Source organism: Chlamydotis macqueenii, chromosome 2 (genome assembly GCF_036417535.1).
Source record: "Chlamydotis macqueenii isolate bChlMac1 chromosome 2, bChlMac1.mat, whole genome shotgun sequence".
Lineage (NCBI taxonomy): Eukaryota > Metazoa > Chordata > Aves > Otidiformes > Otididae > Chlamydotis > Chlamydotis macqueenii.
This window is the reverse complement of record NC_141557.1, coordinates 13005004-13077092: the sequence shown is the minus strand read 5'-3', so window position 1 is coordinate 13077092 and position 72089 is coordinate 13005004.

The following is a 72089-nucleotide window of genomic DNA, read 5'->3' as shown; positions in this document are numbered from 1 at the left end:
AATTGCATAGCACAAAATGACATGTTGTGACATATTGAAAGATGTCTAGCAGGCACATTTTTAATCAGCTTGCTGGTAACCTTTAACCACTGCCGTGAGCGGCTTGCAGGTAAGCAAATTCTGAAGCCTACCACCGTGCTCTGTGTGGAGCTGCACCGCACTGTGTGACTGATCCTCTAAAACAGGGCATTGTGCCATTCCGTGCCAGGGGTTCAGAGCAGTGCTAGGAAGGGCAATTTACATCTCTCCCCTTGTTTGTAAGGTTAAGATGCTGTTCCTGCAGGGGTCACTTACTCTTTGTGCCTCAGCTATAGTCCCTTTCGTTGGGCAAATCTTAAGAGAAAAAAATCTGAAATGTTACAAATGCAGTCATCCACATATGAATATGAATTCAAGAATAGGTTTATTTACTTTTCAGAAAGTTGTTTATGTTTCATCCTGGCTAAGTTGTGACTCTTTAAAATGGTATGAGAAATAGGAATTCAATTCAGGGACTTGAGTGGCATTAAAATGGCCACAGGCTCTTGTAATTATATTTCTGTTCACTTTTTACTCAGGAACTCCAAACAGAACATGAAGCTGAACAATGAGGAAGATCTAAGGGTGCATTTGAGGACCTCATACGATGCTACCACATGCTAATGACGGCAAAAACTATAAGAACCTCTCTAAGTCAGGTAGCTTGGTTTCTTTCTTAACTTTCTTCATGTTGGGAAGTCACATGACAAAATTAACCTGGAGTTTATCTCCACTCACTTCAGTGAAGGTAAATCAGATGATACGTTTCCTCTGCCCTCTCGGGACACTGCTGTACTTGATGCACTTTGCTTTGTGTGTGACAGAGAGAAGCTTGATGGTATGTGGATGATGAAGTTTAATACAGTTATCAGAAGGTCCTTTAATGACTAATAATTCCCAAATCCTGAGCTTGTCAAGCTAACTGCTTTGCTTTCATTTAATTATAACTAATGATCATTCTAGAGACAGAAAGGGAGAACTAATATACAGGAAGAGAAAGATGAGTTGCTAGAAGGGACTTCATATGACCTTATACTGCTATAAACAATTAAAAAACCCAATCATTTTGTTTGATTAGATGGTTTACACTCATTCTGTTCCAACATGAGCAACTTTCTGATCATACTGTTAATCATGTTATTTAAGTGAACATTAATCTAATGTTTCTTCATTATGAAAAATGCTAAGAGAGACAAATTTGTCTCAGTGATCAGACCAATGACCTTTTTCATTTCTGTCAGAGTAATAATTAAAAAGAGATCTTCTCTACATTTTGTATCGAATTTCAGATCACAGCAATTGTGGAGGCAGAGCATCAGACCTTTAAAAATAAGAAAATGAACCTTTTTCTGCTTTTGTTATGACATGAAAGAGCAATATGCGTGCCTCAGAGAATTCTTCTGACTCACACAGAACAATTACTGTAGTTAGTTTGAAGTCATTTTATAGGACTCAAAACATAGTAAGTTACTATGAAAACACCTGTTCCTGTGTATACAGGTTTGTGTGTGAAATAATAAAAATCATCAGTGAAACCTTTTATTCCATATCTGCTTGAGTTTTAGGGTTTTGTAGAGCTTTACATTTTGTTTTGCTCTTTTTGTTTGTTTGTTTTGACTACCTACACAAAAAAAAAAAAGAATTACCTACAGTGAGTCTTAGCCATTGCTCTTTTTCAATAACTACACATCAAACACTCCATTTCAATGGACATTTAATAAAAGAAAAGGATTAATACTTTCAGAATTTTGGTTGAATATGTAAATAGGATGTCATTTTGCTTAAGCACCAAGTGTTGCTGTGCTCCTGCAGCTAAGGTAGGAAAAATGCATTTTTATATAATAACATGGATCTTAAAACTTAATGCTGTGGGATTAAGTTGAATTGCAGCATCCAGCAAAAGAAGGAAATTCAAATGCCTGGTTTCTAAGGTTCTCCTTTCTAGTGTAACTTTGGGAAAACTTCATACTGCAATTCAGGAGACATTAATTTATGTGAAAACTTAAATTTCTTCTATCTTAGTCACTGAGAAAACATCCGAGGAGCTCTCAATATGTAAAGAAATTCTAACAAAAAGAGTTACTGAAGTCAGAAAATCATCCGGTTTAAGGTCACCCTCCGGTTCGGTCATAAGGTTTGGACAAGAGACGTTGTCTTTATATCTTACTCTGGGGGCAAACAAGTCACTGGACAGACAGTGAAAGAAACAGGGAGCTTCATTCTCTGTGCTGGTGGGGCGGAGAAGGTGTGCTAATGCCACTCGCTGTGTTTGCATAGGAACAAAAGCTCTCTGACAAAATGTCTCCAACAAAAGGTCTTTACATTAAGGAGTTTTGCCTATTATTTAAGCTGGTAGCAGTCACCTGATTTATTCTGACTGAAAAGAGTTATAGAGAGATCACAGTAGCAGCTCAGAGGCAGAAGATGCAGAGCTACAGCCAAAAGACCCCTGTCCCCAGTGTTAAAGTCTAGTCTCCAGAGCATCATTGATATAATTGTACTATTCTCGATGAAGAAATTTGGTAAAAAGACAATTCCATGACCTCACTCATTTCACAGAGCAGACTGAAATTTTACCTCTCTCTCTCCTTTCATTCTCCCTTCTTTTGTTTGAGAGTTGAACAGTTACATTATTCCTTATCAAGAAATATTTATGTTTTTCTCATTGCAAGGCTTGCAATAATAACTCCTTAGAATTATTTCACTTCTGCACTAAAAACCTAGATTGTACTTCACCATAATATAAAAAAAGAAAATTGAACAAAAAAAAAAAAGTAGAAAAACTAGAGCAGTAAAGGATCTAACTCCTGTGGATCACACCACTGCCATCAAGTAGGTGTAAAACCCACCAAACAGTAGCATTTGCACTTACCAAGAGACTGTGTAAGTAGCAGATCCACAGATAGACAGGTTTAGATGTTTTATTTATTATTATTTTTTGTTGTCTTCTAACTGGAGAGATGACTAGAATGATAACATCACAAACAAGAAAATGAAGGAATCTATTTTTATTCAGGTTAGTTAACACTACGTAACTTATTTTGTTTCAGTAATAATTAATTCCAACACCAAAAGAGAGGATACATATTCTTTGAATGTATGCATGTATATACAAATGCACAAATGTACTGTACATACACGAATTTTAATACCTTTATACTGGACAACTTTTTAAATGAAATAGCTTCAAACATTATGCCATAACCTGCTGGAAATATATGTGATACATTTATCTACAATTTATCTGTACCACATTCTGGCACCATCAAAATTCATGTTCATACTGTTACTAACAAAATACACACACATGCACACATGCATATTTTTATGTACACACATGTGCACATGTATATAATCAGCATTTGTGAGTATGTATGTGAACACAACTTTCTTGCATGTACTTTATACAATGAAAGTCATTATTGACTCCTTGTATTGAAATGAATTTCCTGTCATATTTGCTAGCATTGCTTCCCAGTAAATTCACAGCAAACAAACACATTGACAGACAAGGATTAGTGTTTTCAGAATTTCTTTGGAAACAGAACCTGACCCTAGAGATAAAACATTAGATAAGCATAAATGGTTTTAAATGAACTAATAAGTACCGTCCTTCCTAGTAACAGCTATATAGATGAGTAGAGCAGAATTCGAATCCTAGTGCTTACATACTAAACATCTTTTTTTTCATTTCCTCTCCATGCTTAGTAAAATCAAGTAAGATGAAACCTGTCAGTCCCTAGTTAAAAACAAGAAGATAATAATTAAAATGAACACTTAGAATTTATTTATTAATGGAAAGGGATTTTTTTCCCCTTGGAGACACCTTTCAAAATAGTAATGGAAAGAGAAATCTATTCACTGTTCAGGCATCTGCCGTATTTTGCCGTGACATGATGGGATTAAATACAGCCTTTCTGAGGCTGTTGCCTGGCTGTGCAGTGCATAGCATGGTTCCAGTTGCTCTCTGGGATCCGACATAGGCATGTCAGGGCTGAGGTGACTTCTGCTACTTCCCTCCTCTCCTCTTTGAAGCAAAGTGAGGACAAATTTCATTCATTACTTTAAATCACTGGAATGCTGTAGGAGCTGGCCTGTATAATAATCAAAGCAGATCTCAGAGACAGATTAGATAGACAAACCCACGTCTGGATGATGACTCTCAACATAAGGGTGCCAAACAGAAGATATTAATTAAAAAATTTCCTAAAAAGAATTGGAAATCTAGGATCCCCAGTTAACAAAAAAAGAAACCTACAAGCTGATCTGAGGGGAAGACAAAGCTCGGATACTATTAGCATGTTTTGCTCTGATGCATGAGGGAGACCAAACCACTGGGAAAACCAAACAGATGAAAATCAGTCAGACTCTTTAAATATTTCAAAATCTTTTTATGAGACGGACATCTTACCAAGTGTGTATTTCTTCTGGAAAGTTCCACTGGTCAAGGGCATAAGAAGTAATATATAGCTGTAGGGTGTTATAGTACACAGTGATGATTAAATTTAATTGCTTTTACTGGTACATATGTTTATGTAGTGTCATCCCTTTGTCTGAGTGACGCTACACTGTTTGTGATTTATATCTCCTTTTTTCCTGACTAAGAATGAATAACTCATTCATTGTTGGCCTAAGAGCAATATTTTGAAGTAATGTATGGCACATAGAAAAACAAGGACTTTGTGAAGAAAATACTACATTGCTAACACTCAAAAGTTGCAAGTTAGTACCCAAAATTTTTATTCATGTCCATGATCCCCTATGAAGTGATGCAAGAGGAGAAACTGGTTACAAGGAGATGTACTACTCGCATTGGTTTTCTGCACAAGTTCCATTTAGCCTATTGTTAGTCAATTTTCTTGCTGTGTGGAGAAAAAGATTTTTTCCACTGTTCATCTCCAAAGTCTGACTCTTTAGTGCTTGCACTTTTGAACTGACAAAGCAATTCCATGAAAAACAGTGCTGATTCATAAATCAAAGGTAGACTAAGATCACCGCAACTGACTGCCTTCTGTGCACAGAAAATTCAGAAGAAACACTTGCTAACAACAAACAAATGAGTATAAAGAATTATGAAACAGTGTATAGAGACATTTTATTTCCTATTCCTTCACTGTGAACATGACTGGAACTTAGTATTGTGTATTAACATTGCAGCCTTCAATTTACAAGAGTTTATTTTTACTTTACAAGGTCATTAACAGGGAACACAGAAACAGTAACAGCTTTTTGGGTTATTCCCAAAACTAGTGCAGTGTCTCTCCTCTGCAATGACATAGATATAAAAATGATTTAGACGAGTTAACAGGCAAAAAAAAAATGTACCACAAAATGTTCTTGAACATTTTTGATGTAATTTTCATCTTTGTTGCTTTTGGAACCATTTAAATGTTCAAATGTTGCTGGAAGGCATATTTTGTATGTTTGGTTATGTCTTTTCACGAAGTTTCTTGACCTTTTCGTTTATTTCTGTTTGTAACAATTCCAGTGCTTATTCTAATTCCATTGATTAGAAGATTGATTAACATTTATAATCATTAGTGAGATTTAAAGAAACAGTTTAAGGCTAGGGAGCTAATTGTACTTACTGAGTTTATAAATGCTGAGTAACAGAGATTATTTCCCACAATCCAACATTATACTGGGTTTAGTCCTTGAATATATTTTCCTTTTCCAGCCTCTGATGTCTTCTCAGTATTTTGGTTGACCTATTATTAGGTAAGACAATAATAGAATTTCAAAAATTTTGTTTCTTTATCATCAATTTACACCCCTCAAAAATCTTATGAAAGGAATTGCCAGAAAATATGCCACTCATCTAAACAGGACCATATTTCAATTACTTTTTTTTCTGTGCTGCTGACAATAACAGAGAATATATGAACATGGTAACAATTCACACAATAGCTGAGCTTTGTAGTTTGCTTGCTGTAAAATCTGCCTTTGACTTCAGTAGGCAAAGAACTGGATAGAGTCGTGAAAGACAAGTGAAGCTGAAGTTGGTGAAAAGGAGTTAATAGCTACTGTACTTGTCCAGCATGGATCCAGCACAGGGCTTATGCTTTGGTTCAGTTCACAGGTGATGGATATTTTGGCTGGGTCCATTTCTTTACCAGATATTCACTTCACTAACTGTACTTGCTGAACCAATTTTACCCATGTTTAGAACATATTTAAAATATGTCATGGCTTTCTATTTGCTGAGGGTTTTTTTTTTTGTTTTGACCATGGGTAATTGCTATTTCTACAAATGTCAAAAAGTGTCATGTTTTCACTAAAGTGAAAAAACATTGTGAACTTAAGGGCACATGTATGAAGGACATTCTACTGCATAATTTTTTAAAGAATAATAGAAAGAATATATATATTATTTATTCTGCTCCAAATTGGATACAGTAAACAACACTCTAGAGAGTAAATAATAGAGAAAATGTGATGGAAGGTATTACATTAAGTGATTTCAACTATTAGAGTATTTTGAAATCTTTTTTTTTTTTCTGTACTCTCTTCAAAGCCACTGAAATACTGCTTAAGCTCAAACTGCTCTCCAGTCTACTATTCGTTTATACTGCATATGATAAATATAATATACCTTGAAGGCTTGATTCAGTTGCCCACCTGCTGGTGGCTAGTGACATTTCAGATGCTCCTCTCTGCCATCTAAAGGTACTGCAAATGGCAGAGGTCTCCCACAGGTACTAAGTGCTGTCACAATAAGATATCTAAGACATTGTCATTAGGTACTGCATTAAGTATTTGTGAGCAATCATAGTAGGTTGCAAGTGACTGCCCTGATATTTGAGGTAAGGTGTAGCTCACAGAAATAAACTCAGACACCATGTCCTAAAGGTAAGTTTGATGTGCAGACATCTAGTCAATACAAACAATAGAAACTTTAAAGATCTTTTCATTTTATATCAAAGAAAGCACTTAATGTTCAACTATCTAGAAAGCCCTCCAGAGCTATGTATCAGCTAGATCTCAGTTGATTACAGGGATTTAAATACCATCTCACACCAAGAAAACAACTTAGATGAGAGAAGAGTCCCGTCCTTGTATGCAGTCATTCTCACTAAAGTAGAGCCCACGAAGAGATACTCAAAAGTTAACTTCTGCAGGGCCTGATTTGGACACCTAACACATAGAGTACAGCAGAGATGAGTGGGTGGGCTTCCTGTAGAAAAAAGAAAAGAGTAGTAGTTGCTTCAGGAAGCAGTTCAGCTAGGTGGCCCATGGGACAGAGTTGCCTAGATCCATAGGACAAGGGCCAAGAGCAAGAGGAGGCCTGAAATCCTATCCCTTTCTTGTCTGCAGGCACAACTGTCTATGGAAGCCATGGTCTGAGTTGTAAGACCAACAACCCCAGCCAAGATTGGGGTTCAATCCTTCTTTCAGCCACCTCCAGGAAGACTAAAGGTGACACCTAGCTACACACCCAGCCTGTGGCTACAATACTTTTCTAGGTTGTTGAAGATGAGGATTCAACTATTCTATTCAGCTAAAAATGTGTTTAAGCAAATTTTTAATGCTCAGGCCAGAAAGTGTATTGAGTGCTGGAAACCTTCCACTGAAGGAGGTTTTCTACTTGCAAAAGTATTTGAAAGTCTTTGCATTAAAACTAAAGCCACAAAAAGGAGTTTATCTGTGTAAGTGCAGCACTAGAATGTGTTTTATTTTCCCCAGGTTTGTGGCTATGTATTATTTCATGACTTGTATTTTATATGTGTATAATTTCTCTCTTTCAATTGAATACTCGGGCTTTTCCCCCTGTCCCTTCCTGATCATTTAAAAGCCTTTCTCTTTTATACTGTTTTCTAATTAATCTGCTCAGCTTGCCATTGATCATCTGTGTTTCATTACTTAAACCTTGTTTCATCAAGTCCGACATTTGTTAGGGGACTACAATTAACAAAACCTAAGCAGCCATAGTTAACTGCCCCAGGTCATCTGTAAATTTATTATTTCTTGTTCTAAACACTTCATTATCACTTCACGTTTGTTTTCTGCAGCATTTTCCCCAGGGAACTTATCTATATGGTCAGTATCTTTTATTTGTTGTCTCACTTTGTGGATTCCAACCTGTAAAACAGTAGCTCTGTATGACATAATCATGACTTTTTTTCAGGTTATACATACTTTTTAATTTTTTTTTTTCCCAAATCTTGTCAAATTTTAACAAGTTCAGCAGTAGCTAGACTCCTCTTATATTACTTCAGTAATATATAATACTTTAAAACACAATGTGTTTTTTCCTATCTGTTATTGTCCTTGGACTCTTAAGTTTTATGTTGTTTTTCTCCTCTTATCTTCCGATTGTCCTTCCACTTTTTCCTGATTATCATCATTCCATATTTTCTGCTTTCTCAGTCTGCATCATAAATTAATCTTGATAGATCAGATCCTCAGAACTAAGAATTCAATGTCATCAGTGAATGTACAGTTCCTCACTACTCCCTTATATAGCATGATTTCTATTTCATGTCTGAAAGACAGAACTACGATTTCTTTCAGTAGCAAAATGAATATATCTCATGACAGAATGCTAGAGTAATCCTGAACATCCTGCCACAGACAACCTCGCCTACTCTCACTGCACTCATCAGCTTGCTGGAGATGCAATCTATCGACTTGATATATTTCTTGGGAATAATATATATTTTGAAAACTTGTCTTCTTTCATATACTATCAAAAGCTTATTTAAAGCCTATAAAATTTAAGTAATGTATTCAGGATCTGTTTTATTACAAACAGCTGAGCAGTTGTGTTGATCGCAACCTGGTCTGCTCTTTCATTGGTTCTACTCTCACAGATACTGAATTTATTCTTGAAATATCTTAGTATCCCCCTCATGTTTAATAAGCTCAATTTGCTGTAACTTCTGCATTCATTCCTATTTAGCACTCAACCTTGTTTTTAAATCTTCTTGGAGAGCTACTGAGTTGATCAAGCTCCATGGTTTCCCAGAATCTCTTGCTTTCTCAAAATTTCTACTAGAATCTTTACTTCTAAGAAATCTATCACTGAGTGGCTTTATATATCTCCTAATGTGCTAAAGGATAGTATATACCTTTTATGCATTTAAAAATATTTTTTCTGTCTCTTACTTTTCTTCAGACATCCTTTATTTAGTGCTTGTATTTCTTTGCATAAAGTTATTTCTCTGATCTTGTGGTATGCATCATGGATTTGACAAATGAACCACTTGGTGGATAAGGAATTGGCTAGACAGTCACATTTGAAGAGTTGCAGTTAATGGCTCGATGTCCAAGTTGAAACCAGTGACAAGTGGTGTTTCTCAGAGGTTGGTATTGGGACTAATGCTGTTCAACATCTTTGTCAGTGACATGGACAGTGGGATAGAGTGCACCCTCACCAAGTTTGCCAATGACACCAAGATATGTGGTGTGATTGACAAGCTGGAGGAAAGGGATGCCTTCCAGAGGGACCTCCACAGGCTAGAGAGTTGGGCCTGTGTGAACTTCATGAAGTTCAACAAGGCCAAGTGCAAGGTCCTGCACATGGTTCAAGGCAATCCCAAGCACAAATACAGGCTGAGCGGAGAATGGATTGTGTGCAGCCCTGAGGAGAAGGACTTGGGGCTGTTGGTTGATGAGAAGCTCAGCATGAGACAGCAATGTGCACTTGCAGTTCAGAAAGCCAACTGCCTCCTGGGCTGCATCCAAAGAAGTGTGACCAGCAGGTCAAGGGAGGTGATTCTCCCCATCTATTCCACTCTCATGAGACCCCACCTGGAGTACTGCGTCCAGCTCTGGAGCCCCCAACACAAGGACATGGACCTGCTCAAGTAGGTCCAGAGGAGGACCATGAAGAAGATCAGAGGACTGGAGCACCCCTCCTGTGAAGACAGGCTGAGAGAGCTGGGGCTGTTCAGTCTGCAGAAGAGAAGCCTCCAAGGAGAACCTATAGCAGCCTTGCTGTACCTAAAGGAGGCCTACAAGAAAGATGGAGAAGGACTTTTGACAAGGGCATGCAGTGATAGGACAGGGGGTAATGGCTTTAAACTGGAAGAGGGTAGATTTAGATTAGATACAAGGAAGAAATTCTTTACTGTGAGGTTGATGAAACACTGGAATGGGTTGCCCAGAGAAGCTGTGGATACCCCATCTCTGGTAATATGCAAGGCCAGGCTGGACGGGGCTTTGAGCAACATGTAGTGGAAGGTGTCCCTACCCAGGGGGGCTGGAAATAGATAGCCTTTAAGGTTCCTTCCAACCCAAACCACTCTGATTCTAGGATACAGCCCTGAGATTCTGTTGCCTTTGTGTATTCCTCTGAACCTTTGTACTCTGTGATTATCCAGTTACCTCTGCCTTTTCTTCCTTCTCTTCTCAACCAATGAGTCTGTAGTGTAAAATTAATGAATATGTATAGTCAGTTGTTCTTGCTAGATATTTAAAAGTTAGTTCAGTGCCCAATTGTAGGAAGCTACTGAAGTCTGGAAATTAAACACTTAAAATAACACACTACACCTTGCTTTCCTTACTAAATGTGCGGGCTCCACTTCAGAAAGGTGGAGGTGTCTATGCACAATACAAGGAGCCTCATAGCCAAGTTGGGAGTAAGTGCAAGGTACAGTATCAGGATACAGGAGCTCAAAAGATGTTTTAGTGTCAAAGGCCTTTTTTACACCTAGCCTTGATTTTTGGACATCTAGTTGTAAAAGGGCGAGTACTGCAAGCCCACTGAGAGATTCTGACTTCTTTACAGTCTGGTCAAAAGATACTCAAATTGTGTCAAATGTTGACAGCTACCTTGACATATAAGAGGTGTTTGTCTTTCCTTACAGTATGTTACTTTAGGTTTGTTTGGTTGTTTGTTTCTGTGTGTTTTTTTTTTTTTTTTGTGAAAATGAAGCACAAAAGATAAATAAATAAGCTGAAGGTCTATATCTCAGAATTTGCAATGTATAGTGTTTTTCTCTAGATTTTTTTCTAATTATATTGTGTATTCTAGGACTCTAATAACCATTTTATCACCACTTTGGTCTACTAGGAAATTGCAATTTACTATATTTTCTTCAGTATGCAGGTCTTCTAATTACACACCCTTAACCCATCAGATGTTTATATTTGGAAATAATCGAAAGTCCCATCTGCAAACCTAGGTGACCAACTTGAATGAACTTGTTTTAAGATGGAGGAAGATACCAGCCTCTATCTTATAGGCTACTTGATCTGCCTCTAGCTGCAATCATAGAAACAAATCAATAATTCAGGCTATTGTGGACCCAATTTTACCTTTTATGCTAAGTCTCTAGGTATACTTCTGTGCTCTTACAACAGAATGTGGTCAATTCACAGTCAATTTTCACACTCATAACACAGGTTAACTGACCTAAACAAGGGCTAACTTCCTCTTGTAGAAGAAAGCTCACCTAAAAATCTCTTTTCTTGCAAGATATTGCAAGATATTTGGATGGCAATTTTTGTGGAAAAAAAAAAAGGAGGAAGGGAATATGTGGAGGAAGTAAATGTGTAGTGTTACAACTAAAGAATTGTTCTAACAGTTGGATTTTTAGAAATTAATCATTTGCATGATGCAAAATAGATGTTCATTATTACTGCCATGGAAGCTCATGGGCTACAATAGAAATAGGATTAACTTGAGCTGCTATAAAGAAGCTATGAGAAATTAAGCATATTTGGGAAAGAAAACCTAAGTTCTGATGAACCCAGCTGCTAGTAGAGCTGTGGAAATGGGGTTGATTAACTGTATGAAAATACAAACTGAAAGGATGTACTTAGTGTGTCTTTCCATTTGGAGAAACTCCAGGGTCTATACAAAGCTGCATGCACACCCTGCTAACTGTGTAGCCACCACAGAGCAACTAAAATAATTACTGTATGCTACATCTATCCTAAAATTCTGCATACAGTGAATGCATGCCTAATTTAAATACAGGATTTAATCTTTTCCCTGGTAACTCATACTTCATTTGTTCACTTATACTTGTTTTCTGTCACTATTGTATGAAGATTTTATAGAGACTTTCTTTAGGTCCTTCTGTGAATTTGGGAGAAGCCCTTTCATTGACTTTCAAGTACACAGAATTATTAAGCTTCCTAGCTCAGGGAATGCACCCATGAAAGATGATCTAGAAAGTTTTGCCAACTCTTATTTCCATAATGCATTCTTTAGGGTTATACACCCAGTATGATGTTTCACAGCTTTTTATACCTATTTCATAGCTTGTTAGTACATCTCAAATGCATTTTGCAAAGCAGAGGAGGATTAATAATTTCATTTTACATATTAAGAGACTGGGAGAAGGAGAGCTGAAGTGTCAAGGTCAGCTGGAGGCTAGTGGCTGACAGAGAGGTAGAGTGCAGGTCTGAGATCCCAATAGGTTTCAACAGGCATCTGGGAATGCTGCCTCTCAGCTGGTAAAATAAAAAAAAATACTGTCTTCTGATATCTATTATCTCATCTATATGGAAATGTGACTGTGTGTGTATGCCAGGTACACACATGTGCTCACATATGCTGAGTATGTGATGTGCAATTTCTTTCTTATAGAAACTACTTTCTGAAATCTTGGAATTTTCTCTGTCTCACTCATCCTCTGCTCCAGCACACTGAAAAGGTCTTGACAGTATTTCATCTCATTCATGTGTTATCATTACTACTGTCAGGAGATTTGGGATAATAAATGCAGTGCTTTACCAACTAAAAACATTTTCTTTCTGCACTGACACAGACTCGTCAATAAAACCCCACGGCATGTTAACTTCCCATCTCTCAGATGTGGCACACTGACATTTACAATGCAGAGAAAGGTAACAAAGTGTGAAACAGATCATAAATCATTTAAAGAGAGTTTAAAAGAGACTTAAAACAAAAGCCTCCAGGAAAGGAAGAAAAAAAAATTGAAAAAGTGAAATGGGCACCGAAAATTATTTTATACAAGAATGAAATGATGACCTTTTCACCTATCATCATTCACATTGGTTTGCCTTTCTCAGACTCTGGAGTCTAGAACAATTCAGCCAGTGTGCACAACACTGCATGAGGAATGAACCTTTTATTTTATTATTACCCAGGGCATGATACTCTTGAGAGGAATGACAAAAACAAGTAAGAACAGAGCGAAGGGGAAAGCAACAGTCACTACTGCTTTGGGATAATAAAAGAAAGCAGCGAATGCAATATACTTAGAGATAGTCTTCAATTCAAAGTTCACAAGGCAGGCAAGTGCACTTTATTGGAAACTTTTACATTTCAAAATATGTTTTACAATCTTTTCACTCAGCAATTTAAATATGGGCTTTGCAGATGCCTGGATATGTAGCGAGGGAAAGGGGCACACTTCATCATAGCTTGAAAATGTGAATGTACAAACAGTACTCTTCACAAAGGCACAGAACAGAAGGTTGGATATTTATATGATCAGCTCTAAATCATTATGTTTTACGGGCAAGCTCTGTTTTCAATTAAGTAGAGCTAGGAGGGTGATATAGACTTGTAACCAAAATCAGAAGTTAGATGTCTGTGTCAGAATCCTCAGCCCCCTTACCCTAGAAAAAAATTTTTAATACCACAGACTACGTGAAAGTATTTTAATATGAAATACAAATGATAACAATTAACAACTGTGAGCAGTCTGCTAGAATCCTTTTTATAAACAAGAGAAGCAAAGACTAAAACTAGGAATTAAAACAAAGAAATGTAGTGAGATCACTGATAATTCAGCTGTGCCTATACACATGCCAGGTAGTTCTTACTGAGAACAATAATGTGCATTTATATAAAGCTTTTTGTTACCAAGTGCTTTACAGACATAATACATAAGCTAGTTCACCAGATTCTGAAACATTAGTAGCAGTCTGAAATCTAATTATTGCTAAAAAACATACAGAGCAAAAAATGTGTAACATTTTTTTGGCAGGAAAAGAAGAACAATAATATATCCAATTAACACTGTAAAAGCTATTTTAGGTAGACAGATTGACATTAGTAAACTAGAACTTGAAAATTACTTCACAGTTAACCATTAGCTTCACTGAGTACATTAACAAAAAGAAAAAGAAAGCTATTTCTTGGTGTGAAATAGACTCCGGCTTGATCTGTGACTTCTGTTTGGAAGTGAGCTAAGCCACAGCAGTAAGTAACACAGGCAGAGACCGAAATTTCCACTTCCCTGATAATTTCTGCTAGTTTTTAACGCATCAGTGATTTTCCAGCAAGTTATTCCCAGGCAGATTATAGATTGCTTATGGCTATTTCTTTATCTAATTATTGAATTTCAATATAGTACTTACTGAATTTCAATTTTCCTCCATCTAGATCTCCAATAAAATGAAGTCTCTTAACTCTGTCAAAGGTCTGGGAAGGAAATGTAATTAGCTTGTATTGTATAGCTATTTTAAGTTTGCGGATATTTCTGAAGAAGTTGAAAAGGTCAGAAGAAAAACACAATACAAACATGCATTAGGAAAACAAATGATTAATTTACATCTTCTCAATGTTCAGCTCTCCATCACTCTGATGTTTTTCTCAGCATGCCTGATCCTCCATTTTCCATTTGCTCCAGCAAATTTTTGCTGTAGGCATTGTGTCTAGTTAAAAAAACTTGCATCTCACCAACAGTTATCTCCTAGAACATATAATATGCCACACAAATCGCCACAGTAAAAGAAACTGTGGAAAGATACTATAAAAATAGTAGAGAGAATGCAGACTTACAGTTTCAACAAGGCAATTTGCCATAGAAGCTTCCTATATTCTGTTTCTTCAGTTGCTATTCTTTTTTTGATTCAATACATTTTTATTTTTCCTTACCCAAATATGGCTTTAATGACTTCAACATTTACAAACATTGTCAACTCCTAATACAGGTAGAAGTGCTGGTAAAAACATACTCTTGCGATATTTTTCAAGTTGTTTAGTGACTGCTTTCATTTGCAGCAGCAGTGGTATGACCATAGAGATGCTGAGACTAATGCAGATCCTAAATCAGGAAAATAATAATGATTATTCCTAAGGTTCATTCTAGCATCTTACTCAGCACTTTAATTTCTGGAGGCAAAGCATTTTAGTGCAACTGGAAAGATACAGAATGCTTTTTCATTTTTCTTCTGTCTCATAAATCAAAGACTATAAAATTAGAGCAGTAATAAAAATACTAATAATACACTGTGAATCTCTTTAACCAATTATCCCATTTCCTGCCTGGCTATTAAGCTGCACTCAGAATTCTCAGAGAAAACACATTTGCATTGTACAGTAAAAGGCAAGTTTAAATGCATTACGTGACAGCTAGCATATTAATGTCACTTGTGATCAGGAACATGAATTGCCTATCTGGGAAATTCATGGACAGTCATGACAATGAGCTGAATTATTCAATGGGGAAGACTTTTGTGTCCTGTAGGACTCAGTTAAGGTACGTAAATGTAAGTTATAACAGAGATCCATCCTATAACATTGGAGTCCTTTGTGATTACAATTAGTAGAGAGGTAAAAAAACTACAGTCTGGGATCCTAACACCTTTGAGTGTTTAGAATATGAATCTTGGGTGCAGAAATTAGTCTGGTTTTATTTGTTTGGTTTTGTTTAAAAAAAAAAGAACAAAAAAAATCTCCTACTGAAGTTGTATAGAGAAATTTTATGAACACTGAGGGTGGATCTTCTTTCAGGGCTATTTTTTCTGTGTAATATTATGATCATTAATGTGGAACAGTTAGACTTGTTAGATTTTTTTTTTTTTTAACAGGCCTTTATCTAAAGATTTGACCATTGGTCTGTGTCCATAACCACCTATATTGCATGGATATGTTTTAGTTTCATGATTTCTATGCTTAGATGTTTTAAATGTTGCCACCAAATACCAGTAATACAGATATATTTCTGTAATTAATTTAAAAAAAAAACCAACACTTCACAAGCAAAAATGAGTGATGTGCAGGAAACACTTTTCACATGCAGAAATCCCTCTTTGTAAGAACGATTATAATATCAGATAACATGATCATATACATCAGAATTCAGAGTCTTAACAGCTGTTTATGAATGCTATTTTGCAACACTCAAACAGAGAAACATTTTTTAAGTCTTCCGCATAATTCCCTCTATTATAAAAGCTGACTCTATTGAAGTCCAAAAAACTGAAAATTGATTCCAAGGAATTTGTTATGATGAGTCCCATGTAAGTGCTGATAAATACTGTTGCTCAGTCAACACCATGAAAGACAATGATTTCACAACTTAATATTTGGGTTTCCCACTGGTTGGAGGCCAGAAGACTCATGGCCACTCCTCTTTAAAGGCCTAGATGTGGGCAACTTCACACCTTCTGACACTTCTTGTATCCCTGAGACACTGAACATGCGCATGCACATGCACATACTTCCTTTTTTCTTTTTTCTCTACACAAAGAGATGAGGGAATGCTGGGCTTGGTGTGAGAGCATGTGCAGACATTAAAAAGACAGAAGATGCTAGAGGTGCTCTGCAGATATAGAAGCAGACTTGCCATACTGACTCTGTGAAGTGAGCGTGGGAGATCAGAGCCTGAGAAACTCAGGAGCTAAGTCATTTGGCAATATGGTTAATTCACAGGGAAAACTACCTGAGGAATCCTCAAACTCAGTGTATTTGCAAAATTTTCAAACATTTAGTTAAGTTTACTGAAGTTGAGTAGTGAAGCTACTTTGGTTGTAGGCCAAAGTTATGTCAGTACAAGATTGGCATAGGAAACATTATAGTTGAGTGACATAACTTTATAAAGGAGCTGACACATCGTGCTGACAGCATGACTGAGAAAATCCATTGCCATTATTTTGCATTGTAACACCTTATCAACAAAGAGCAATATCTAAAAGAAATGTTTATCAGGGTATTCATCTAGATTATTTTGGCCCAGATTTTCAGTTCTCATTATTTAAAAAGTTATCTTTGAAGTCAATGTGAGTTCTATTCAACTGAAAATTAATTTCTGGCCTCCAAGTAAAGCTTTCCATGTTGTCTATATTGCATGTCTTTCTGAAAGTGTGCTCTTGTTTCTTTTTTAATGTCTGTAACCAACCCTCCAAAGGGACCTATGTTTTTATGTGCATAGGGATGATGTTTGTTTGTCTATGTGTCTACAAGAAAGTGAAAGACCCAGAGTGCAAGAAAGATCGCAGTACTTCGTGTTTCTGCAACAGAGAACGCAGAGTCCTGGACAAAGGAAGAGCTAAATCTCCAAATACATGTAAGCCCAAAATATTTCAGGAGAGCTCATGACAGGCATACCTGTGGGACTGAGATCACAGTTTTACTCTTGTAATTACAGCAAGCAGGATCAAGAAGACTCTGTTTTGGGAAGCGGGCCCAAATGCATGGACCAAAGGACATGGTGTTCCTAACTGCTTCTCCAAATATTTTTCTGTTCCTTTATTATTAAGTGGGTGAAACTGTTTTCATCAGTGCATGTTCCAAAAATGTACTGTTGGCATTGGAGGACGTTGAACTACATCTCAACAAGTAACTTGAGAATGCTTCTTTTTGAGAAAGAAGAGCATAGATTTCTTCTTTCCTTTCAAATATTTTCAGGCTTACGGTAGGTGCTTGACTGACTGTTTTCAGTAAAGTCATGAGTTTTTTACCAGTACAGGAGATAATAAAGATCTCCATATCATCAACTTTTCTTCCTAAAAATCTAGTGATGTGAGAATGGTATACCCTTAATTTATTACTTTTTCATACCTTTTGATGCTGTCATTTCATCTGTAGCCAGTCTAAGTGTTATGTTTCTAACACAGTTGATGAAAGTTTCACCTGCTCTTCTGCAGAGCTGGCCTCTTCCAGTAACTTAATTGTAATTGCAGCTGCTATATAAAATTTCATAGACCCTGGCGGATTAAGTCTAGTTATTAATTTGCATAGTTTTATGAAACATTTATTGGATTTGTCTTCTTTAGTGTCTTAGCATATTACTGACAGAGAGAGCCTAATTTGAAAATAACAACAAGAGACTTGGAAGCTTTATGAGGAATTATAAAACTATTCCCCAGTGGAATATTATAGGAACATAGTTTTTCAATGTAGTTGTTCTGTGACATTTTAGAAGTATATGCTATGTTGTTAATATGTGAAAGCTATCCACATCTATTTCTTCTACATGAAGCCCTTACATGTACACTGTTTTCTCTGTGCTTCTGATTTTGGTAATTGTTCAGGGGAGAGGGAGGAAGGCACATTGTTCTTTTATTAGCATTCTAAATCAATGCAAACCACTTCCTTTAGCTCCCTTGGAAGTACACTCCTTTTCCCTACTTCTGTATTGCTATGCAGAAAGTCAAACATTATGTACAGTGCATAGCTCAATACCTAAGAAATGCTGCAATGTTAAATGTTTCCCTTGCTATGAATGTCTGTGACTTTTCTACATTATAAATATCTCTTAATTAATTTTATAATGTTTGGGATTGCGTTACTCAACAGGGAAAAAAAGCTAAAACCTGCAAATTCACAATTACATATTTGAAATTAATTTTGTACAACTGTAAATAAAAATAATAATAAAAAAAGAAGCTGCATTGTTTGTTCCTCAGCTACCTGGAAATAAAAATTTAGCAAACTGAAATGTTTCTTAGAGTTTCCTCTTTGCATTATGGAATACTTTTGTTAGCCCTAGAGTATCACTTCTGTTTTTGCATTTGACATGTATAAAATTACCTCCTTTCCTCAAACATTGTGAAATAGTATTAGGCAAGGCTTCATGCTCCTGTGAAGAAAAAGGACCTGGAGTTCCTGATAGATACATAGTTGTCGTAGTTCAGCCCTGATCAGGACCAGACTACGCAGTCTGTCTCTCGCTCCCCCCACCCTCCGAGAGAATAGGAGGAGATGATATAAGAAAAAACAGCTCAAGGTTTGAGATAAGGACGGGGAGAAATCCTTAAAGTTACCGTCACGGGCAAAACGGACTCGACTTGGGGAAAACTATTCATTTATTTCTAAAATTAGCAGGAGAATGAGACAGGGAACAAAATAACCTCCCCCCACCCCTCCCTCTTCCCGGGCTTAACATTATCTCTACTACCTTCCCCTCCCGAGCGGCACAGGGGGGGGGAAGGGAATGGGGGTCGCGGTCAGTTCATCACGCGTTGTTTTACGCCGCTGTATCATCATCAGGGGAAGAACTCCTCGCATTCCTCCTCTGCTCCAGCCTGGGGTCCCTCCCACGGGCCACAGTCCTTCGTGAAACTGCTCCAGCGTGGGTCATCTCTTCCATGGGGTGCAGTCCCTCTAGAACAGCTGTCCCAGCGGGCCCTCCACGGGCCACAGCATCCTTCAGGCCTCCACCTGCTCTGGCGTGGGGTCCTCCACGGGCTGCAGGTGGATCTCTGCCCCTCCGTGGACCTCCATGGGCTGCAGGGGGACAACCCGCTCCACCATGGTCTTCACCACGAGTTGCAGAGGAATCTTGGCCAGGAGCCATATTACTCCTCCCCCTCCTTCTTCACTGACCTTGGCGTCTGCAGCCGTTCCTCACAACAGGCTGGCAGACGTCTCTCAGGATCCTTTTTACATCTTATTCACTTCTCATCTCCTCTCCACTTCTTGCAGCCGGGCCGGGCCGAATTGGGCCCAGTCGGCTGCCCGGCGGGAGGCCAGAGGGTGAGGCCTGCAAGGCCCATGAGGCTCGCGCCTCCCCCTCTCTGCCCCCCGCTCAGCTGCTTCACATCTTCTCCTCCTCTTTTTCCTGTTTTCCCCTACTTAAATACGTTATTGCAGAGGCGTTATCACGGGACATTCTGCTACCAATTGGCTCGGCCTTGGCCAGCAGCGGGTCCGCCCTAGGCCCGGCCGAGTCCACTGAACAAAGGGGAGCGACTTCTAGCAGTTTCCTAGAGAAGCTACCACCTTAGGCCCCCCCTCACTAACAAAACCAGAACAATAGTTGAACGAGAACCAACAAAAGATCCTTGCAAATTCCTGGGCTGCATTAGGCAGAGTATAAGGTGCAGGGAAGTGATTCTTCCCTGGTACAAGAGAGACATGGACATACGAGAATGAGTCCAGTGAGGGGCCATGAAGGTCATTAAGGGCTTGGAGCGTGTCTCAGATGAGGAGAGGCTGGGAGAGCTGGGACCATTCAGCCTGGAGAGACGAAGGGTCAGACCACATTGCTGCCTACAAGCCCCTACTGAGAAGGTGCAGAGCAGACTGTCAGGCTCACCTTAGAGATAGAATCATAGAATGGTTAGGGTTAGAAGGGACCTTCAGAGGTCATCTAGTCCAACCCCCCTGCAAGAAGCAGGGACATCCCTGACTAGATCAGGTTGCTCAGAGCCTCATCCAGCCTGGCCTTGAACGTTTCCAGTGATGGGGCCTCCACCACCTTTCTGGGCAACCTGTTCCAGTGTTCTATAACTCGCATCGTAAAAAAATTTTTCCTAATTTCTAATCTAAATCTACCCCCCTCTATTTTAAAACCATTACCTCTCGTCCTATGGCAACAGGCTCTACTAAACAGCCTTTCCCCATCTTTCTTGTAGGCCCCCTTGAGGTACTGGAAGACCGCTATCAGGTCTCCCCGGAGCCTCCTCTTCTGCAGGCTGAACAGCCCCAACTCTCTCAGCCTGGCCTCATAAGAGAGGTGCTCCAGCCCTTTTATCATCTTCGTGGCCCTCCTCTGGACCTTCTCCAACTGGTCCATGTCCTTCTTGTGTTGGGGGCTCCAGAACTGGACACAGTACTCCAGGTGGGGTCTCACCAGGGCAGAGTAGAGGGGCAGAATCGCCTCCCTCGACCTGCTGGCCACGCTCCTCTTGATGCAGCCCAGGATGCGGTTGGCCTTCTGGGCCGCAAGGGCGCATTGCCTGCTCATGTTGAGCTTCTCATCCACCAGCACTCCCAAGTCCTTCTCCTCAGGGCTGCTCTCAAAACAGAGATGCCCAGAAACAGAGTAAGAGGCAATAGATACAAGCTGGAACAAGAAAATCTGAGTGGATATTTAGAATTTTTATTTCACCAAGACTGTGGTTAAAAGAGTGGCCCATAGAGGTTGTTGAGTCTCCGCTCCTAGAGATAGTCAAAACCAAACAACACAAGGCCTGGAGCAATCTGACCTAACTTTGAAGCTGGACCTTTGCTTTACTAGGTGGCTAGACCAGATGACTAGTACAGGTACTTCTCAAACTAAATTACTTCAAAAACCTATACTATTAACATCTGACAATGGAAATTAAGAAAGGAAAATTCCACTTTTGAGCTAGGACTGAATCTTTGAGTACAGGAACAGCATCACATCACACACTTGGCCTGCATGACAAAAGCTCCTTTTCTCTTAAACATTACTCAAACTGCTTACGTTCTAACCTTGTGCTGAAAAAAACAAAAACAAAAAAGAAAGAAAATTCACTGTTAACTGGAAAGTCTTAGAGGGGCAAAGCCAAGAAATAAACAAAATTATGATGTGTAGAAGTTGGAATTGCTCCTACAACTGTAATTCCTTACCTCTTCAACTTCTATGTGCGTTCATCAACACTTGTTCAAAAGTGGCTCAGACTTGGAAACACAAGTCTCTTTACATGGTGCTCATCACTCACTCAGAGTATTGTATAACCCTGCCATCAGCTTCAGTTGCATAATTTTTCACAGGATCTGTGACTTTCTCAGCATCCAAGATGGACATCATTCATCACATCAGTCAGTCTTTGTATTTTTTACTTTTATCATTATTGAGAATATTGTGCCACAGTTCACAGTACTTAATCATGCTTAGAAAGAATAAAATCCCCCAAAAGAAAAAGAAATGTTGCATTAAATTGTACCTCTTGTATATCATTGCATTTATTGGAAAGTATTTAATCTTTTTTTTTTGCCATTAAGAAGGTATTTTATAATTCAGATTTTATCCTTTTAAATCCTTACATCTTAGACAGCAGCATGCATAAGTACATGCTTATAGTTAACGTGAATGTGTATGTAAACATATAGGTAGCAGACAGACACAAAAACTTATACTTGAGTTAAATATTACCATCTCAAATAGCAGTTGATATAGCTTTTCTAAGTTGGTGTTTTGCACTCTCCATCAGTAGATATCAGCTTCCTCTAAAGTCCTTTAGATCCAGTTGTTGAAAGGGTGTACTTCAGATTAATTAACATTATACAAGTAATGACAGATTTTGGAGTGTTCTTTGCAGTAAAAAGATAATATTTCCAGTGTTGCTACTGGAGTGTTACAAAGTAATCAGGAGAGCCATTGTGGTTAAATTCCAAAGTTCTCAGAAAAGTATGCAAATCTTATGATTTTCACAGCATGTTCCACTGCACATTTGATTACTTATAGCTCCCTTAATATGAATTGTTTTTTTTGTTTCACACAGGTTTTGTTTACATTGGTGATACCCTTTCATCTTTTCAATGAGGCAGTTAATATGAACCATCCAAAATGTACCCGAATCACAAACTGGAATGTCCTTTCCATACCCCCACAAAACATTGTTATTTGCGGAGCAAATGCTTTCATTTTAAAATTCTCTGTTTGTGGATTTGAAAATCTTCAGTTGTGCATGAATATACTGGATAATTTTCTCAGTCTTTGTAATTCCAGCAGCCATGTATGTTAGGAACTCATTTGGCATAAAACAATCACAGATTAATCTAGCTTTAAGACCACTTTTGAAAGTCATAGGGAGCATTTAGGAACCAAATGATTCTTCAGGAGACAAGGACAAATAGAAAATAAATGAATCAGGATTTGCAGTTCTTGGGTGTTATACACAGCAGATATTCTCTTGGCAATCATCTAGTGACACATTAGTACTTTAAATATTCAGCTTTCTTTAGTGTTAAAGGAGCATTGTGATAAATTGCAGTAGCTATCTAAGACTTTCTATATGCGAAGAGTCTATCATTACTCAAATTCAAATAATTCAGTTGAAGATAGTTGCACTTGTATCATTCATTTGGCAGGAATAAAAATGAATCTTTGCTACACTGGAATCCAATAATAATTTTTAAAAGGTTTTGACTCACTTGCACGCCTAATCTTAGTTAATTAAATAAATACTCTCCAGAACTTAACAAGGAATATATTGAAAATTAACCTGTCATGTAGGTGAGCTCTGTGTCCACTGAAACGAGATTAAGGTCTTAAAGGAAAAAAAATTAAATAAGCAGAATTAAAAGCAGAATGTACCATAAGAGGATTTTAAAATTATCCAATTTCATGGGATACTTCAGAAAATCAGATTTAAAACAGAACAAAAAACTCATATGTCTTCAATTAATATTAAAAAGAGGTGGAATTTTTGTTTGGTCTTGTTTTGTTTTGTTTTGGTAATCTACTGAAGGATTTAAGGATTATGTCTGATAAAAATTGCCCTAAATAATTCATTCTGGAATAGTCTCAAGTGTTCTCTCTGGTATGCCAGATCGGGTCCATTAAGAAGTGAAATGTGACCATCTCCAAATGTATTCTGCTTTACTGATGCGAAAACATTTTATGAAGAGGTAGCTGAATATAAAATAGGCTTTTCTTCTCTTTGATGAGATCTCAAGTAAAAGCTATATACAGAATCAACTGAGTGTGTGGGATTTTTTCATAAGCTGTTTCACTCAGATAAGTTTCATTTCTATGGTGAAGGCAGAAGGGAATCAGTAAGTAGCATACTCTGGCTTACTTCAGTAAGGCTTTTTCCTTTTTGCTGCTTAACACGAATATTATAGAGCAGCAGACTGCACACCCACAGAAGTTCCATCTTCCTTTTAAACTCTCAAAACAGGAGTTAATTAGCAGGTCAAGCTCCAGACAGTTTTCACATAGATCCCTGCTCCAATGTAATCCCAAATGCTGGACTTGCTTGTTTCGTTCTTCTGTTGAGCTTTGGGATCCCAGCCAGCAGGAACAAATTTCCACTGGTGATTACCAGCCATGATTTCATTGCTGTTGCAGGACTACAGTCATTTTCATCTGAGGCGAATTTCCAATGTAAACCAGACCAATATTCCAGGAACATATTGTTACTTTCAAAAGTGAGTTTACTTGCTTGCTTTATTACAATGCCCTAAGAGGTACTATTTTTTTTCTGTCTTTATTGTTGACTTTTAAATTCAATATATTTTAGATTTTACTAGCATATATAATTTACTTAATTAAAGAAGCTCTAGTTTTGTATTAATTTCAAATTCATAACAAATTACTCCACATTTTTATTATTTTTATTATTTATTTTTAATAAAATTTTAATTGAATTGACATCAGCCTTAAAATGACGCTTCTTTCTAAGTCTGAATAATATTAAAGGGTAAAAAAAAAGTGCTCAGTGCCAGAGATATTCAAAAGTTGCTACTTTGTCATTGCATTTACTCTTCAACATGTTTGGCATTTGGATAACGGTGTGTGAAATCAACTGAGATATAATTAGCAGTACAAATTAAACAGAGAAATACGGTCTCATGATCTAAGTAAACAGGAGTAAGTACAGTCTTCCAGGAGTTCATGTCACACACAAGGACCTCTTTCTGCAGTAGAGAGATGGTTCTTGTTCTGTGGGACAGCAGAAAAGCAGAACTTTGTATTACCTCAGAGCTCTTTAAAGTGTATCTCTGGTGATGTGAACATTTTCAGTTTCTGTTGGGGAAGATTGCAAGTGCAAATTCTCATTTACCTCAATTTTCCTCATCCAGAATTGTTATAATTTTGTCACATAGTCATGCTGAGTTGATATATCTGCAGATATATATAATTAATTTCTTGCTTTCATGCAATAACCCCATGGAAATATTTAATAGTTAAATACATTTCTCTTTATTTCCTCAAAAAAAATTGCTTGAATTGATGAGAGTTTCTTATTTTCACTGGGCTCTGATTTTGGTGTAGGTGTTACCAGAAATGTATGGACAAAATGGATCTATGAAGTCTAAAATCTATTGTGGAAAGCATCTCAAGTTCGGCATGGTTTTGCCAGCATTGAGGAGGGAAATCCAGCTGAGAACCTGTCACAGTTTTGCTCTGATCAAGACCAAGCTACGCAGTCTCTCACTCACCCCCCTTCACCCTCCTAGGTAATGGGGGAGAGATAATATAACAAAAAAGGCTCGAGGCTTGAGATAAGGACAGGAAGAGATCAGTGAAGTTCCCGTTATGGGTAAAACAGACTTGACTTGGTGAAAACTGTTTATTTATTATCATTAATAAAATTAAAGCAGGATCATGAGGAAGAGAACAAAACCAACTTCCCCTGACACCTCCATCTTCCCAGGCTTATCTTAATTTCAATTATCTCTATCTTCTTCCCCCCTCCCCAAGAAGCACAGGAGGGAAATAGGGAATGGGGATTATGGTCAGTTCATCACATGTCTCTTTACACCGCTTCTTCCTCCTTGGGGGAAGAACTCCTCACATTCCTCCCCTGCTCCAGAGGGGGTTCCTCCCATTGGCTACAGTCCTTTGTGAACTGCTCAAGTGTGGGTCGTTTTTGCATGGGGTGCAGTCCCTCTGGAATGGCTGTCCCAGCATGAGCCCTCCACCAGCCACAGCCTCCTTCAGGCATCCGCCTGCCCCAGCGTGGGATCCTCCCCGGGCTACAGGTGGGTCTCTGCTCCTCCATGGGCCTCCATGGGCTGCAAAAGGACAGCCATTCTCACCATATGCTGCACCACAGGCTGCAGGGCAATCTCTGCTGGGAGCAGCATTACTCCTTCCCCTCCTTCTTCACTGACCTTGGTGTCTGCAGCTGTTCCTCTCACAAGAAATTCTTCACAATCGGCTCAGGCAGACGCCTCTCAGGCTCTCTTCACATCTCATCTCCTCTTCACTTCTTGCAGCTGGGCTGGACCAAGTTGGGCCCAGACGGCCGTCCAGTGGGAGGCCAGAGGGTGAGGGCCACAAGGCCCAAAAGGCTCACGCTTCCCCCTCTCTGTCGCCCGTTTCTACTTCTTCCCGTCTTCTTTTTTTTTTTTTTCTTTTATTTTTCCCCTTCTTAAATACATTATCAGAGAGGCATTATCACTGAACATTCCATCACCAATTGGCTCAGCCCTGGTCAGCAGTAGGTCCACCCTAGACCCATCTGAGTCCAAACAAAGGGGAAACTTCTAGAAGCTTCTTTCAGAAGCTGCCACTGTAGCCTCCCTCAGCAAACAAAACCAACACAGAACCTGAACAAGTGCTGGTTACTCTTTCTACTTTTACTTCTTTACCAGCAGAGAGACTTTTAAGAATGGCAACACTACCGTATGTCTAAAGACATAGGGGAAGCTTCAGTTCTTGCCTGTAAAATTTTGGGTGTTGTTCTGAGAAGTTATTTTCTAACATACAGCAAACTTTCTTTTCTTTCTTTTTTTCTCCTTTTTTTTTCTTTTTTTTTTTTTTTTCCCCAGGTAGTTCTAATATGCAAGGTGAAAACACCCATTTCATAACTGAGTGTTCAGAGACACAGAGAACTAATGCTCCTGGTCCAGGAGCATGCTTCAAGTGACCGACAGAGCCTTAACTGAATGATGGGGTGGTTATTTCCAGAGTCCACTCTAATTTTTCAATCACTTTTCTCATTTTGGATACTGGCAAACTGGAAGAAGAAATGGAATGTATTGTTTTTATAGGCATTTCTTAACCACTTGCTAAAATATTGATCAGTGCATAGATTGTTAATAATGGGGAAAAAAATGCTGGGCTGAGAAATACACTAACACACGTGGCTCAGAAACAAAGCAGAAATAATTTAGAAAGTGTATCTAATTACTGCAGAAAAGTAACAAGAATATCTGGCAATCTTTTTTATTCAAATAAAACCAGAATAACTGAAAGCTGTAAAATTCTCTAGCTTCTCCCTAATAATGAACCACACTTAAGCATCTGTATCTTAACACCTAGTACAGGGTATTTAGAACAAATAATGAAATGACAGAGTTAATGCCCCTTAACATGAAATTCAATTGCAACTGATACAGAGTGTGAAAATTCCATTGAAACTCTGTGGAGACCAGTGTTTTCTTGGATGGAATGCAATTTCAGTATGTCAACAATATATTAAGTCATTGAAAAAAATGAGGTTTTAAGGCTTTCATAATACTGATCATGTCTTCAGCTAAAATGAGAATATTTAAATGGAAAACTACTTTTAATGTGCATTACAAAATAAATTTAAATGAAAATAAATAATAAATAGTCCATAGTCGGCTATTTATCTAAATACTGGACATACTTTTAAGAACGTCAATGAGCTATTAACTCAAGATATTTTTCTAAGAGCAGTTAGTTAAATGCAGCTTCTCTGTAAGTATAAGTAAACAATCTGTCTTTAGAGTAAAGATTTTATATTTTCCTCTTACTCCATTACAACCAATTCAGAATTTTTAAATATCTTGGTTTTCAACAAGATAGTCTGTTTTATTTTCAATTTGAAGCAAATTGAACAAGGTAATTGAAAAATACAGAAACTGATAACTCGTCATGATTTCTTTAACTGTTTTTTTTTTTTTGGCTTTCCATTTTTATTTGGGTTTGGCACAGTATTGACCAAATCCAATGTTCAGAAAGTGGAATGACACAATTTCCACCAGCTTCAGGGACCTCCAGATCATGCAGGCTGGCTTAAAACCTCCTGGCATACAAGTTGCAACTGTATGCTGATGTTTGCCACAATTGAAAATATGTACTTCTATTTTCAGCTGAGAAAGGATCTTCATTAATTCTATCACTTCTGAAAACTGCATACTTTTCAGTTCTGTGTATATTGCAAAATAGGCATGGGGGATTCTGAAAGGCTTTGAGCAACCTGATCTAGTTGAGGGTGTCCCTGCTACTTGCAGGTGAGTTGGACTAGATGACCCTTGAAAGTCCCTTCCAACCCTAACTATTCTATGATTAGAAGTGTCAGTTTGTGAAGTTCTTAGTTCTGTTTACTTTTGAGAAGGATAGGACGTTTTCCATGTTTGGATATAAAGGCTTCCAGCAACCAAACCATGCTTCTAATGCTAGCAAGCCATGTAAGGGTAAGAAAAATCTCTTTCATCTTGCAGTCCTTTACAGGAACTTGTGTTTCTCCAGATAAAGTTCTGGGGCATTGGGAGATACATTGTCATTTTGAAATGCCTGCATGTGAGTTATAAATTTTGGGGGCCAGAACAGCTCAACCATTTTGCTCTTACTAACGAGAAGCCATTCCATTAAATAAATTACTTTTCATGGTACATATAATTGTGACACATCAATACTACATTTTACTGTCTTTCTAAGTGCATGACTCAACTGGAAGAGTGACCAGACCTGGGTTTTTCTGACATAATTTATAGCATTTTTTTTTAATTTATAAAGATGTATGTGATGAAGATTTCTTAAAATTGCCATTATATTGGTCCTATTTTGACTGTAAGTATATAGAGATTGATCCTATCAGCAAATTGATGTAATAGGGCTAAGGGAAACTATTTAGGGTTAAATGATCTAGAGAATGTGATTTCTATTTAAATTCACCACTCTTGTTTCTAAATTGAGAACAGAAAAGCCTGGAACATCTCCTTAAGACAACTCCCTTCTCTAGAAGAGCTGTCTGTGTTGAAGACCATGATGGGCTACCAGGTCCATTGTCTATTCTCTTCGTTGGTTGAAAAATACCGTTCCTTTGGGAAACATTAAGATTTAGGAGCAGATACCAGCTGCTGGTACCTGCTTTCTCCTGGAATTTGTGTTCACCAGCAGCACTGTGTCCCAATTTTTACTTGCGGTATACTTGTCAGACATCCTGCACTAGATGGTGACTTCTACAACAGCAGCTGGGGTAAATGGAGCTTTCTGCATTTGGCTTGAGATTCATAATGGTAAGTTCCCTTAGCACATGCAGGGGGATGATGCCCTCATAGAGGTGACCTTATAGCTTTATCAAGGTCTGAGGTGATTATGAAACAATTCTCATTGTAATTACTTTGATATTCTGTCAGTTTTACTCTTTGCTTAGGCAGGAGATTCCCAGTGAGTATTATCTTAAGTCTTATTATCTTAAGTATTACCTTTCACTGAAGTCTGACTGACTTCAGTGAAACTAGTGGTGCAGAAAGATGCTGATATTTCCTAACATTTGCAAGATCAAGGGTTCCCATTGTATTTTATAGTCTAGATATGTAAGGTTACTTTCCCATTAAGGTTCAACCACCATCACAGAAAATCCCACGGAAAATCCCACGGAAGTCACCAGCATCGTTTTGAAGAGGACTTTCAACAACACAAAGTGTTAGATTTCCTTGGGCATGTAGCTGACAAACATTGCAGAAAGGAGAAATGCAGTGTGTCCAGTTTCAAATAGGATAAAAATCAGAGGCTATCTTACAAAACTCCTGTAATGTCTTTTCCGCTGTGCCAGGTTTATCTACAAAACTATTGATAAGAATCTGTCATTGATCATGAAAGCTATAATTAAGTGGTGTCTTCTTGCTCCATTCTTTTAAGAGGTGGCAGAGTGTGAATCTATGTTATATTTATGGCATTCACTTCTTATTCTGAAAGCTGTGTCTAGGAGGCTTTCCAGAGGAAGGGAAAGGACATTCTCAGAGCACTTTCACTACAGATTCTATGTGTAGTAGAAAGGGAGGATATTGCACAGCTGTAAATTAAAGTTTGTAGTGGAAGGATCACAGTAGACTATTTTGCAAAATTAGAGTCTTGCAGGGTACAAAGGAGCTCATTGGATGATGATAGAAAAAGAGCTTTGAATTAATAGAAGAAAGGGAAGTAAAAATAAAATAAGACATTAGGTCATAAATGATGCAAATCCATCACTTCATTTTTAAGCTAGATTTTATGTTCCAAATGCTTTCTTACACTGCAAGATAGATAGACATTTTCAAGCTATAGCTTGGATACATAGAGTGCTGAGAATCAGATTCTCTAAAGATTTACATATCCTTTGTCAGAACGGAAATCCTTACTGCTGCAAATGGGCCAAAACCTAAGAAACTGCTTTTTTCCTCCCCCTTTTTTTTCTTTCTCTTTGGCAAGCTTACTGGACATGTCAGAGGAGGAAGGAATGTATTAGCAAAGGAAGGGAGTGGGTGTGGTGGAGCAGAGTTCAAATCCAATAATTCTTTATTAGCACAGTGGCCATTAAAGAATTCTTTCCTATAAATACACTAACTTAACCCCTCTGAAATTATATGCCAGTTTTACAGCTGAGAACAACCATCCAGCTATGCTAAATCACAACAGGGATGGGTGATTTTGTACAGCTGTGTCAATTTCATTATAATACAGAAGCTGCCATTACTGCAGTTAAAACATTGGCTGTAAAATTAGCAAACTTGTCATTTATTCATTTTCTCCCCTACTACTCATATTTAATGTGAGATACTTGACTTTAAGACTTAAAAAAAAAATTAGCTGTTCTGAATGACACTCTCTCAGCTCTTTCTTCTTAATTTAGCTGCCTTTTTGCTCTCAAGTTCACCACAAATACTGAACTACATTAAGGATCTAGTGTAGAAGAATGCTTTTACTGGATTATCTCTAGGTTGAAAGCAAGGTTATAACAGGATTTATGTTCCCCAAAAGAACAGTATTGTGATATTTTTTTAAGAACAGTACTTCTGTTGATCCAAATCACGTAAGAAAATTTAATGACTAGTAAATGCCTATTTTTTTGGGGTGTTTTTCTCTGTCTATCCCATGCTTTGTAAAGGGTCATCTGACGACCAACTTAGACTACAATGTGTCTGTTATTTTCAAAGGGAGTTTATGACTGGCAAATTGACTTTGAAAAAGAAAAGCTATCAAGATTTTTCTCTATGGCAGAAACAGTCTAAGGGAGGTGGAGACAAGAGTTTTAGTTGTTGGTTGGGTGTTCCACAGTCTGAAGATTGGACATGGTGCAGGAGACAGAAATAGCAATGTCAAAATTCTGCCTGCAGTCTGACATCCAGACACCTCTGCTCTTCAGTCTGGTTGCTCTGCACCCTGCTGAACCTCAGACAGGAAAACAACAAGAATTTTCTCTCGCTTTTAGTCTAATTTAGATAGATTGGTTTATAATTTAGACATCTGCCATTTTTCTTCCTCATGCGGCTTCAACTTTGCGTAGTCTTAATCCTATTTTATTACTGGATCTAGCTATATGTGAGCTCTGTGTGTAACTATGCAAGTCCATGAACTAGATAGAGAAAGAATCCAGAAGGTCAGAAATGTCTTTCTTCCCTTCTGCATTGCCTGGTGCCTATGACCTTGAACAATCAAATGAGCTCTGTTACTCCCTGACCGCTTTATTACCTCTCCTCTGCTTTCATGAAGGATGATGTGTGGGATTACAGGTTTTGGCTCTCCACTCCCTGCAGCAAAGGGAAGATCTTAACTGTACTGCCCTGCCCAACTGGGTATAACAATCTGGCCCTTTGCGGTTAATAACAGAGCCTGAGTATGAACCAGAGCTTGTCTATCTATGATTTCACATCATTCCGACAAGTGCTTGCTGACTTTTCGTTTGTGGCCTTCCTTGCCTTCTGTCACTAAACCCTTGTAAATAGATTTTTGTCCACTGTTTACTAGTATCTTCGTATCTTCATATCATCTTCTGGACAGAATGTTGTGCTGTTATCAAAGCCAAGAAAGAGTCTGCAGCTGAGATGTGTTTATGATGTTTTGGCTGCTTTTCAAGAAAGCACAGATGCTCTGAACACCTTTCTAGAATTCTTAAGTACTAAAATGTTCTTCCATTAAAATGTACAAAGGAAATGGAGAAATAAAGCTTAATGGCTTTTTCTAAACTGATATGGCTGTGTACTGCTGATAGTAAGCTTCTAATATGTTCTGGTTAGCAGTCTTGTACATAAGAATCAATATATTCTCTAAACACTAAAATTCATACCCTGCTTGGCAAAATAAATAGTCTAAAGTCATCTGAACAACAACAACAAAACCCAGCCAACCAAAGAACAAAAAACCAAACTAACAAACAATACAAGACCATCTTGCAATATCAGTTGTTTTGAATAATTTTCTTAACAGAAGCAGAAGTCTTTTTTTTCAATATATTACATAAAATAAGAAGAGATCTCATGTCTGGTTTTTTTTTTTTTTTTAAATGTATGTTTTATATCCAACAGGTGAAGAAGCATTGACTTTACGTTGTGAATGTGAAGGGAATAAGGTCTTTTTAATTTAAAGAAGAATCTACTAGCTTTTTTAAAACAGATAGAGGGCTGAAATCAATCTTACTTAGTAAAGCCTTAAGGAAGCACAGAAACCATCTATCTTTTCTTTAACTGCTTGTCTGGTAATCACCAAGTAAGAGTCTGTCTTTCACTTTAGATGGAAATGACGTTGCAATTAGATAAAAATGCTTCAATCATTTATTTCTGTCCTTAAACTAAGCATGAGAAAACTAGCATAGGTAAAAATAAGAACTGATCCAAAGTTGACCATAAGGTCAAGTTGAACTGGAATGAATTACTCTGAGGTTTTCTGTAAGTTGAGAAGACATGCCAAATTACAGGGGGGAAAAAAAAAAAGGTAATTCTTGCTGTACTTCTGAAAAAGCCAAAAAGTCCTGAAAATCTTCTTGAAAATAGCAGCTTTTTGGAGTTTTCCAGCTAGAACCACACAAAATGTTAAGCAAAAAAAAAAAAAAAATACTAACATGCCAAATTTCACCTAACTCCACAGATCTTGGCTGTCGGAACAGGATGTTACCTGTTTAGTCTTTTCAGCATCAAGTCAGAGTCCTGAGGACGCTCATGGCCCTTACTGTCTGAGTTCTCGTTGGTCTCCAGTTCTGCCACAGCCCTGCCCTTCCCAGCTGTTGCAAAGCCATCTCTGACCTGGATCCCCATTTGGGGCTTGGCCCACGTACCTGCCCAGAAAGCTGTAGCAGGCATTTTGATAGAGTGCCAGCTGGTACCCAGTGCTTCCTGCCTGTTTGCACGCTTTCTTTCGCAGTAATTTCCCTAAGGACTTGTGCTGTTAGCCTCTTCCCTGAGGGATGAATAACCTTCAGAGAGAAATCTATCTGCACTGCAGCTCCTGATCAGTGTCTGGAATGCTTCTCTACAGCAGTTAACAGCCCCGGTCTGCAGAGTTGTTTCACATGGTAATAGCTTCTTCTCTCGTTTAACAAACTGAATGCAGGTCTTGCTTTACCTTGTCCACAGTAACATTCTTCCTCATTAAGTGTTCCCTGTTCTTCTTCCAAAGTTAGATTAGTGACTTCAAAAGTCCCACTTCAATGGCTTAGTGGCAGAGAGTTGTTAATTTTTGGTCTTTTCAAAAACCTTTTAACACCAAAACCACCTGTGCCTATTTATGCTTTTGTGTTTTGAGGTATTATTATTATTATTTTAAATAAGGATCCTTTTTTTGTTTATTTCTTTTCTTTCTTTTATTCTCACTCTGATCTTACCTCAGGACTAATCATTGAAGTTCAGGCACCAGGCTGTAGCTCTCTAAGAAGCAATGGCTGGTGGCTTTCGGGCTTAGAAATGTGAATATGGAATGATGCAGCAAAAGTGTGGACTCTATGGCTGCCTGAACAATAACAATGTCAGTTGTAACAAAGTCTATTGGCTGCCATTTCGATCAATTGTAGCTGAGCACAGAAGAAACCCAACCCCTTATGGGTATGTGTAGCTAAGGAAAACCTGGCCAAGCAGTTTAACTCAAGTAATCTTTCCTCCTTTCTTTTATCCGAGTTTCTTATTTATTTTCTGGCAGGCATCAGCACTCCTGGGAAAACATACCTTGTATGTAATAAAAATAAGATTACTTTTGTGTAGCTTTTGATTGCTAATATTTTTTTTTCTAGCTTTCAAAGAGCCCTACTTCCATACCTTTGCAGAAGAGTGTGTTATTGTTATGCAGTTTGGTTTAACTTCATGATTTGTAGTAAATATGTTTAGTGTTTTCTTTGTTAAAGGAAATAGAATAAGTGCATGTCTTTGTGCTACATTTCTCAGTTGCCAGTAAAACCTATGCAGAATAAAAACCACAATAAAGAGGTGGCATCAAAATTACTCAGTCCTGGTAGCTTTTTAACACACGAAGAAATATGTGAATGATATGCTTTTTCCTCCTAAAAGATTCTAAGAAAGTATGATACACTAGTCTGGAGTAGTTTATGCTAGTAAACTTTTAATTCATGTTAAATATTAATTTAAATTTATCTCAGTTAGGAGTTGCTCACTTAGTTTTATAATAGAGTTTTAGGTACCCCAAAGTGAAAATATGCACAACTGGCTTCTGTCACGTTCCAATTTTGGATGAGAGGAAGGCCCCCTTGCATTCTAGCTGACCTCAGATGAGTCTGGGAGGCTAGGGGCAGCTAGACCAACCTCTCGCACACCGGAGCATGGTTTTGCTCGTATTCTCGGGAACAGAATTAAGACTCAAAACGAAGTCAAGTGCCAGGTAAATTTATTTACCCGAGAACAAGCTCACAAATGCAAGAGAAAAGAGAGAAAGAAAGGAAAGAGAGAGAAAAGAAAAGAGTTTCAGTTGCAATAGCTACCACCACGGAACTGCGGCGTCCCGACAGTCCAGTTCACTCGGTGGGGGAACGTTCCGTCCGATGTTGATTCCATCGATGTTGATTTCCGTTAATGTGTTGTTCCCTTGATATTTTTTCCCCTTTTTCACGTTGGTTGTTTTTGTCCTTTTATTGTTCTTTTCGTTGCATATTCATTGTATTCCAAGATCTGGTTTGCCTAGAGATCTGGTTTGCCTAGCCGCACCCCTCACCTGGCAGTGCTATGCATGCCCATTACCGTCTCTGGGCCCTTCTGTTTTTTTTTCTTCTGGCCTGGGGTTTGGGATCATGCTGGGGTGTAGGGCTGAATTTCTCAGAATCAGCTGTGCATTCAGGTTTGCAGGACAACAGGAGTTGGCTTGCAAGATAACGGGAACTGGCTTGCGAGATAACAGGAAGACTCTAGTAACCAGTTCCATTGTTCGGGTGGTGGTTTGATTTTTCAACAATGTTGAGACAAATATTTGACACAGTCTTTTACAGCTTCACAAATCCATGCTTTAACAAAAGGAACAGAATCTCTGTTTTCTGTAATAAAGTACAGTCATGTCGCTGACTCATTATTGACCAATCAGATAACTGACAATAAATACTACTGTTTATCATATGGTTATGAGATCCACAGAAAGATGTTAATATGAAATAATTTAAAACTGCAACAGGACTGTGATTAATTTAGGTCAGCTCCTTGAGCTACATGAGAGTCTTTTTGTTTAGCTGAGGATACTTCTTAGAAGAATGTATAAGCATGTATAATTCATTAAGCTCATAAATATGCATAGCACTATAGAGGCATAGATCCATGAGCACCAGTCATACTTCTGCTGCTAAAATCTTTGCAATAGTTAGATTTAAGGGGAGAGTAAGACATTGTAAGACATAGTCAATTGATCTGGGGTAAGAAGAGGTGTAAGAATATAGTTTGTCTAGAATTTATCAAATTTATTGAGATCAAAAATGTTACTGAGAACATAGTAATTTTTGTTGTTACATTCTCACAATTTCAATCACTGGTAGGAAATGACTTGGACTGGCTCTAATTCAAGACTCTATTTCAACGATGAATAATAGATCCTAACCTGGTTTTAGGCTATTTGTCTGAAACGGGGAAGCCATTTTTTCCCAATGCTGCTTTTCTTAACTCAGAAGAAATCTTATACTTGGATGTTTCAGGCTATAAATCGAACTATAGAACCAAAGAAACTAAATCCCTCAAATCCCAGTGTTCAATTCTTCCTTGTAGCAAGGAACTTCGCAGCTAAATTATTTGGAAGTCAAACATTTTAATTACTTTCTCTTGAGAATTGCATCTAATTGGTTTCATAAATTCCCATCTAGCATACAGTCCATTCACTTGCTGAATACAAGTCTGAAAATAATTTCCCATGCTCCAGCAAAGTTCACTGAAAATAGACTTAACTGTAAGTGACCCAGGAGATTAATGATGATCTGCCTATTCTGCTTGTCATCTTCAATCCTCACAGAAGCCCGTGGCACTTCAGTGTGTTAATATTTAACAAATGGAAAAATCTATCAGTCTCTTAAGGCATCTGTACAACTGCTGATTGGAAATACAAATTATTTTGGATCTTATTAGAATTGGGTCAGTAGATTAAGTTTACAAGTGCTGTGGAAGAGAGCTACTGGGTTTATATTTGGTATGAAAAAGTTGTATTGCTTGGCTTTTTTAGAAAATTATTCAGAACATTTGGTTTTCTTAACTTTGTTGAGGAAATGGACCTCACTTTCAGAAAGTCATCTGTAAGAAATGTTGAAACTCTACTGAATATTACATGTAGAGAAGGCTTTTTTTTCAAAGTGCTGCATTTATTAGTCATCCGACTACCAGGAAAAAGCAGTTTAACACGACATGAGGAATACAAAACTGGCCAGCAATAATAAAACTGAAGACAATGGAACACATATTCATCAGTTCCTCCCTAATGCTGTTATGATTAATAACGTCAATAATGGACAAACTATTTCAGAGAGAATGTTTCCTAACAAGGTTCTCTCAGCAAACATTAAGATTTCACTAAGATTTTCTAGTTCCAGTTCTAAGGAATCTGCCATTCATTTGTGGCTGGTCTATGCTACAGCCTAGCCCACAAAATATACAAAGAACTTCACCCTGGATGGAAGAATCAAACAATCAATAAATTAAGAAGTTAATTTTGATACTGCAAGATCAGCCTGAGACCTACTAAAATGACCAGAATTTTAATACACACTCCTGTAGCTTGGAGGTACTCAGTTAATACAAATAGTGTTACATTTTAACCCATGCTGTTGTAAAGTCAGTAGGATTTCCAGCTGCAGCAGAATTGATGGCATCTTTAAGGAAATTAATAACTTAAAAAAAATTGTTAAGGGATATCCAAAAAGCCTTTTTTAAACTACATGGAATTTATCATGACTAGTCTTTTTCGTCAGAGAAAGCCATTTCTCTGAGGTATAAATTATTCCCTTGTCAAGTTTTAAAATCTGTATGGAATGGGACAAATCCTAAGAAAAGTTCTTACTTACGAGTAACATTCAGGTCTTCCCCCCTTACTTTTCAAAACTACAGAAGCTCACAATACCTTTTATTCTCCTATTTCTTAATTGTATTTCAGAATTGTAAAAAAAGAATGTCTTTTCTCATACACTCCTATTTCATTAAGTAAATGCAAAGTAGTTACTTCATTTCCCCCAAATTAAAACATTTCTCATGGCATTTTATTTAGCCAACTTAACACTCTGGCATAAATAAACAAATAATGCATACATAGATAAGGGGAAAAAAAAGAAATTGATCTTTTTGCCATTTCACACCACAGAAGCAGGGTGGAGCTTATTGTTCTCTACACCACTGACTTATTTCTGGTGCTTATTACATTTGAAGCACTTTTCTTCCCAGTTTTTCCTCAGTATTCCAAGCTCAATTCAAACATCACTTCTCTTTGCAGATAAATTTGGAAAGTTTCCAGATTGAACAGCAGAGTGAGTGGACTAATACAACTGAAAATCATTGCCTGAACTGATCCTAGCATTTTAGTTTGCTTCATAATTAAATTCAGAATGAAGACCTTAAAAGGCAGGCAAGTTGTGGGAAGAAAAAGAAGTCTGGAGGAAAGTGTCTACAGTGTTAAAAGACTAGCCAGTGGAATATACCTATGAAGTCTGAGTCACATTTCAGGGTCTGCTCAACTTTTATATAGGCACAATGTATTTCTGAGCTCATTGCTGTACTTGTCTGGACCCAGAACTACTTCTTGCAGGGTACAGGACTAGTGTTCATGTACGAAAATTTGCTGATATACATATGTGCATATGTACAGGCACTAGGTATACACTTCAAGGACAAGTCCTTTGTATTAAAAGTAATTTCTTTTTAAAAACAACAAAAACAACAAACAGCAACAACAATAATAATTAAAAAAAAACCCCAAAACTAAAAATCCCCAAACAAAAACCACAGCAATACCGGACATAGAAAATCCCACTTCTAGTTGACTATTCTAATACTTGTGCTACAGAGTTGGGAGTCCTTCTGCTTTTTCTCTCTGCATACTGAATTTTGGGTCATATTCAGTCCTGTAGGAAAATAACTTAGCCTAGAGTGCTGGGGAACAACCAGTAGCCTGAAGAAGGCAGTACATTCCTTTTTAAAACACTCCTAAAGGAAGCAGCTGATCTAATTCCCCTCTCACACTGTGGCCAGTATAGGGTCTTGAAATGCTCTGACCATGATGCTATCATAGACAAGAGAAGGACACCACTTACTTTGCCCTAAAGGGAAATGATTAGAAGCAGGATTGCTTATCAGGAAGAAAGGCTTAGCTGCTTCATCTCAGAGGTCATATACCCTAAGGAATAAAATGTCTGCTCCATGCACTTACGGCACCTAAGAGGTGGTTGTTAAGACTCCTATTTGTTCTGAATCCAGGCTGGTTCCTGCTGAGCTTTCCAGTTGTGCTGAGCATTCATGCTGCATCTCTCTGTTTTATACAAAAAGCTATCTATGTCAGCCAGGTTCAGACTATCCCTTCACAATCAGCACTTGATGATTGGGTAACGTAGAGCTACAGTCTTGACTGAATCCAGCTCTGATGGCTTTCTGTTATAGGAAAGTCCCTGAACATAAGTAGCAAAATAATTCTTTTGACAATCAAGTCTCCATTTTTCTCAATGCACTCAAGGTAAGGTCTCCATGATTGAAAGAATAGCCTAAACAGCCCATAGGAGGACTCGCAGCTATTATTATTGCTATTATTACTACCCAGCTGTATTCATCAACATACCTTATAAAACTCAACCCAACCTTCTGTCAACACTGTACTCTGGTTGTTATGGAACATTTTAATACCTTCCTGCAGCCAGCCTGCGTTGCTCAAACTGTTTGACTGTGTTTCTTGGACTTGTCTCTGTGCTTAACACTGTCACCTGCTCATCAGCATAAGATGTGTTCATATTGCATGTAAGATCTGGCACAATCTGTGAATCTTAGAGCAAGTCTGGACTCTTGGTTTTTTTGACTCTGATTAGAGAGAAGCCCCACAGTTGGAGAGTGTTCACACTTCCCAGTATATTAAGTCCTTATGTAGGAACTCTTCCTCTGTCTCTTCAAAGTTCATTATTTTCTGAATCCTTCCATTTGATATCACATTATTTTATGTATATATAATTAGTGGATCAAAAAACAATGTAGACAATATTTCTGAAGAAAAATCTACAGATTCAGACTGAAGCAATCTGGTAGAAACAACGTCTAGCATTAGTCATTTCAGTTTCATTAGTTCCTTGTGGATATATACAATGTACAGATGGGACTAACCTAGAAAATTTGGATTAGAATGAATTTCAAAGTCTTCAGATTTTGGAAGACTGAATTCCAGTTTTTTTTTCTTTAGCTCATGATGTCGATAGCCAATATTGAGAAATATAACTATTCTAAGATTCAGTTTTAAAATAAAAGGTCTTCCATCATTATGATTATTTATTATTGTTATTTTAAATCATATTTGCTTCATTTATTGTTCTCAATTTACTGAACTCACATTCTTACAGAACTCTGTAGGAAAATACCATTCATGAATAGTCATGGACAGATAGTAGTAGTATAAAGAGGCTGTAAGGGGTAAAGGAAATAAATGAGTTACGACCACAGTGAAGCTTCTGTACCTTATAAAATTTCTTTCAGTGTAAATCCAGAGAGGTATTGTAACCTAAATTCCATCTATACACATGTAAGTGGGCTAGAAGTTTGAACGAAACCTCTAGTTGTTTAGCGAGCATTTACACAATAACTTAATTTCTGGTCAAAAGCACTGCTTATCCTGCAGATACACTCATTTAACCCCTTGAAGTGTTTAAGGTACTGAAGAAAGAACAGTGTTTTGGGGGCTTTCTAGGGTCTATTTGCTTTCAATTAAATTTTGTGTCAGAAATATCTCAGGAAATATCATGCACAAATACACAAAATACACTCAGGATGTAAATCACACACACACACACACACACACATTGAAACTAGTATTTCATTAGTTTTGTGAAAGGAAGTGTATTTCTATTTTTTTTTTTTTTTTTTTTGCTTTTAGCACTATGTACGGTTTTCAGTTTTATACAATGCTTAATTTGTTGCCTAGTTGCTGGGGATATTTTTTTTCTGATTTTGAGTTTTGTTATCTTTTTTACAGTACTCAGAAGGTAGTAGGCATGTAGTAAACATGTCTTGAAACAAAAGACAGAAGAGATTTAGGAAAGAAGAATAAGAATTTATTAACTCTCTAACTGGTCAGGAGGAAAAAGCAATTGATTATGTCAATCTGTAAAGCCTTCTAAAATGTAGCTGGCATAATATTACATTGTATATTCTTCAGAAATATATGTAGTTTTACTGTAGGACACAGGTAGCTGGTAACAAATAGCAAAATCATCAGCCACAAATGGTCTTATGTAGGTTAGATGGCAAACATCCTTTAACATTACAAACTGCCAAAGGGACCTAAGGCAAAGCAATCATTTGCACATTTGCATTCTGAAATCTGGATGTCATCAAGACCAACCTCTAAGTCTGAGTCATTTAATCTTGAATATTCTGTAAGACTTTTCAAAAATCTTTCAGATGATTCTTAATCCCTGATGAACCATGTGCTACTTTCATGTCTGATCTGTGTTTCAGCAGGATCCATGTAAGCATCTTTATTTTCTTCTCTGCCTTGAACATTTCCTCCTCATTATATTGAAGCTAAAAATAAAAGTAGGTACAAATTTTTTTTTAATTAATACAACAAGGAAATACTTAAAAATCAAATACAATTGTCGTTATATATCCTATTGAAAAATAATGTGGTTTGTATCCTCAAATTTCTCAATCCTGTAGGATGTGGCTCCTGTTATTATCAATAGTTTTACGGTAGACCTAAGCTAGAAAAAACCCCTCACCCAGTAATGCCTGCATTGGGCTTTCAGATTATTTTTTATATTAGGATCTAATTATATTAATATGTTCAGTCTCAGAAATAAAATCCAGATGTAGGGAGAAGTATGGACTTTTTTTCTTAGGTGAACGTTTATCCGATGGATGGAAGAAAAGTTGGATAAAGGCCTTATGTCACACTTTTGATTCCATGATGAAGAAGTGGCCTGCTGGTTGCACAATCTATTTAGCCACATTTTGGCTTTGTTCAGCTTTGCTCATGCTAGTCATACTGTAGGAGCCAGAAGTACCAATTAAATTAATATTATAATTTCATTTTGGATAATTAAAGAAAAACACCACAAACATATTTATTTTGAAGTTAAAAAAAAAATTGAACTCTGTGATGGTATGAGGTAAAACACCACTGTTTATATGGAGAAGTCTTTCTAATGATCAACTTATTTCTAAGCAGAACAGTTTTACGAATCTGTAAGATTCAGAAAGTGTCAAACTATCTAGGAAGATACCGGGATGAAAATTCACTTGAGCACTGAGAATCGAATTTATTAATAGTTCCATGCAGAGTCTTTTCCCTGATATACTTTCCCTTTTCTCATTTTTACACCCTTTACCCACTGCCCCAGCAGTCAGTGACACAATTTGTTTTATTGCAAAGTAGGTTTATGAAATAAGTCAGACGAATCATATTCTAAAAGAAGTCTGTTTATAAGAAGAGTCTCAAGACTGATGTGGTCAGCTGCAAATACATACTTACATTGCTGATACATACAGGTCTACTCAGGCTATAAGGTTTTCTGTCAGTGGATCTCTCCTTCCTGCTTATCTCCATTAAGCTGTCCTGTGGCTTGCTAGATGAAGACAAACAATAAAGTTATTATTATTTTCATGAGGAATGACATCTCTCTCACTGGACTTTTTCAGATGGACTAGATGAACATATGCCATGAGGTAATGTAGGCAGCTTTGGCCCTTCTATGATGGAAGAAGTGAAGACCTCAGTGATTTGTGGAAGGTCATCTGGTCCCTCATAACATCAGTCTGCAATGTGAAAGTATTCACAGTTGTTTTCAAACAGATCAGACATATGCTATCTGTTTGCAGCATCATGACATTTTCTTGATGACATCACACAATAAAACCATTTATTTTCAAATACTAAGATCTTTGGGTTTGTTGATTTAAATCTCTAGTATTTGACTTGGTTTTCATAGGGCGGGTGGTAATAGGACTTAAGGAAGTTGATGTATTTTTCAGACCAAAACAACATTAGTAAAAAAATAATGCAGATACAGACTAAATTTTCAGTCTGTTGATCTTAGTGGTAGATTAAGAAACAAAAATTGTATGAAATTCTACTGGCCTAGTTTTTTGTGAGGGGGAAATGGGGAAGTAAAGTTTTTTTTGTAGCCGTAAATGTTCTGCACATAAAATATGTAAAAAAGTACATTTAAAATGATACTAAGGCTGAAAAAGCAAGACTCAGAATTAGGATACGCCACAGTGAAGGTTGTCTGCAGAGTCTTCCATTCATGAACTGTGACCAAATCATTAACTATCTGATCATATACTTATTTTTTAATACTGTCCGTGACTTATTCGACTCATATGAAGAAAGATGTTTTTTCACTTGTTGCATCACATCATTCCCTCCCATACATTGGAAACTATTAAAATCTACACTGAAGAGGTAATTATTCATTTCCTTCTTTCACTCTGATACAACGTGCTTCACTATAGTATTTAACCATTCTTCATTTTCATAATGGGCCTCAAAAGTAAAGGAGCAGCATTATCCTAATTTTAAAGATGGAGTCTTAAAAAAAAAAAAAGCTAAGGATAGAAACAGCTGGCTAAGTTACTGCATGAGAACACGTGGTCACAAATGGATTCTGCTCACAGTTAAGACACCAAACTGTAAGTTTCTAAAGCATCTTGAAGGTCTCACTATAGTCAATGGAGATTTGTTTAATACAGTTGTAATGCACAGAGCGATTTCCTTCACTTTAAAGTAGACACCCAGAATTCAGCTTAGTTGCTTAACTGTATACATTTGATGCCACCTTAAGTCCCTTATCCCAACAGCTCTCCAGCAATTCATTCAAATATCCTGGAGATATAGGTGTTGGTCCTAGGGACTTGGCTAGAAGAAGGAATTTTGCATGGTGATGAATGCCTCTCTGTGGACAAGCTGAACAAGACAAGTCTTGTCTATCAATCAACTAGATCGTTCTCTAAACTCTGCTGTTGGGCACGTCCTGTTCAATTGTAAGGGGAGCTTAACATGCAGCTCATGCAGCCAGCTAAAGGTAGCTCTTGTTCAAGAAGATACTAAATCCTGCCCTGTGTGTTATGTAAAAAATGTGTTAACTGATTGTGTGTAATGGTGAATGTATTGTTAATGAATTGTCAGCCACAGTTCCATTAAAAGCTGCAATTTGATTGTATTCTCAGGCCCACAGACTAAGTCCTCCCAGATCATTAGTGTGAATGCTCATCACTGACTTGGCTTTGTGGATCAGGCTGGTCAAGTTACTTAGAGGTGTGTAGTATTGTGTGAGCATGCAGCATCCCCCACTTCAGTTGTGCTTGTGAGCATATGCATCTCAGGTCCTGTACCTCGTGCTGGATACACACAGAGAGAGTAATATCTAATATCCCGCCTCATCCCTTATTCCAAAGTCCAAGTTCATCACCAGATTTGCCTTGTCCTGAGCACTGAATAAGCAGTTTCTAAGTTTAACATTGGATGTGATAGAAGACTGAGTCATATCTAGAGTGTTTAGAAGTGAGATACTACCTCTTGGCGTAACCTTCCTTGCCTTCCCATGCAGCAGCTATTCAAAAGCCTATCAGAGTAGCAACACACAGCTTTTCTAGATTGTCAGAGTAACCTTTTTATTTCTCCTATTCTTCGTATCCTGGAAGTCAAAGCCTAGTCAGCAGTGAAAACAGAATCTTCTACAGAATACAGGGAAACAGAAGGTGTTCAGGTGGGTGATGCTAAGCCAGCAGCCTGAAACACTTGTGCTAAGAATAATTTTATTCTTTGGAGTAGATGATAGAATAAGATATAGAGTTATTTTGAACAAGATAGTTTATCTGATAGTTTAATGACAGATTTTGTACCTATACTGGAAAACTTGAACATTATTTTATGGTCTTAATATTATGTAAAAGATGACTGTTTTGCTGAGCATAATGGTCACCAAAACTACACCCTGTAGCACAGGCTCACAGACGCTATTATAGCAAAATACAAAACTTTTGCTGAGACTGTGGAAACTCTGCAAAATTACCTGTCCCCAAAGCCACTTGTGATTGCAAAGCATTTCTGCTTTTATAGATAGAGTCAAGAAAATGAAACATTTGCTGAATATGTGACTGGATTAAAACAATTAAATGAGCATTGCCAGTTTGGAGGGAGTTTAAATGATGAATTAAGAGAATGGTTACTAAGTGTTATGCAAAATAATGCAATCCAAAGGCACTCTTTGATGGAAGCAGAATTGACTCCAAAATGTGCAGTAGATGTTGCAATTTCAGCGGTGCCAGAGAGTTACAACACTTCATGAAGTTTATACAGCAAATAAATTAGATAGTCTCAGAAAGCACAGCACAGAGAACTGAAAGATTGGGTGCCTCTAGTGAGAAAAACAATCTCCCATTACTAACAATTGGTAGTTCAAGGACAAATTTTGAAGGAAGTACAAGTAACATATACATTCGAAAATATCTGGGTTCATGCAAAAAGTAAAACTAGCATCTCATAAGGGCAATTATAAAGAGTATCTGATGCACCATCTTGCAAATAACCACTGTGAGGCTGCATGGGGTACTTGTAGCATCTCTTATCTAGTTACTTTAGAAAAAAAAAAAGAGAGGAAAATGGTTAAAACAGAGCTTGACAAGGTTCTGTTTTTTCAGTCCTTTCACAGCAGAATTGGAAAGACCTTGTTTAGAAGAGTAAAATACAGAAAAATCTTAGTGCTTCTATGATTGTGTACAGAGGAAATTCTTAGTCTTCTGGGTGTTATTCTGCAGAGGTAAGTGGTAACTATATACAGCATATGCTAATCCTCTGTTTTGTAATACAGCAGTCGTGCACTCCTCAGTGAAGAATATCTGAAAGAAATTCAGTTGGACTGGCTGACTGTAAAATGTGCAGGCTCCAAAATAATTATGAACCGTTGCCCACAGCAAAAATTAACTGAACTTTTGAGCAGCTGATATCTTTCTGAGATGGTACCCAGAAGCTTGAAACATACAAATGCAAAATGCTGTAATTGCTCTCTCTTCAAGCATAATTTTTACTATGCTTGTCCAGTACCTTTGTCTGCAGAACAGCCAAATAGGGAAGGAAAATCTCACCAATTTCATACCTCTGGTAGCCTTTTACCCAAGGTTACTGAAGTAAAAGGAACCTGCAGGTGTAGCAGTAATGAAAAAGAAAAAGGCTGTCAAGATATGTGGTGATTTGCATTCCATTAATTGAGGAATGCACGGTGTGTTTCGCCAGACTAGCAGATACTTGTCTTATTAGTGATTAGTAAGCATTTCCAAAGGATGATACTGAATTAAGCCTATTGGCAAATGGATACTGGAGATAGTGACAAGCAGTACCTTACAGCTTTTTCAGCCTAATAGACTAATGTTTAGAAAGGCATATCTGCTTGCCCTTTGGCATAAACAACTGCTGTTGGTTTTCATGACCTATCTGTTGCTCAGTGTTATTTGAACAGTATATACACATGGGAGAGGTAGTGCTGAACACCTTGAATGTGTGTAAGATGGAGTACAGTTTAATGCTAATGATGAAAATTGTCAATGCTTCAACAAATCAGCTTTATTTGATGATTGCACAATAAAAAAATCTCACTTACTTGCTTTAGAAAAAAAATAAATATAAAAAAATAATTTAAATTGTCTTTAAGGAATCATGGTTCTTAAAATCTCTGATTCCATAGCATAGTTACTCTGCAGCATTGTTTTTGCATTAAATAATGGCTGGTTACCCATGCTTATTTTATGTCACGCAGTAAACAAAATGATGTTTGTCAGTGGATGCTCTTGACGAAGCCTAGGTACTTAATGTTCAAAAAGTCAAGTTGATTTAACACTTTGCCCCATGGAATATTTTCAGCAGTTTCACAGTTGAAAGTCCAAATACCTCTGCACCTAGATCTCTGATCTCTGTATAATCTTTATATTATCTCTATATATCTTTTTTTTTTAATCTCCATAGTCCTCAGGTAAAGAAGCTTAGAGTTGGATCAACCATAAAGCCAAGATATATTAAACCACAGAGCTGATGACCACTGGAGGAAAAGAAGGGCAAAAGTTCCTGTTTGTCGTGTCTTCTTTTACTTTTGTTTTATTGTCTGGATACAAAATGAGATAAAGTAAATAGCTACCTGGCATGTATCATACTTGGCTTCCTACTTGTTCTTTCACTTCCTGGTATGTCTGCAACTACTAGAAAAGCAAAGTGTACTGTAGATATGTGGAATTAATTGTTCCGGCTCCAATGGTTACATTTTGGTGACATTATTATGGACCAAAACCAAGATTTCATAGAGAAAGTTGTCAATTAGCCTTACTAATTGATGATACTGTTAACTCAGTGTGTCACTCATATTTTCACTGATATTCATGGGGTATTTTAAAGAAATGTTTGTCTAAGTAAATTTGATTAAAACTCAACTTTAAGTGTTTGACAGTCACAAGTAAGGCTTCAACAAACTTTTTAAAGTGATGCATATAGGATTCTTTTAGTTTGGCCACCAGCTTTCATGACAATACTGTTCACGTGGTTGTGTTTCTCTCAATAATAAATAAGTAACTAATAATGAGATTGAATGAGTATGGGCTATAGAAAATACTATACTGCAGGACATTTTGAGAAACTACGTATCCTTCAAAGCTGTCAGCATCACCATCCAGACTGTAACAGGAAATACACCAATATCCTATCACAGGTTTCATCAGTGAGTGCCAATGATATTATGCAAAAATAAATAGATGGTAATAATGTCACATTATCATGAAATCAGTGCTGCTTTTCTTCTTTTTGTCATCCTCTGTAACCAGTCTTAGATCTGCTCTTCAATACTTGGCTAAAGCCAAGTATTGGCTAAAGCCGAGTATTGACGTATTCTTTGTGTACAAAGTATTCTTTGTGTACAATCCAGTATCTCCAGCCGGTGTCATTCAGACCTTCCCTAATAAAAGAGCTCCAATGTCCAAGTGGAGACCGGTGAAGAGTGGCTTTCCTCAGGGGTCAGTATTGGGACAGGCCCTCTTTAACATCTTTGTCAGCAATATGGACAGTGGGATTGAATGCACCCTCACCAAGTTTGGCAAAACACCAAGCTGTGCGGTGTGGTCAACATGCTGGAGGGAAGGGATGCCATCCAGAGAGATCTTAACAAGCTGGAGAGGTGGGCCCGTGCAAACCTCATAAATTTCAAGGTCCTGCACATGGGTCGAGGTAATCCCAAGCACAAATACAGTCTGAGCAGAGAACGGATTGAGAGCAGCCCTAAGGAGAAGGACTTGGGAGTACTGGTGGGCAAGAAGCTCAACATGAGATGACAATGCGCGCTTACAGCCCAGGAAGCCAACCATATCCTAGGCTGCATCAAAGGAAGCATGGCCAGCATGTTGCAGGAGGTGATTCTGCCCCTCTATTCCACTCTCATGAGACTCCACCAGGATTCCTGCATTCAGCTCTGGAGCCCCCAGCATAAGAAGGACATGGACCTGTTGGAGCAAGTCTAGAGGAGGGCCACAAAGATGAACAAAGGGCTGGAGCACCTCTCCTGTGAGGACAGGTTGAGAGAGTTGGGGTTGTTCAGCCTGGAGAAGAGGAGGCTCAGGGGAGGCCTTATAGCAGCATTTCAGTGCCTAAAGGGGGCTTACAAGAAGGATGGAGATAAACTCCTTAGCAAAGCCTTTTGTGATAGGATGCTGGGTAGCAATTTTAAGCTAGAAGGAGGTAGATTCAGACTAGACATCAGGAAAAAAAAAGATTTGGAATGAGGGTGGTGGAAGGTGGTAGAACACCAGAACAGATTGCCCAGAGAGGTGGTAGATGCCCCATCCCTGGAAGCATTAAAGACCAGGTTGGATGGGGCTCTGAGCAACCTGATCTAGTTGGAGGTATCCCTGCTTCTTGCAGAAGAGTTGGACTAGATGACCTTTAAAGGTCCATTCCAGCCTAAACTATTCTATGACTCAGGTCTGCTTCCATCTGTGTCTCTTAGATATTTAAACTATCTTATTTCCCCCAAAAAAATCTACAAGGGAGTAGTGCATGAGAGCTAAACTTGGCCTATGCAAAAATAATCTTATTTGTGGGTTTTTTCAGCTATGTACTAAACATTTTCCAGATAAGGTATGATGTGGAGGGAAATAAGGAGATAAAGGTCACCAGGAAATTAAAGAAATCAAGTACTAAGTAATTTTCCAGTATGACCTGAAATTGGGAGACTTGTAATACTCTTTATTACACCATGAGCACTGATGCCATGTTCCAACAAAAAAAAAGAGAAAGCAAACATAAGTGATACAACCAGAATCATAGTTTTATACATTGCTGTTTAATTATCCCACCAAAAATCGCTCCTGCTTATGATGGAACTGTTTTTTTTCAGCTATTTTTACAAGACCGGTTCTGTATTCTGACCAGTTCTGTCAATCAGTTTGAAATATTTTAGTCCCTGCATCTTTTTTTTTTGAGCATAGGAAGCACCTTACTTACATTACTTAAATGCTCCGTAGCTGCCCTTTGACGTGCTTTAGTAATTATTATTGGATACATTAAGTAAGGTATACAAGGCAGTTGTATGTAATTTACTGCTATGAAACCAGTTACTAATAAAAGAATGACAATGATTTCCAGAGATATATCCTACAGGCATAATAGCTCTACATTCTCCACACACTGGGGTTTATCTCAAACCTCCTAAATCAATGGAATGTACTCCCAAAGGCTTTGAATCAGGACCTGCAGGGAATACCAATAATTGTAGATGCTGTCTTTTGTTAAGACCCTGAAAGAAAATGGATGAAAATAAAGAGCCCACCAGGACTGTTTTGCTGGCTGAAGGGAACGACCGTTGAACACACATCTGACATCTCAGGCCAGGATTCTGGAAGCAGAATCCTACAACGTCAGGCTGACACAGATGTTTGAATCAGCAGCCCTTTCAGTGAAACAGACTTTGTTATTGTGCTAATACACTGTAATACTACTTAACAATCACGGTCAGGAAGCAGTATATCTCACAGCACTATATGTTGTACAAACAGAGCAAATAGGATTTCTTCCCCTGACAGTGCTTAAAATTTTAGAAAATCAAGTGAGACAACAATTGAGTATAGGGGAAAATAAGGAAATACAGTGGGTGTACTGGCCACTTGATAGCATTAGTCATATCCCTGGCCTGATTAAAGGCAAATTTTCTGGCATTATGGCAAAGAACAATTCCTAGGAAAGAATTAGAAGGATGGTAGTGAAAAGACTTTACAGATGATTACAAAGAGTTTTTTAGCACTAAGAGTGGCAACATCAGCAAAGCCTGAAGGTGATTGCTTGCAAAGCTAACAAGCTGGTAAGTGATGCTAGCACATCCTCTTACAAATTAGGGACAGCAAGTGAACCTAACTCTAGTGACTATGGCAGTGTAATAATGCTGGATTATTCACAGTAATTTTGAAGCTCAAAGAAGCAGATGTTAACACTTACATTCTTACACTGCAGTTATATCTGTTTTCGAGAAGTCTGAATTAAAAACTTAGTGGTTCTCTATGCAGATCTGATTAAATTCAAACCCACATATTAATATTCCAAAAGATGGACACACCACAATATAATGAAAAATAGAATTATTTCACACAGAATTAGCCATGAATAAAAAGCCCTTCCAAGTACAATATGAGCAGGCATACTGTTAGGATGCCAGTTGGCTTCCTGAGATATTGCTGCCTTTAGTGTCTGTTTTTCCATAGACTGACACAATAAACTGAGGCTCCAAAATGCTAAGGGCTCCTTAACTGCTCATTGACACAAAATAGTGGTCTCCGAGTACTCTTTCAGATGTCATTACGCTCTAGCATGTCAGTGATCCATGGATAATACGAGGCCTCATGTAAATCACTGGGGGGTGTTCTGCTAACTTGTTAGGTTCTCATACAAATTTAATGACAGATTTATTTTATTTCCCTTTTGAGAAATTACAATTGCTTGAAATGGTGTCCCATGTTTCACAGTGATATGTGCATCCCTACCTGTCTGTTCTCCAGCCCCTTTCCCTCTGATTCCCCTTGTTAGTTCTGAAGAGAGCACATTTCACTCCTGTTTTGCCCTCCACTGGCATACTGTGGCTCAGCTCCCAGTGTTCTTGTTCTTCCTACCAGTTATCTTCAGTCCCTTCTTCATCAACTTCCAGCTGACCCTGGCCAGCGGTTCTGGTCAAGAGGTCAGATGAGCAGAGCTAAGTGCCCTACAGATGTGAGAGTTTTATCACCGCTCTGCTGGCTACAAGCCCTGTGTGCAACAGCTTTCATGAGAGAGTCTTCCCACTTGCAGGGCTTCTCACCGGAGCACCTTTCTTGACACTCAGCAATGACGTGAACACATTTCATTACACAGCCTTTCACTGTTGCTCACAGCTTTTGAGATACACTTCATCTGCCATAATATGTTATTTATCCCTGTAGTTTCCTCTGGCAGGCCTGTTGCTACAAGCTCTATAATTGGATCCAATACAAAAAAATCACTATTATTTTCATTCTAGTAATATGGGGAATTCTGAATACCAATATAAAGATTAGGCAGGAATACTTAGCATATACCAGAAAGAACATATCAAGTCCTTCAATTTGAGCAATTACCTGTGCTGAACTTTTCTATTGCACATAGAGAAAGGTATTTGTTCCATTTCATATCCATTCAAACCAGTTCTTTAACACTGAAAGATTTGTATCTTCTGTAAGGACTTTTTTTCAGGGTCTTCAGCCAACTTTGAAACATTTGATTTTGGATCAGCTGCCTTTTTGGAGAAAACCTCCTCTATCACCCCCATAGCAAGTAAAAGCTGCACCTGCTCCTGACATATTGGATTTAATTAGGTAAAACCAGCTGACTGCCAGCTGTTTTGCTAACACTGGAGAAATGTGGATGTTTTTAAAGAGCTTTAATGAATCTTTGTTCTGCAAATTGCTGAATGATACTTTTATGGAAGTTATTAAAAATACATTCGGGCAACTACAGGCCGGTCAGCCTCACCTCTGTGCCTGGCAAGGTCATAGAGGAGATTCACCTGGAAACCATGCTGAGGCACATGGAGAGCAAGGAGGTGGTTGGTGACAGCCAACATGGCTTCACCAAGAGCAGATAGTGCCTGACCAATTTGGTGGCCTTCTATGACAGGGTGACAGCATCGGTGGACAAGGGACGAGAAATGGATATCATCTACTTGGACTTGTGCAAAGCTTTGGACACTGTCCTACGTGAAATCCTTCTCTCTGAACTAGAGAGGCATGGGTTTGATGGACGGACCACTCAGTGGATAAGGAGTTGACTGGATGGCCGAACTCAGAGGGTGGTGGTGAACGGCTCAATGTCCATGTGGAGACCAGTCACGAGTGGCGTCCCTCAGGGGTCTGCGTTGGGCCCAGCCCTGTTCAACATCTTTGTCAGCAACATGGACAGTGGGATAGAGTGCACCCTCAGCAAGTTCGCCGATGACACCAACCTGTGTGGTGCCGTCAACACGCTGGAAGGGAGGGATGCCATCCAGAGGGACCTTGACAGGCTGGAGAGGTGGGCCCGTGCCAACCTCATGAAGTTCAACCAGGCCAAGTGCAAGGTCCTGCACCTGGGTCGTGGCAATCCCAGGCACAAATACAGGCTGGGCGGGGAATGGATCGGGAGCAGCCCTGAGGTGAAGGACTTGGGAGTGCTGGTGGATGAGAAGCTCAACATGAGCAGGCAATGCGCCCTTGCGGCCCAGAAGGCCAACTGCATCCTGGGCTGCATCAAGAGGAGTATGGCCAGCAGGTCGAGGGAGGTGATTCTCCCCCTCTCCTCTGCCCTGGTGAGACCCCACCTGGAGTACTGTGTCCAGTTCTGGAGCCCCCAACACAAGAAGGACATGGACCAGTTGGAGAAGGTCCAGAGGAGGGCCAGGAAGAGGATAAGAGGGCTGGAGCACCTTTCCTCTGAGGCCAGGCTGAGAGAGTTGGGGCTGTTCAGCCTGGAGAAGAGGAGGCTCCAGGGAGACCTGATAGCAGTCTTCCAGTACCTCAAGGGGGCTTACAGGAAAGATGGGGAGAGGCTGTTCAGTAGAGCCTGTTGTGATAGGACAAGGGGTAATGGTTTTAAAATAGAGGGAGATAGATTTAGATTGGATATTAGGAAAAAAAAATTTACAATGAGGGTGGTGGAACACTGGCACAGCTTGCCCAGAGAGGTGGTGGATGCCCCATCCCTGGAAACGTTCAAGGCCAGGCTGGATGAGGCTCTGAGCAACCTGATCTAGTTGGGGATGTCCCTGCTCCTTGCAGAAGAGTTGGACTAGATGACTTTTGAAGGTCCCTTCCAACTCTAACCATTCTATGATTCCATGATTCTATGATCATTTTAATGAGTAGTCTGCGTATAGATGTGTAGTGCAATAGTATTTTAAAAGGAAAATAGGCAAAGATAAAGCTGACAGAACCTTGTTTTATTCCCCTTCTTCTTGTGTTTCGTCAGACCAGTCTGGTTTATACTTATGATATTTCTCCGACTGGAGAGGAAATATGGAAACGTGAGATTAGGATATGCCTCCATAATTTCACAACCTGATCTCAGCAAAGCCAGTGTTGCCTCATGAATGTAAAAATACTTGTGATTAAAAAATATTTTTGTTACACATGCTAGACAGTATGGACAAAATTTAAAAGGTAATTAGAAAAATACTTTTAAACTTGGTTGAAAATTGTTGTTTGACATTCCAAGCTTAACAGAAAAAGGTGAGGAGGCTGTGTTTTAATGAAGAATCAAATTGATTTTTAAGCCCTTAGTTAGTTCAAGACTTCCTTGTTGTTCACCAAGACATAGTTAATCTTACAATGGAGCTGAATGAGCTTCTAAAGGCTGACAAATACCCTGAGCTGGGTTCATGCTATTTTTGTTGGAGCCTTATAAGGCAACTGGAACCAATAGTTTGTCAAAAGTGTAATTGCGTGATGAAGAGAGGGTGAGAGTTTCAGTGCTGCTTTCTTTTCAGATTAAATGGTCACTAGTAAAACTTTGGCTTTTTTCCCTTTAGATTTAATAATGCCATTGCTTTAGCGACTGTCAGTCCTTTTGAGACACTGACTCCAGACCAAACTCCTTGGGGATAATCCCAGCTGTCAGATGTAAATCACAATTATCATTGCTCTGTGTTCAAATGGAGATCGTGCTGAGGTTGTGCTAATTCCAAGGGAGAGTTAGATCTGGACTATTGCAGCAGTGGTAAATGGCATAGGTGAAAAAAAATTTATGCTCTATGTTTTCTCTTCTTTTCTTAAGTGAAAACCTTTGAGTTCAAGTTTTCCCTTGAAAGCATAATAAGTAACAAACTCTAAATATGTAAATTAATTTTCAGCTGTCATGAAACACAGAATCACAGTTCTTTCTACATAAAAAAAAGACTTATTGAGAAAGATAATTTGCATAAAGACACACCCTGAGCTTGACAGATTTGCAGAATCACAGTCACAGAACCACTGAGGACAGAAGGCACCTCCAGAGAACATCTAGTCCATCCCCTTGGTCAGAGTTTACAGTCAAGCACAGCAGCCTTTTGGATTTTTTTTTTTTTATTTCACAGCTTTTTATTTCTCCTGTACACTCAGGGCCACTGACAGTCTGAAATGTGCTGACTTACAAGCAGTCTAGATGAATGGAAAACATTACTACAAGAATATCCCATTACAGCAAAAGTCTCCTATTTTTTCCTTTTTCTGTCTGCGCATGTCAGAAACTTACAAAAAGAGTGCTCTTTTTTTTTTTTTCTCTAAAGAGCAATGCCTTGCATATATTGCAAGCATGTTAGCTATAAATAGTACTCAGTACTATCAAATTTTCTCTTTTGTTAGTATGTGAGGTAGTATAATGTTATCAAAGTATCTATAAAAATGATTATTGATGTAGCTACAAAGAAGAAAGGTACACTATTAAATTTTGGATAGCTACATAGCTGTTCAGGAAAATAAACCAGACTTACCTGGAATACAAATAACTTATTCAGTGAAATACTTAAGTGTATTGAAGAATCTCTGTACAGTAAAAAATCCTGCAGACTCTAGGAAAGACAATTACTTGGTAAATCTCTTAAATCCAAAAAAGCATAAATGCCATAAAACATAATTCTTTCAAATCAGATAATCCATTATCCTGCCAAACCCCCAAAACATAAACCAGATGAGAACTGGTAGCTGTCCTTTTTGCAGGTTTATGAGCCAGCGCAAAGCCTTGAAAACACCATGCAGGCACATGAGAGGCAGACACAGCCTTTCAGTTCCACACATAAACACTAGTCTAACCCACTATATATAATTACTAACTTCTGGTACTAAGTTAGAACTAAAAGTTATTTTCATGTATAGATCAAAAACTTATAGAGCACTTATGTGAGCGCTTACTTCCATCTACATCATCAAGAGGAGACAGTCATTACAAGAAGCTGAAGTAGCTCTTGTTTTTCACTACTGTAGGTGCTTACAGTGTGACAGTGCCCGTGTTAATCAGACTTGATAAGAGATGGGCTTGGGAGCAAGGACACATGCATATACTGAAATGTTTCCAAGCTTTTGTTTTACAGACAGGCAGAGCGAGGATGCAGTTGTCATGATACGAATGCGCAGCCACACAGACAGAAGTTTCCAAGAACTGGTGTGAAAAGATACCAAAGTCACACTTCAGATTTAGAAGAAAGGTTTTTTGGGTTTGTCTAGAGAAATTCAATTTGCTTTCAGAACTAGAAACCAGAGGGTGAAGAGAGCAGTTTTTGGGGGTGTAGCAGTAAATGGCAGAAGGAAGGATGATAGTAAATCCCTGCCTGGTCACTGAGTGAGGTCCATACCCCTGGTGGAACTCAGCTAAGAAGTTCTTTAACGGATGGAGTGTTCTGGCATTGTGCCTGAGCTGCTTCAAAATGCTGACCATCAGCTCACTCTTACTGGAGAAATTAGCTCGCATAGGCCAGGGACTCTTTGGAAATATAATAGTCTCTTTTCTGAAGGAATAGCATAGTGCTTATGAACAACTGTATTTCATCAGTGAGGATGGTACTGTCAGCGACAACTCCTTTTGCTGACTAATGCTTAAAATTCATATGGAACATTTATTCTCAGAAAACAATCTTTAGCTGATGTGGATTACTGCAGCCATTTTGAAGTTGATAGAGTTACGCCAAACTAGGCTGCAGAAAATAGTAGCAATAATACAATAATGAAAAGAAAATGTAGATTAAATTTAGCAGCATTATTATTAATACAGAAAATCAGATCAGAGTGGGCCAATAGCTTGTGTTTCTTTAAATTAAAAAAGTCTTGCAATAAAGTTGCACCAGGGGAGGTTTAGACTGGACATTAGGAAGCCTTTCTTTACTGAGACGGTGGTCAAATGCTGGAACAGGCTTCCTAGAGTGGAGGGTGATGCCCCAAGCCTGCCAGTGAGAGGCATTTGGACAATGCCCTTAGTAACATACTTCAACTTTTGGTCAGTTGTGAATTGGTCAGGTAGTTGAACTAGATGACCATTGTAGGTCCCTTCCAGTAGTCCAGTCTAGTCTAGTCTAGTCTTTCTTTTTTCACTCTTTCAATAATTTATATTGCCTTCTAGTTTTACTTTATGACGGTATTGCTAATCTCACAGACTATAGAATGGTATATGGGCTGGAAAACTAGGATTGGAAAAGATATGCAAGTTTTTGCTTTTCATAGATGTAAAATTCCATAGGCAAATAGAATTATTTTGGATATAAAACTGTAATTTGTTTAAGTTTGTTACTCAGTCAATGGTAGTGTAAAAGATTAAGCTGGCTGGCAATCTATGTCATAAAGATTTGGTATTGTTAGTTTTTTATCTTTTTCTGAATCTAAAGACTTAAATTTTTTAAAAAGTAAGAAGTAGGATATTTTCCCTCTAATATACTGCAACTTCATTTATAAAGCATTATTTAATTTTCATACCTTAATATTAAACAATACTTTATATCATGGGGTTTTTCTGGTGCATGTGAACCAAACAAATTATCATTGTTGAAAAAAAGAAACTGTGGAAAACTGTTATGAAAATAAATAACTTGATGTTCAAAAGATATTTTTCTCCCTAATATTTTATCACGTATTTTGCAAAGCAAAACATAATCTTATATTATGAATGTCATTCTACCAGAATAGTGGTGCAAAATACAGTTGAAATGCTTAGAAAACCCAAGCCTTCAGTAAAGGAACATTTAATATGGTTAGATATATTGATTTATGTTATGAACTTTTGGTTTCTCATGTCAGCAAGTCTAGAATGTCTCCAAAAGTTTTACAGAAACTATTTTTTTTATTTCTTTATCAAAGGCTTGTCACTGGAATCTTGTGTCTGCCTTTGTAGTAGCATAATCCAAATCTTTTACTTCAGGAAAATCCTTGTTTTCTTAACTCAGTCAGTTTAAAACAATGTGCTTAACTGATTGTTTTCCATCTTGTTTTATAGCAATCATATTAGTCTGGCATTGAATTAGGTACTAATGGTGTTTCTCAACATTAAAACTGTCACTTCAGAAAACAGATTGATAATGGTATTTGTCTTTGTCCTGTGAGAATTATCAACAGAATGAGTTTGCTTGCAAGGATTCTAACTCTGCAGATACAAATCCATTTCCAGTACGAAAAAGTTATATCTTTAAAATGGAAGGAAAATATAGTTAAAAACCACAGACATGCTTGTTATCCATGAGATAAGAGGTCCATCTCAGGAAGAAATATCTGAGGGGTTTGTATTTTATTTTTTAAATTAGATACATTTTATCAAACTAACAAAACTCTACTTGATCTTACTTCTGATATCAGAAGTGAACTTGTGAAGGACTTGTCCTGCTAGGAGACTGAAAATTCATAACTCACTGTCTAAGCATTGATGCAGAGGTTGAGACTGAAATTAAAACCGTTCCTGAAGACAGATTGACATTCAGGGCCAAGTTTATATCATCTCTTGCAATTGATGGGAAAATTTAACCGGATGGGCTCAGCTGGACAACTTGAAAAATTATTTCATATCCTGAGCTCAAATGATTAATAAATATTTGATCCTTTGCAATAAATCATAGGCTTATCAGGCAAAAACAAGCAGCCATTGCTGTGATCTAACACTACATCAATAAAGAATTTTATATATATATTGAAGAAAAAGTGAATACAAAAAGATGTAAATGTTGGACATATCACTGACTCCTTGAAGTGATAGGATAGAGCCATCTCACTTGCCATAGCCATGGGATGTATTTTAAAAATAATTTTACATATCCTGATTCTTCATGCAACATGATGCATGACTTGTCTTAGTGTAGGACTTACAAAGGTAACATGGAAAATATCATGATTATTCACTACAAAATGCACATTCCCATAATCAGATTTTATCAGCTACATAAAGTTCCATCTTTATTTTTGTAACAAGAATTTCGATTTTGTGAGATTACAGGAACTTTTAAGAAGAATATGGAGGCACATGGAGGCATTCATTTGTTCTATTACTTATAGTAGCTGCTTTTGATTCATAATTTCCTACGACCTTCTCTAACTCTGAATAAATGTAAAAATTATCACTTTAACACGCAAGGAATACAGGATTGAATTCAGAGCAGAGTCCGTTCCTGCTCTGCATGATTCTGTAAAAAATTCCATTGATTTAGTTAGACTGAATAAAATAAATCTCCTTTACAAGTATACTGAACTTGTAGACCTGAAGCTAACATTATTGTCATAAAACTACTGCTTTCTCCTCTATACTAGTTCTTTATAAGATAAATTTCTATTGTAACATCTCTAAAAATAAACATGCAGTCTTCTAGAACAAAGAGAACTTTTATCAAAGGGAGGAGGAACACAGCTCTGCCTTAGGGGAAAACAGCAATGCGTATGCAGCATGTTGCAACACTGAGTAAAACACCTATCTGAACAACATCATGAGCAGTGAGGCAGAATTTCAGTTTTGTTCCTTTGCCCTTGTTCTGGCAGAGTAATAGGCAACTCCAATTCTTGCACCTTGTGTTTCCTGTGAGCGGTCAGTGATCTGCTCGTGTTGTGCCCTATTTCATGTCACCCCTATATCCTGTGCCACATAGGACCTGTGTAGACACCTTCATACTTTGTCCGCACCCTGAACCAGCTCTGAGCTGACTAATGTGATGCCAAGCTGGAGACCCTTCCTGTGGCCCGCGGAGCACCTGCGGCTCTGCACTGCCACCCAAGGGGAAACTTAGGCCCACTCTATAACAGGGAGCAGAAGCCACAGTCTTATGTCAACCTCTCCTCTCCTCCTGCTGTATGACTCCTTTCGCTGGCTGGTAGTCTACTGATCTTTTGCCAAAGAACTCTCTCTGATTATAAATATAAATTTATTTTTTTTTTCTAAATAGCTATTCAGCTGAACTGTAAAACCATTTTACAGCATGGTCAATGGAATTAATGAACTCAAGAAATGAAAGCTTCATGCAAAGTTATCAGTTAATGGTGTGTATATGTGTGCATACATGTGCACTGCATCTTCAGAATAGCTTTGGTTTTTCCCCTGTCATACTTTGTGTTTTGCAGACAGCTAATTATTCCTTTTTTTGTTGTTGTTTTTTTTAATTTTTTTTTTTTTTAGTTAAAAATAGTTACATAAGCTCTTGTCAGCCCAAAAATTAAGACTAAGAATGGTGCTGTTGGGCTGCAAAAGAGAGTAACATGTCCTGAAATGTGAGCCCTGTGTTTGGAATTTGAGTTTCGGCTGCAGTAAACCCTTCCAGATTCCTTAGCTCTTACATAACATGGTAAACCCTGTCATCTGTTTTCTAATAGCATCTACTTGTAAGGCTGGAATGAGCAGTGCAAACATTCCTGAAATCTCTTCTGTTTGTCATACCATTGGACTTGCAAGCGATCACAACCGCATACCTGAAAAAAAGATACGCTGCCTTGAATGTTTACAATCTATCACCGTGGCAGCTGGAAATAGACTGCAGCAGCTGAGTGGGAGACAAAGTAAGTTAGGGAATTATTTTTTTTTCATTTTTAGTAAGTCTTCAAGTTTTATAAACTTTACTCTCTTTTTCTTTAAGTAAACTTTTCCCAACAGCCCTATTGTACTTTACTTTGAATGATTTCTAAAGTTCTCCCAACTACAGCACTTAAGATCACCTAGAAATTCTGATTTATGCATTTAAACTCCATTGCTTCTCTGATAAAAGCTGATATGCAACAGATCAATATGAAAACTTATGCATAAATACCCTGGAAGCATACAGATGAAAGTTAGTGCAGGACTTCTGAGAAAACTGATTTTTGTTTGCTAGAAATTCTTGCCTTTCTGTTAAAATGAAAACAACAACAAAAACAAAATTCATAAGCAAAGAAAAAAAACCAAGAAAACAGAAAACCCCTGAAATGATTCAACTACAAATACTGTATTTTCATATATATCACTATATCTCAGCTTTCAGTTTTCAGATTTTCTTTCCAAGTTACAGCCTTGATGAAAGAAAAGGTTTCACCAAAGAAAAATTTCAGATAAAAATTCTCAGAGAGTTTTGCTTTTGACCACAATGAAGCATTAAAAAAAAAATAAGAGTATTAATAAGAAGATGTAGTTTCTACAGATTTGTTGCATTCATATTATGGGAGTGACATTAGTTGAGCTAACTGTCTACAAACACATAATACAACACAGAGCACATACTCTGAACTGGTGTCCCAGTTGTAAACGTACACGAATTCTGAGTATGCATAAACCAACCTTCTCAGGCTGGGAATAATTCAGTTTAACTCTCACTGTTATATGGTGAACACGGGAAGATCGTAATTAAAATAATGAAAGAATGATGTCACAGAATTCACTTACTATTGAAGATGAGTTGATAATCATTTTTTTCTCCCCCCTCCCCCCATCCTGCACCCTGCTAAACAGGTCACCTGTGCTACTGAAGACATGCAAGCATACTGCAAGCTGAGATGGCTGGTTGCTGGAGGAAAGCAGAGTGTCAGATGGACAGATTCTTCAGCAACCTATGAATGAAGTAATAAAATTAAATGACATTTCAGCTTATGAGATTTCTTTGGTTCCCTTGCTGTCACATTTATGGGTCAATAATTTTCTTATTTTTTTGTAAGCCATTATTACTATTTTATTTTGGACACTGTCAAAGACTAAAAAAGTGGTATTATATGGCATTTGAAAGTAAATAACCTTGCTATTTGCTGCAATCTTATTCTATTTTTTCAACAATAGCTATCTTCCAATCAAGGCTTAAGAGATCACAGAGCTTCTCTGACGAGTTATTCTGGAAAAGATAATCATGGATGTATTTTTTTTCATCATTAATTGCAGGAAAAGTCATTTTTTCTGGCTGTGCAGTGTAGCTTTTGGGATTCTGTGAGGACATAGATGAAGAAGTACATGTAAGTTCCTGAACTACAAAGCTATAGGTGGGCATCATGTCAACTTTCAAAGTCAGTTCATACTGTTAACAAGTGGAAGTGATGGAGGTAATTCAGTGTTGGATATGCCAGGCATCCATCACTTGCAGGTGCTATACTGTCTGCGTTTGGGTAAGAACTCAAGTGTAGAACTGGATCCTGCATGCAACTTTTCAGGTAAGCTCTTCTACATACACCCTCCAAATAATAGACCAGAGGCAGATTCTTACTGAATTTCCCACTATTTGTCAAGTCTTTGGTTGGGTGGCATTATTTTAGGCCTGAAAATCTTCAAAAATCTTAGCAATCTTAAAAAATGCTTAACTTTCTCTGTGTAATGCATGAGGAGTCAAATGTCTATCCTATCTTCCTTAACTCATTTGAATATGACTACTAGATTGTCTACAACTGTTTTTCTCTGTTTCTTTAATTTCTACAGTAACACGTAACTGCTTTGCAGAAAAAAAAAAAAAGAAAAGAAAAAATTAGGACTCTTGAACAGTCTATTTTCTGCTTGAACAAACATATTGCATTGGTCTGTGTGCAGCAGTGATGCAGTAAAAAATTCATAGGATTCCACTGTTTGATGCTTTACTTCTTCATTGAGTGTTTTGATTTTTTACTACTGTTAAGCTAGGAATACAGGAATACTACTGATCTCTAGGACTGCTAAAGAGGGGCTTTCACTTCATTTTCATGGCATAGAGATAAAATTATCTATCTGCTTTTCTGACTGTGGGTTATTTTGAAGTTTGATTCTAAGAGTGGATGAAAGACATCATAATTTGTATTGGTGTAAGCTAAGGACAGAATTTGTCCCTGAAGGGTTTATGAGGCTTGTTATGGAAACAGAAAGTATCTGAAGTGTAAATCCTTACAGTGGGAGAAAACAATATGAACATGATATGTGATGACAGTTTTGTATCAATTATGAAACCATTCTAAGGTATACTTTAGCACTTCCTAGGTCACTTTTTTTTCACTACTGCACTAATTAGGAAATATTTCAGCTGACTTTTTCAATAGGCTATAAAAGAGGGTGAATAGGCAAAAAACAACCAGACGAAGCTACAACACAAGCATATAGGAAAAGAGATAAAAATTGGTAGAGTGACAAGAACAGAATTAAAGTAGAGCTGAAATCGTTGTACTCTTCATTGTTATTGCTGCTATTATTTTTAAGTTTTTCAAAAGATAGTTCCATACAAAAACTTTTTTATTTTCCCTACTCACTTCAAGTTGTTTGTGTATTTTCCTCCCAATACTGGTAATTGATGGCAGGAAATGTTGAAGACTGACTTTAGGAAGGACAAAATTAAGCTATTTGTCACCATGCAGCTGGAAATAAAGGAAATACAGAAGACTACCCAAGATATATGGCAGAGTGAAAATTGACAAGGTTGCCTTCCACTATGTCTCTGGTAAAGAAAGAGCCACAGGAAAAGTAACTCTCTGGGAGACAGCTGAGCTAAGAGGCCCAGGAGTACAGATATCTGTCTCCCAGCACGCCTTTACAGATATTTGGGATGCTCTACCGTATGACCCGAAAAGAAAAGAAAAGCTAGATTAAAGCTATAAATATCTAAAATCAAATAGAACACATTTGAGGCAAAGAAATACACATTTTGCCAGAGGAGAAAGGAGGATGGCCAAGGGCACCTTCCAGCTACATGGAAATAGCAGAGCTAACGGCCTAGCTGCAGGCGGCCCAGAGCACCAGGACTGATCCTGGTGCCTCTCTTCAGTAGCCACTGACACCTTCTCCAAGGCAATTACTTCTTTCAATGTCACTTCACTCTCCGTGTCAGCCCCTTGTGTCTCAACCACTGTTTTCCTTCCTCATGCCTTCATTTCTCCTCTCCCAAAAAAAAAAAAAAGTGGGTAAGAAGAGAATTTTATCCCTTCTGATGTCAAAGACAAGCCTGAAGCTAAGACTGTTAGAGGGACACGCAATGGTTAGAAAGCACATGGAAGACAGTACAACTTACTTTTCAACCTCAAACAGCTTTCAGAAGTTATTTCTTCTGGCCACTCTGCTTTGGAGGCCCAGACCTGGACCCAGGCCTGGATCTCCTGCTGTGCTAGGAGTCAGCATCTTTATGTCTGAAAATCCTGGCCACTCAGCATTTTCTGTCCACAGACCATTCCACTTTGACACTCTTGGGAGTTTTTTGCCTTCCTTCTAACTTGATTTTCATGTTAGGTGAAGTTATCCAAGTGTTTTTCCATCTAGAAGCTGTCAATTCCCTCCAATTCCTGTCTTCCATCTTCCTGGAGCTGGTGACTCCTCACAGTGACGCGGCACATACTCAGCTCTGCTCCTAATGATGTCTGCCAATAACACAGATATCAGATCTCGGTAGCAGGGAGATTGAAAGGAAATGAGTCAACTCACTTAAGGATTTTTAAGACCCTATAGTTTCTTATTCTTTTGAAATTGCTAAGAATGACCATGACCTTAACTTTTGTGACCATGAGACTGTTATAATCCTTTAAAGATTGACATGAAACAACCAGGTTCAGTGAAAATTATTTGACATTTGTATCAGCTTTATGTTTTGAACTTCTGGGCCACAGCACCAGATTGACATATTTTTTGATCATTCAGGTTACCTGAGTCTTTGCTATTATTTTGACAGGCTGCGGAAATAGAAATGTAAGAGTTGGACTGAGTGTAGCCGAAGTAAATTTAGTTTCTAGGTTACGCCTCTGCAAAGGACTCCTAAACAATTTATTCCTCTGCCTTGCAAATGATATTTTCTTCACTTTAATTCATTCCCTTTTGTATTTTTTTTCCTTCTGACTTCTTGTATTGATCAAGTTTTAGCTATTTCATTGGAAGTCCTCTTTTTAAGCTTCCCTGTGTTAAAAGCTTTCCTTTCTTCTTGGATTACAGTATAATTCTGTTTTATTGAGATCTTACTTCACCACCAAACATAGAATCATAATTGCTTTTATATGTTTTCAGGTAATCCAGTTTGCCAGGATGATTGCCAAAATTTGTCCTGTTTTTGATCTGATTTTTGCAAACATGTAATTACCTCCTATTCACTTTTTTAATCAGCAGTGGAGGTAGATGCAGGGGCACACAATATATAATGGGTTTTGGTTTGATAAACTAACAGTTATCTTAACCTTACTCTTACATGTTGCCATTTTATAAAATGCAGGGAAAAGAAAATGAGTCACAGGCATCATCTGCACTACTCAGTAAGCCTATTTCCAAAAGATAAATATCAGATATGGTTGTTATTGCAGCACTCTGACATATATAGAAAGAGATACATCACTCATTTCTGTTGAAATTTAGAAAAAAAAAAAATAAGGTCTTCTGTCCACGTCAATTATCATAAATAAATATTTTTACACCATCAGGAGCAAGCTCTTATTTTTCCTGTCAGTAGGACATTCTTCACATTGTGCTTATTAATTTTATGTATTTGGTGACCTTTTCTACAGTACATCCTCAATTTTCAGATTAAAATAGTAAAATGCTTGGTTTATATTTATGTTTAAGTAATCTATACTAAAGGAGATTGTTCTAGCAAGGTTCATACACTGATCACAATAACATTGATAACAATTTGGTATTAATTCATTCATTCTGTTCATCCTTTTTCTTCTCTTCTTAATAAGAGAAACATCCACTTCTTACAAAAGAGGTTTTAGGAATTAAAAAAAAAAAAAAAGGACAACAAGAATCTCTAACCTGTTGCCTGAGCACAACATATGCTCTTCTGAAACTACAAGGCAAATAAAATGCTTGTGATATAAAATTTTTGACATTCCTGCCAAAAGTCATGCTTTGTGTTGACTACTGAAGTGTATGGCACAATTTGTTAAACGTAGCTATTATTTCTCAGAAATCCTGTGTTGCAGAGACACAAAAAAGCCATGGTTCCTGAAAGATGTACACCAAAAAAATGTTTATATCTGCTGACATCTGTAGTCATTGCTCATCTTTGTATAACAAAAAAGGAAAGATCCTGAAGACTTCATGATGCTGAATTATTTCTTGTGTAACTGTCCAATTAGCATGATTATGCTACTGAAGGAGGTGTTACTACCATATGGACTGCAAGATGCTGAAGACACCTAGCTTTGTCTCCTTCTCACAAAGAACAGATAAAGCAGTCATTCAGTGATTCTAATGCCTGGTGGATGTGGGAATTTATCTGACAAACAGCTGTTTCACACAAAACATCATGAAGTGAGAGGCAATAGAAACATGAGATGGACAAGGTCCTTCTCCACTGTCAAGCAAAGCCACTGACAAATGTGTGCACTGCATTATCTCTTCCCTCCCCAAAGTGTTGTGATAAATCAAATTAGATATCTTTGCTTCAAAGTGAAAGCTTTTGTTTCGATTTAAGTACAGTGAGAGTTAGAAATGTCTAATTTTAATTTTAAAATGTATTTGTGGATATTTTTAGATCAGTTTGCTCACAGGGTGAAGTTTTCATCTTATGTATTTCTTATATATGTACTTTTTAGTTTATATCAGTGCTTTTATTTTATTGGTTTCAAAGTAATTTTATTATTTTCATCCTTATATTTTGTGTGGCTGAACATTAAACTGTTGTTATCATTCCAGTCCCAAGTTCCCATTTCTTTCTGAATGTTATTCTTAGAATTTCTGCACTGATGATGTCTCAGTTTTGTGTTATTTTCAACTTAGCCACTTACACTTCTTTTTTTCTTTATATCCACTTAAAATATTAAATGTGGGCAACTTTCAGTAAAATTCTGGAATTTCACAAATAATAGTTTTCCAATCTGATATCTTTCCCCTCGGTCTTGCCCATTATCTTTTGTCACTCTACAATATTCCTATACCCCATCTTTTTTTTTTTTCCTATTTAATCTCCCGTGTGTCATCACACAAAAATGCTATACTAAAGTCTAGGTGGATGAAAGGTGAATTCCTTTGGCTTATAAACTCAATTATCTTAATAAAGAGAGTTATAAGATTAGTTTGTGAAGGTCATTTTTTGATAAACTGAGGTTTTGTTTTATTCATATTCTACTGCACAATGCTGAAATTTATATTCTGTCCCCATTGCAGCGTGGAGTGAGCTGTAAGTCTAGCTTGTCTGTTAAAGGAAAAAAAGGGAGTACTCCCTTAGTCTCCTAAAAGGTACTTCGAGTAAGAGAGAGAGTCCAGTAACAAGAATTAAACTTATGAATTTCAAAGACTAAGATCAATATAAAAATTTATTGAAAAAATCCTATCTCAATTTTTATTAACTGGTCAAATGTCTTGATTTTTTTTATTGATTTACACATGAGAATTGGATAGACATAAAAGAAAAAGCTAGGCAATTCTAACAGTGGTGATAAATTCAAAAGAATAATGGGAAGTAAAATTTGTAAAAACAGAAATGGAAGAACTTCACCATAAACTTAAAGGAATAAATTTTGAATCATCACAGAATTCTGCAAGCGCAAACTTCCCAAATTGAAATTATAGTGGTAAATATAATAAATAGATTCATATAACCACCAGTAAGGTAATAATCTTTGAAGTAATACACTTCAAGATGCTTGCAACTCTTTGAATTTCCTTCTGTTAGAGAATGACCATGAAGAAGGACAAATTAAATGAGACACTTCCTCTGAGAGTCCATTCAGAAACAAGTACTGGTCTCTCTAGTAAAGCTTTTATACATTTTGTAGTAGCTCTGTATGCAACTCCCACAGCTTCTACCTCTATCCAACCTCAGTCTTCTCCACTGAAGAACAGGTCAGCACAGTGCAATACTTTCTGGAAGGTTATTATAGTTAGCAGAGCCCTTAGTACTTACAGAGACAGGAGCAGGCTGTTTCCCTTTGATTATCCAAAGGCCTCATATGGTGCCTTGTGTGGACCATCTGTATCGGGATGCAGCTTGTTTTGTCTAAACGAATGGGACTTCCAGGAACTGAGGCTACAAATCATCTAGGTATTTTACCTTCTCTTCTCAGTTGTCTGCCCATATGGATTTCATTTATACTCATGAAATAAACTTTAAAAGATTTCAGTGTGTCTGACTTAAAATTAGCTTAATATTAGTCGAATAACATTTGGAATAATGTTTGGAAGGAATAGTACCTGCAATGTACTATTTATAGCCTCCCTTGGAGCCACTATTGTGTAAAACATAATTAAAGAGTTTCTAAAATACGCAGTACAGTCTAGGTCAGGTAAATACATAATCAGGGAGTTATTAATGGAGCTGCAATTAATTAATATGCCTCCATCGGAGCCATTAAAGCTGATTAATGTTATGGCACAAAAAGAGAATTTGTAGCTAACAAATCATTGACCCAGTAGACTGTATTGTCTCCTTTGGAGCCATTACACCGTACCATATCAAAGCCTCATTAGAGAATTTTTAATTTACTGATCATCAGCCCGAGTCATCAGTAGTTGGCTGAGGCTGATGGTGCATGTGCACAGAAGAAACGTAAGATAGTACTCCATCGGGGGATAGATCTCCTCCCACTTACACTGCTGTAAATCAAGGGTAACTCCATTGGAAACAATGAATATGCATGGTTTAGGGGGAGGGGGACAGCAAAACCAAAAAAAGTACTCCAAGAGGAGAATCAAATCAGTTGAGATTTTAAAAAATTCATTTATTATGCTTATTCAATAGCTTATTTCTAATGAACTAACTAAATGGTTTTATTTTTCTTTTTAACCTAGAAAGGGAACACACTCAGAACACAGGAATATATGATATGGAAGTGGAGAAAGGCAGCAGATTATATATTTTTATGCCTTATATATTTGGATTTCATTTGAGGTTTAGCCTGTGATCTAAATTTTCAATCTGCAATTGCAGCATCCCCGGGATGCATTTTACTCCAGACCGTTGATACATACTCCCAGACCTTGCTCTTTCTAGGCACAGATTTTGTCTGGAAATCCATCAGCTATTTCTCTTTAAGGATAACTCTTTCTCTGGTTTTTATTAAATTCAGCAGAGTTACACCCGAGACAATTTTGTCCTAAATGGTTTAATATATAATAAATGTTCACAACTGCAGAAACCAAGTCCTTTGAGGACAGCGCAGAACAAACACTCCAGTCTTTTACAAAGGCTGAGCCCAAGTCTTTGTCTGTCTAAATTCACAAACAGGCTTGCCGTGGGAGGTCACTTGCCTTGAGAGCTCTGCCATGCTGAGAATGCAGGAGAGGAATGGCTCTGGATGTACGACTTGCTGGTAGTTGCTTTCTTTGTTTGTAGGTTTTGTTACACAATCCCTTTTGTTACACAATCCTTTCAGATCGCCTAAGATTTATGGACCTGATTCTTGTTTTCTTTTCCTTTTTGAAGCAAGGATTATTATCTGAACGTCTTGCTTAGAAATGTAGATAAGAGTTCATTTCGTTTACTTCTGATGGTGTGTGTATTCTATCTCACACATTTGTTTTTACAATAGACAGAGCTTGGAGCATTGCTAAGAAGCAGAGGATTTACAACATATTGTACAGCTTTTGTTACCCACCTCAGACTTTCTGTAGTCATAGGTCTTACAAGAAGTTTGATTGATGTAGAATAAAGGTATCACAATATTAGTTTAGATTAGGAAAACTAAATCCACCTTTTGAGATAGCTCAAAGGAAACAGCATCTCCACTGCTTTCCTTTCCTTGTTTAAACAGAGAGTGCCAGTGATATTAAGCTAATTATTTCGGAGATCATTCCCTTAATCGTCAACAAGTGAAAGTGTTTATGTAAATGCATATGTCAATATGTATTTCAAGCCTATAGAACTCAAATAATTTGAGAAATAGATTTTCTAACAGGTACTATCAGCTAGATTATAGTCCTGCAACTGAATTTAATTCCTTGCTTCATTTAAATATTTTTACTCCTACTGCCATCAGCTGAGCAGTGGAGTCTTCCTGATGAGAAAAACAGTACTTCGGTTCTTGACTTTAGTTGGCCAAAAGCTTGTAGTACAAGCTTGTAGTACAGCCAAAATTTACCCATAGTTCATTATGCTAGTGGAATAAATCTATCTACCTGACAAAGATATTCTTTTGATACTTCACTTATCTTAAAAGTTAAAAAGATCCAAGGTCACTGGAATCAGGAGTGACTATTTTCTGCTTTGGATAAGGTTTCATAAAATATCTTAGTTCTGTTGTTGCTAGATTTGGCAGAACCAGGAGACATTCCCTAGTATCAGAAGAATTTGTATTTTTTCTCAACTCTTGTTCTTCTCTCTCATCAGATTCACAACACTTTTCTTAATCTTACATGCTTGGAATTTTTAGTTTATTCATACAAACTAAAGTTTTATCAGTCATTACTGGGAGAAAATCTTTACTGAAAGTAAATATTTATATTGGGACAAAATTCTTAACAAGTGCAGTGCCATTGAATTTCGTGGAGCAGTGTTAGTTCACAGCAAAATACTTAAACTTAGAGTATGCAAGAAAAAATACTGAAAATAGCTGCCTAGCTGTCCAAATTTTCAGACCATATTACTTACACATGGTTTAGGGGGAAATACATAAATATTGTATGTATTTATATCTATATGAGCACCAGTATATAATAAAACAAAACAAATACCAGAAATTATGATTTTTCATAAGAATTAAAGCTCTTTAATACAAACATATAAACTGGAATCATCATTTTTGGAGATGTTTATTTCACTTTTTCAACAACCGGTGGCTGTGTTCAGCGGAAGTGGAAACCAGAAGGACTGATTGTGCATATAGTCTTACCTGCAAATGATGCAAAACACTTTTCCCATGCCTTAACTTGGTATGTTGTTTTTTTTTTTCCAATAGATTTACTGTACTTCTAAATAATTATGCTTTTTTAATGCGTATCCTTTTATTTGTATTAAATAATTTTAGATTCAATTTCAATTCTGGTTGCAGAAGTCTAGTGGAACCGAGCAATGGAATGTAACTATTTGTTCTTCTATTTTCTAAATGTACACAACATTAATGTTTTGATTTTAAGCTCCCTATTATCCTTCTTTGGTTTTTTTTTTGTTTGGTTTTGGTTTTTTTTTTTTTTTTTCCCCTGGATTCGCACTGTGAAGCCTTTTCAGAGCACATGAACTGGATTCCTTTTGACTTAAAAGGAACTGTAGTCCAGGAGTGCACCTAATGGACTCTAGACATACACAAAGAAAAATTATTCAGTCCACGAGACTAGATGAGAATTAATCCAAAGTTAACAACCCTGAAATGCCTGAAAAGACTGTAGTCTTTTTAGTGGTCCTCAGCACAAACTGTTTAGCTCTGCATATCTATCCCCTTTTGGTCCATGCTTCTTACTGATATAAAAAACAAACGTGTTTTTTTCTTGCTCTGTCTCGAGACCGTAAGTAGTTTTGGGTAGGTATTTTTCTATACCGTGTGAAATAGGAGGCTAAATTTAACTGATATAAATTAAAATAACTCTAAAGGGAGAATGATGGCAATAATAATGAAGAGAAGAAGTAGATGTGAATATTATTTCTCTTCTTTTAGATCAACCCTGATCATAAGGCAAAGAGTCCATTTAGATAATTTCAAATCCAAAATGCTGTTAAACATGCAGGCTTGATTAGGACAGTGGCAGTATTAGTATGAAGAGCACAAAATGAATCTTTGATGCCTCATCCACAGATTTGGCTATAAGGATTTTAAAGAGAGGAAGGAGGGTGTGGAGCACCAGGTTCATGAACTAGAAATATCTGTCCGTTTTAGCACAGGACTCTTCCCACTTAGCGATGCGACACAGAGTGATGCAGTGACTGTCTGAAATAGCTGAAAGCAAGCCAAGCTGCGCTTTCTTGCACAGAGCAGCTCTGCACCTGGCAGTGAGTATCTCCTGGCTGGAAGTCTCACCACCCCTATTTGACCCAACTAACAAAATTTTCACAAGCCCTCAGGTGTACACTGGATTCAGGGAACAATAATTCAATCTATACAAATGTAAATATGTAAAAACCTAATTATTCTTTATATTTAAGCTCCCTCTAGTATTGAGCAATTGCAGCTGTATCATCTCCATGTCACCTAACTGTTCTCTCCTGACAAATCTATAACATCAGCCATATTTTTTCCCTTTAGCACACTTCGTATAGCACAGCTAATAAATTCACTTCCTACTAGATGACTCATATTTTAAAAGTGTCAAAAATAATTTCACAGTCATAATTATGGTACTTTGGCAATGTCAGAGAAGCACAACACATGATTTATCCTAAATGGGTGATGAAAGGCACTTAATTGTTGTTTTTACTAAGTCAAATTGGCCACTAGAAATTCAGGTAAACTGAAGTTAGGCTTTTATAAGAATTGCTGAACTGAAGAATCACATCAAATTCACATTGTTTTGTTTTGTTTTGCTTTTAATTTTGGCAGATGTGTTAATCATCTGGGATTTCACTTCTTTGTGCAAATGCAGCACAGCTGGAATGAAATTCCCTAACAGGTTGGTTTAATTGTATTTGCTGATGATTAAAGATTTGTTCATAAATAGCTTTGTATTTTCAGTGAGATTCTGCTGTTAGTCTACTTCTTCTGAGCTGTGTCAAAGGATGATGAAAAAGGCACCAGGTGACTTGACCCCAGTCACATAAATCAGGGACTTTATTGGCTTCCAGTTCTTTGCTGTTTCCTATAACCACAAGATGATTCTTGAGACCTCTCTCCCACTCCAGCCCTCCTCCACACCTTTACAATCCTCTTTGTGATTTAACACCAAGGACAAATAAAAATGAAGTGGTTTAGTACATTTTCACATACAGTGAACATACCGTGGAGGACTGATCAGCTGAAGTATGCTGGCTGTTTACTGGAACTGAAGTAGAAATACTGTAAATTCTTTGTCTTCCACCCAACTCTACGATTAACTTTAGGTGAGGAACATGTATTTATTTTCTTGCTTCTGCTTCACGGTTCAGAGCAACATAGAAGTGCTGGCAACAATAAGAATTCCTGTAATTTCACTTGTGACAAGCTGTTTGCTTTTAGAGGCACTGATGTGTTTGGCTCAAACCTTCCTCTGGTACAGATGAAGATAACTAGATTTACATCAGACCAGAACTTGTAGATTGAAAAGTGGGTTTTAGTAATAAAATTAGTTACATATACATATACACATACATCATCACTTGCAAACTACATTTTTATGTTTTCTTTTAAAATGTTTTTTTTTTCTCTCCTCCAAATGTACTTTCAGCAAGGTTCACAAAAAAAATGTAGTGCATAAGATGGAAAACATAATACATTATTAATAAAATCTGAAAGCAACAGCTTAAATGGTAATCTTTAAGTAAACTGTAAATCCTTCCAATATGTCCTATGAGTTATGTAAGCATCCTGAGACAGACGGAGGATACAAATTAGAGAGAAATAGGGAGACAAAAATCAGCAAAAAAACATTATGAATTGAAAATCTATTCTTTTGTTTCTTCTTGTTTTTTTTTTTTTCTGCAAAGTAGAAATTATGTTCTCAGCAAATACCGCAAAGACA